The 60,948-nt window shown below is 42.7% G+C and overlaps 5 protein-coding genes across 7 annotated transcripts in view; 3 read left to right on the top strand and 2 right to left on the bottom strand.

The window, feature by feature from the left end:
- Positions 1-1,837: 1,837 nt before the first annotated feature.
- ulk1b (unc-51 like autophagy activating kinase 1) lies at positions 1,838-24,183 on the top strand. 2 transcript variants are annotated; one of them, XM_047344409.1, is made up of 27 exons: positions 1,838-2,489; positions 3,470-3,562; positions 4,002-4,043; positions 6,804-6,836; positions 8,193-8,229; positions 9,457-9,630; positions 11,774-11,847; positions 12,214-12,315; positions 12,989-13,047; positions 13,720-13,802; positions 14,173-14,223; positions 14,783-14,874; positions 15,039-15,201; positions 15,519-15,573; positions 15,724-15,810; positions 16,269-16,400; positions 16,555-16,703; positions 17,559-17,818; positions 17,910-18,097; positions 18,479-18,600; positions 18,789-18,914; positions 19,382-19,566; positions 19,884-20,068; positions 20,511-20,629; positions 20,711-20,868; positions 21,015-21,150; positions 21,361-24,183. In XM_047344409.1, exons 1-27 carry the CDS (start codon positions 2,400-2,402, stop codon positions 21,414-21,416), a joined length of 3,051 nt encoding a protein of 1,016 aa, XP_047200365.1. In that variant the 5' UTR covers positions 1,838-2,399; the 3' UTR covers positions 21,417-24,183. The 2 variants fall into 2 exon arrangements, with proteins under 2 accessions (XP_047200365.1, XP_035040243.2); XM_035184352.2 differs by having other exon boundaries at positions 15,036-15,201.
- A 1,128-nt stretch (positions 24,184-25,311) lies between these two features.
- On the top strand, positions 25,312-29,253 carry si:ch211-222n4.2 (uncharacterized protein LOC101885505 homolog). Of its 2 annotated transcripts, none has more exons than XM_035183917.2 (7): positions 25,312-25,879; positions 26,982-27,029; positions 27,453-27,570; positions 27,728-27,923; positions 28,005-28,105; positions 28,205-28,264; positions 28,475-29,253. In XM_035183917.2, the coding sequence occupies exons 1-7, from the start codon at positions 25,576-25,578 to the stop codon at positions 28,599-28,601; spliced, it is 954 nt and encodes a 317-aa protein (XP_035039808.1). In that variant the 5' UTR covers positions 25,312-25,575; the 3' UTR covers positions 28,602-29,253. The 2 variants fall into 2 exon arrangements, with proteins under 2 accessions (XP_035039808.1, XP_035039807.1); XM_035183916.2 differs by having other exon boundaries at positions 27,725-27,923.
- A 2,251-nt stretch (positions 29,254-31,504) lies between these two features.
- crkl (v-crk avian sarcoma virus CT10 oncogene homolog-like) lies at positions 31,505-41,714 on the top strand. Its single transcript, XM_035184515.2, has 3 exons — positions 31,505-32,796; positions 33,337-33,811; positions 39,463-41,714. The coding sequence occupies exons 1-3, from the start codon at positions 32,489-32,491 to the stop codon at positions 39,595-39,597; spliced, it is 918 nt and encodes a 305-aa protein (XP_035040406.1). The 5' UTR covers positions 31,505-32,488; the 3' UTR covers positions 39,598-41,714.
- A 2,601-nt stretch (positions 41,715-44,315) lies between these two features.
- On the bottom strand, positions 44,316-47,973 carry LOC118125989 (T-box-containing protein TBX6L). The gene is made up of 10 exons (XM_047344540.1): positions 47,915-47,973; positions 47,665-47,705; positions 47,086-47,233; positions 46,783-46,885; positions 45,993-46,157; positions 45,755-45,901; positions 45,568-45,644; positions 45,398-45,468; positions 45,051-45,264; positions 44,316-44,872 (listed from the first exon to the last, which is right to left on the bottom strand). Exons 1-10 carry the CDS (start codon positions 47,971-47,973, stop codon positions 44,665-44,667), a joined length of 1,233 nt encoding a protein of 410 aa, XP_047200496.1. The 3' UTR covers positions 44,316-44,664.
- A 7,646-nt stretch (positions 47,974-55,619) lies between these two features.
- LOC118098114 (matrix metalloproteinase-17) overlaps positions 55,620-60,948 on the bottom strand; it is a 55,500-nt gene continuing 50,171 nt past the window's right edge. The window contains exon 10 of the mRNA XM_035141588.2: positions 55,620-57,611. Within this exon, the coding sequence (XP_034997479.1) occupies positions 57,286-57,611 (326 nt within the window). The 3' untranslated portion in view covers positions 55,620-57,285. The remainder of the gene's footprint in view (positions 57,612-60,948) is intronic.

The following is a 60,948-nucleotide window of genomic DNA, read 5'->3' as shown; positions in this document are numbered from 1 at the left end:
AAGGAAAAGATAAAGCTGCTGGGCCTGGTGGGGAAAAGAAATCCTAAGTAGGCCAACGTGTCTCTGGTCAATATAGAGGAGGACGGAAAAGATAGAAATGAAGTAAAAAGACAAGACTTCATATTTTACTCTCAGAGTAGAAATAGTACACACAACTATATAGTACACAAATAGAAAAGAGAAAGGTTAATCTTTTTCTTTTTAGTGTTTCCTTCATTGCATTTCAATCAGGAGCGACTTACGGAGAAATATATGGAAATTAGTGCGTGAGAAGTAGAATTAAAGGCTGTGATTGGATGGTTGTGAACAGATTATATGTATGTCATCATTTTCCATGTGGACCCTGTACATCTCTTCCTTCCTCCTCCTCCTCCTTTCTTCTTCCATCTCTCCATCACCACTCAGTGTTGTCTGCCCTCATCCTCTGGACACAGAGAAAAATCAAGGTTGCTGCAACAATCCAGATAAATGTCATGCATAATGTAAAAGTGTCGGCCACTATGTTCTAATGAAGGCCCTCAAGGTCTCACTGTCTTCCCTCCATTGTTGTTGCTGTCCATTTTATTGATGTTTTTCCATTTGCAACTGCTCCACATGTTTCTCTCCAGGTTTGACTGACATTCTTTCTCATTATCTCCACCTCTCTTAGTTTCTATCCCATAATCTTACATTTTTATGGATTTTAACTCAACTGTGTCCAAAGATGCAGTGCATTTACTTTACCACCCACTTCCCCCTCATCCTCTTTATTCTACCCAGGGGTGAGGGTCATAAAAATAAAAGCTTATGGTCCAAAATGGCACTTTTATACAAAGCAGATAGATATGTTTTGCTCTGTTCACGTCCCCTCCAGAGCCCATGATGAGGACTGTGGGGATGATAATGAGGATCATGAATACCCATCACTCCATCTAGTGGCGAGTTTATCAAGAATGACTGTGAGGTAACCATTTCAACTTCAGTCAGGGGAGTAAGGTAGTACTTCCTCTCATTTTAACAGAAAAGATTGATATAATTATATTCCACACAGGCCTACATAAAATAAACCCATAGAGATTAAGTATATAGATGAAATATACAATGCCTTTTGAACTATTATATGTTTTACACCTTTTATATCACATTTTGAGGTATTTAGCTTTTGTTCTTATACGTCTGTATGCATGTGTTTGAGATTTCTTTCTTTCTTTCTTGGATCAAACTGTTTTATCTTGCTGAGCTTTTATAAACTACTCTCCAAAGATGTGGAACAAACTGCTGCTAGACATCAGAGAAGCTAGTTCAGTAAACGTCTTTAAAAGAAAACTTCAAACATTTCTCTTTACTTCAGCCTTTAACTGCATCTTACACTCGCCTGGGCTCCTGTGCTTTTATAATTTTTACCACTTTCTTTCTTTTCTGTCTTTATGCATTTAACATAAGACAGAACCCTAACCCTATATTTTTTTTTTATTCCAAATGTTTAACATGTTCATACATTACTTAAAATCTGTTCTTTCATATGAATTCCATTTTACCATGTTTTTATTTGTATCCATATTGTATGTAACGCACGTTGAGCTGCATTTCTTGTATAAAAGCTGCTATACAAACAAATAGGTTTATTATTTTTATTATTATTGATTGGGGTCTTATTTGTTTTTAATCTAGTATCATTGACTGTTTTATTTGCCTCTGTCCTGTTATATTTGATATTGTTTTGACTTTGTAAAGCCCTTTGTAACGTTGTTTTGAAATGTGCTATTATTATTATTACTATTATGATGATTATTATGATTATTTATTTCGTGACTGAGGGCCCTGCACGGCTGACGTCACACCTCCAGCTGTAACCGAGCTGCGCATGCGCTGTGCGTCGGAGGCAGGACACCGTCTGTGTCTTCGGGGGGGGAATCGATCCTGTGACATTTCGCTGAGACCACGGATCGTATTCACAGCCGCGGTTAGTCCCTAAACGCGGTTCACGTCTCGTCCCGACTGGACTTCCTGCGCTGGTGTCGCAGCTCGGACGCGTCGGGCCGCGGGGACGCGCAGCTCCTGGATGTAAACAAACCGCAGCTCTGTTAAGGTGGCGCGCGTCACCGACAGCTGCAGCGGGCGAGCGACTCCATCTTTTTAATAAACACATTTCCCTGCTTTTTTTAAGTTCGTTAACTCCGCGTCGACTTGCTTCTGTCCCCCGATGGAGGCGAGCGCCGGGCCTCGGTAGGCGCCCCAAGCTCCAGCGCGTAATGTGCGGGACCATGAGAGGAGAGGAAGGTTCGATGCCCGTGGCCAGTGAGAGAGGGGCCGACCATCCCTGCTGCTGCAGCCGCCGCTGCCCACTCCTCAGCCCGCAGAGAGCAGCTGACCCGAGGCCTCCTGGTTCCTCCCGCAGCTCTTAGAGAAGAAGACTCGACATGGAGACGGTGGGGAAATTCGAGTTCAGTCGCAAGGACCTGATCGGACATGGCGCATTCGCTGTCGTCTTTAAAGGGAGACACCGAGAGGTCAGTGTTCAGCCTCTATCCTCCATTAATATCTCATATTCATCCCATAACACACACACACACACACATGTAAACCTCCAGCAGATTAAAGGTGGTGGAAGTGATTTGTGTTCATTGTTCGTGGTGCATCGCCTTTCACTTCCCCCGGTCTGTTGTTTGTTTTCATCGTACGGCCTTAAGAGGCCTGGCAGCCCAGACAGGATGCTCAGAAAAACAAGAGCTAAAGGCTCAAAATACTGCAATTCCCTCTTTAAATACATGTTTTCTGCAGGATTGTCACTTTGTAAAGAGTCTTTACTTCTCAAGAGGCGTATAATGCACATGATGCGCGTCCATGAGCGTGGACAAAATGTAAATATAGGCCAGCAGACATGTATTGTTTCCAGAAAGCCTGAGGCTGGGGCCAGCAGAGATCATGTAGAAACATGTATCCACACTTGTAGATAAAGAATATACAGTTCATGGTCATTTGATTACACGCTGATATCATCACGTATCACATCTTCTGAGAGAGAGGAAACACAGGCCTGCAGCTGCTCTGGTGCCTCAATCTGGAAATTTGCATTGAAGATATATTGCATCTAGATGAGAGGATGACAGATATTGCAATACTTACAACTTATAATACAGTTAAATGTGCTTAAAGGACATTGATTGTTGGAAATATTAAAGTAAACATGCTGCAAAGCTGCCTTTTTATACCTAGACCTCCTGTCTGATTTCAGCGAGAACCACATTTCATTAAGAAGAGAAGCGTATAGAGACCAACAATCAATATCAGTCAGCAAATATGTGCTTTAGTTTTATACTTCATATATCCTACTGTGGTAGAATCCATTGTTGTTTTTTATCAATAAACGATTCAGACACGTTGAATAGCTGCGGACGTTTCTACCCGGGTATCAGGTTTTCATTCACTAAAGCAGAGACAAAGTGTTACTGTGCAAAAACGATGATTTTCATGTATCGTGTGCTTCTAGAAACACGACTGGGAGGTGGCAGTAAAATGCATAAACAAGAAGAACCTGGCCAAATCCCAGACCCTGCTGGGGAAAGAGATCAAAATACTCAAGGTAAGTTCCCTGGTTTCAAGTTGTTATAAAACAAATACTAAATAGATACTGAGAATAGTATCCAGGGCAAAATAAAACAATAGTGTGTGTCCTCGAGCAGAGTTAAACCTCAGAGTGACTGATGTTTCAGGTCACTGTGATATCTCCAAGTGTTATAAAGTGTTTATTACTTTATTTAGCTGCTTCAGCGCCATATTTTGTCGTTGCATTTAACGTTTCAGTATCCAGCCCTGGAGAGCCGCCAGATGTTAGAGTGAAATATGAGCAGTGATTATCTCGGCATGTTTATCTCCTCGGAACAAGGAGATTTCATCGTGAGAGTAAATGTCCCAGGAACAACACGGGAGCCTGAATGGCTGCTGAACGTCTCTGTTAAAGTCAAACATGCACATGCAATGATGCAACAATGCAACAATGGCTTTGCTTGTCCTTCCTGCAGGAGCTGAAACATGAAAACATTGTGGCGTTACTGGACTTTCAGGTATGTAAGGACACACTCGACACCCAAAAAAGCGTCTAAGTTATGTCCGTTTGAACAGACAGTCTGTTTACACGTATAATCATGGCGCCTTTTATTGTCCCAGTTTCCTCAGCGAGCTCTCAGAGTGGAGCAGATGGTTTTGCTGGATGTGACCCACTTCTGTCTCACGCAGCTTGAATAGTTTTGTTTTTACTCGTGTAAATGAGGCTTTTCCTGCATTTCTCTCTTTCTTCCTGCTCGAGCACGTTTCCTCTCGGTTGTCTGCGTTTACAGCGAATCCTCGTTAAAGTTTCAGCGAGTACCTCAGACTTTGTGTCAGGTTGAAATCTGTCATCATCATCATCATCTCCCCCCCCGTGTTTACATCCTGTCTGCAGTTGCATGGCCTGTCCCTGCCACTCTCCTTGATGAGGGCTTTTCAGGGAAGTGTAGTGTCTTCCTCTTTCGCTTCCCTCGGGCGTTTCTTCTCAAGTGTTTACTCCTCTTTTCGAGGAACAAGGCAGGTGCTCAGGGTTCAGATCAGGTGATTAGGTGCAAACCCAACAAAATACAAACTGAATCCACAATCCCAGCGATGTTGTTGCTTGTATCCTAGTTACCAGTCGCACTGAGGCACCCCTTCCTGATTGTAAAGATAGCACAGCCCCCACATAAATACCTGTCTTAACTCACCAGGTGCCTCTTTTGTCTTTGTAATCCACGACTCTGCCTTCTCGTCAAAAACCACGTAACAAGCAGGTTGTGCTCATCGAGGTTCAGAGAAACTTGCTCGGAAACAAATGTCTTTGTTTCATGTGTTGCAGCAACATAAACACAATCCAACTGCATCAGTATTTCTTTATCATACTTTAACAGAATTTTTTCTGGTCTCACTCTGTTGGTTTTTAAAATATTTCTGGGCTATTGAATTTTCTTTTATCCTGTATGAAATCTCATATTTGAAATCTGCATCTTAAGTCTGGGGGAGAGCAGATAATGTAGGTTTCCGAGATTTGTTATATTGATTCAAGTTTATGTTTCATCATCTATTCTTATCGTTAGCGTCAGAGGGCTTAGTCACCAGGCACAGAGACGAACAGTAAAGTCGTGACTAATTATACATTGTTGAATTGGTGGAAAATAGGGAATTAACTGCTTTGCCTTAGAGCTCCTCTTCAGTATCTTTGCAATCATGTCTTTGCTCAAGCACAACCCCAACATACTCCTCTCTCTAATCTTCATACCCAGTCACAGTGTCACTTCTCTGGGCATTTGTGGATTGAACTGGTGTCTGATTACAGGTTTGTCGTCTCCCAGCAGTAAAGAGTGTAGACGTCCAGAGGAGGGGGGGGATCCTACCACTCAGCGATCTAACTAGGTCAGGAGGAGACTGAATCCAAAACAAGCAGTGGACACCAGAGAAATGCTAAAACTTTGCTTTTACTTTTCAAATTTCCCCTGATTGTCTCACACAAAGTGACTCAGAAGTACTGAAGAGAGGTTGGGTCATTTGCATTTGCATTCGCCCACCATGGCACCGAACTTAGTATTTTATTGCAAGTCATGGTGCAGGGAGACGGCCCGTGGAGGAACCAGACACCTGGTCGCTGTCCATCTGCATTAAAAACAGACAGGACAACCAACTGGAAGAAGGCCTGACTCAGCTGAAACGCCAGAGACGCTCTGGCCTCCGGCTGGTGGATCCAACAAGAGATGAGGTCAGAGCGTCAGTCATCTGTGGCCATGTGATAAGAGGGAGGCCCCGCTGTTTGTTTTCCAGACCTCGTGCCTCAGTCGGTTAGCGAGGATCGTAAAAGAGAAAGTAAATAACAGATGTTTTACGAGTTGCTTATACCTCAGTGCTGTAAATTCACGCCCTTTCACTTTTTTGCTGTCGTTGTGGTCGTTTTTACGAGTTAACATTACAGTTGAGCACCTCTCTCTCTCTCTCGCTCCCTGATTCACCCATTGTGTTGATAATGCTGTTGACAGCCGAGCCAACTGCTCCGATTCCCTAATTGTTTTTGGCTCAGCCCGAATGTAGAACTCTGTGTTGTTGTTGTTGTCCCATTTCTCAGTAAAGTCAGCAAACGAACACAAGATCCGAAGCAAACAACAGGCCTCACTTTGAGTCTGGGATAGAGCTAATTATTCATTATTAATAACTACTTAACATAATCGCCATCAATAGTAATATAACAAAAGACAAATATACAAATCGATATTTGCACTGTGCCAGTACTGTGAGGAGGTATAACACAAATAATTGATCTGCCTCAGATTTGTAAAGTGTTTGTCATTCTCTGCCGAGTTTAAAACCACAACCGTGACTCAGGAGCAAAAATCAATCCTTCAACTTTAAAAAAAAATGTACCGTGACATTTATTTTGATGCTTATTGGTATTTTTACTTTGGAATGAGTTATTTCTAATTAGAGAAAACAGGAAATTAAAATAAAAAAGATTCGAGGCCACTTCATATGTGTGTATATATATATATATATTTGTGTCTCATAATTGATTTTGATATAATTTTGGCAACGTTTCAATTTTACGAATTTAGAATTCTAATCCGACTAGCAGCTTCACTTGTGTTTCTTCCTTTCCAATCTCTCTCTCTCTCCTTAATCCTCCTTTTCTCTGCGACCCTTTAGACTGTTGCTTATTCCTCCAAACCACCAGCTTAGTTTCCCCGGACGGGATCAGCCTCCCTGTTCCTTTCTTTGTCTGTCGCTGACATGTGTTTGTTTACATCCCCCCCTCTTTTCTTTTCTCTCTTTAGGAAACTGCCAGCTCTGTGTACCTGGTGATGGAGGTAAGCTCGCTGTGATGTTGGTCTTTGTTTGCCGAGCAGCTGTATTGTCAGCCTTTGCAGGCAGCTGTGACAGGGCCTGGGCTATAATTAGCTGTGTCCTCAGGCATCAAGGGGGGGGGGTAAACGACCGTCAGTCAGCCATTCAATTGCTGCAGGTTTATTCTCTTCAGCTTGGCCACATTTCACTGGTGAAGAGCCAGAGTTAAAAAATTATACTTTTAAACAAATCTCCTAACTAAAGTTTGAGGAACTTTATGGTTTATTTCCTGCACATTTTCTTTCTAGCCTGCTCAAATGCAATAATACTTACATATTGATCATTTATGTAAAGATGGACGACATGATGGCTCCTTAAAGTGAAGCCACTTTTACTGGCTGCAGTATAGGTGATAAATCCTGCTTCCTCCATGTTAGTGGAAGGGACATGGACCAAACTAGTCCTTTCAGATAGTTCTTATCACACTGATGTTTGTTCAGGTGTTCGTGTTTTCATTACAGTTTTAATTAGTTATTTGATGCTATAAAATGGGGTGAAACGTGATGATTTACAGCTGAGACTGACTCACGCTGCTCAGACACGACTCTCAGATATATATATACAGTATGTGAGCATGCAGCAATTGACAACATTGTTGTTGGCAAGCAGCCACGGATGTATAAAGCCAGGCGACATTCAGCAATGGCCAAAGGCATCGTCAGATCTCAAGATGCAGTGTTCACATTCTCAATGAATACATGTTCTGCTTGGAAATGTGAAAATGGTTTGGAATGTCTTTGTAGGTGGAAAAGTTCTTTATTTTTTTTATTCTCCATGGATGGCTCCACATTCTAAAGTTATAAAAGCAAAATAAACAGCAAGTGAACGTCACGTGACGCCAGTGAAACTGGCTTTCACTTGGTAAATACTGTGTCTGTTTGAAGAACATTTACATCTGCAAAGACATAATATTGACATGTTGTCACGTGTTCTTTTAATGTCACTCAATATTTTAAATTGGCTGAAAATTATACAAAGAAACAGCAGATGCATTTCTCCAACTCATACGGTTTATTGCCATCTTCACTGTCTGAGTTTATCTCTGCATCTTAGAGAAGGAAATGACTCGTGATGCAGCCTTTCAGAGACAAACCTGTCACAACAATGATGCTGGGAATCAGAGCAAGGTTATAAATCTGTAACACAGTCGTCAAGTTTCTCCTCCGCCTCTCTGCTCCCCTCAGAGACCGGGTGACGTCAAAAACGTATTTCCTGTGTTTACTCATCAGGGGTCGTTATTACTTGTGTTTTCTAACGTGATTCCTTTCTGTCTGCTTCATTTCCCCTCCCTTCTTCTCTCCCTCTCTTTCCAATCCCAGTACTGCAATGGGGGGGACCTTGCAGACTACTTACACTGTAAGTGCAGCAATTCATCCACGTTCAGTAGAAAAAGACATTGAACCGATGGTGAAATATCATGTTTGTTACTTGATGACAAGGCATCTCTCCGCTGTGTGAAAAGCAAGATCATAAATGTTTTCATGCAAACAGGGTGAACAGGTTTGAAATATTACTCTCTGTGAGTGTTTTTATAGGGAGGGAACCATAGAAGCTATAAGATCCATATTGGCATGGCAGTTGTTTATTATGATTTACAGACCAGAGAGGAGTGAGCCTCAGTGATGTGAAGCTTCTTGAGTGAATTTCCGATTCTACCCGTTAACATTGCAGACAAAAGACAGATGTTAGTGGGGTTTTTACCACTGGAGAAGTGGCTTAATATTTAGAGATTAAATATAAAAAAATGCATGAAACAACTAGTCCAAGCTCTCTTCCACTTCCAAAACAATTTAAAAAGTATATAAAGTAAAGTATAGACTGAAAGGCAGCCACATCACTACTCTGTCTTTTCCAGCCCGACCGCAGGAAGCAGCTTTTTTATCTGCAGTCCTGACGACAGAAACAGATTTGAAGTTTCAGAAACAGCTACGGGAACTTTAAGTACCTGAGGCTTAAAATAGACTTTGACATACTGTGCAATAAAACTCACAGAGAAACTTCCCTCCAGTGTTTTCTCCTGTCTTGATTCATCATACACACAGTATGTGAGACAACACCTCTTTCCAATGAGTCAACAAACAGTTTATCCCAGGTTTACCACATCTCATAAATCACTGGACTCTGAATAGTCGTTACACTCGTGTTCTCAGACCTGCTAACGTTGCCCTGTCAGGTACCCGCCCACACTCTAAATAAAGCTCCTATTCCGATAACAGTCATCGCTGCTCTGGCTAAGAAACATTTTTTTACAAGTGGTTTTGGATTCACTTCCCACTGTGGTCAGTAAACTAACGGTTCTCCTGGCTGAACCTGGCTTTTAAAACTCTGTGAGGAGCGAGGTGGAGTCAGAAAGTAATTCAAGAGAAAGGGAGGAGCTCCGTGTGGCACCACTGTGAGATGAGGGAGGTGATTGGAGGGGAAAGGAGACGAGGAGCAGAAGGCCACAGTGGGCCGATGTCATCAAGTACACAAATATTTCAACAGATACGTTTAGAGGTAAAATGAGGTGATCTGCAATGTGAGCTGAAGATTTGGTAGGAAAATAGTGTCCTTTGAGACATTTGATTTATGTTTCCTCTGCAGCCAAAGGCACCCTGAGTGAGGATACCATCCGGGTTTTCCTGCAGCAAATTGCAGGGGCCATGAGGGTCCTGCAGTCCAAGGGAATAATCCACCGGGACCTCAAACCCCAGAACATTCTGCTCTCGTACCCACAGGGACGCAAGTCGCACTCCAACAACACCTGCATCAAGATTGGTAGGTGTGGTGGTGGGAGGAGCTTGAACATGCAAACATCTCTCATCATAATGTATGTTGATGTGCATTGTATCGCATAACATCTGTTTCTGTTGTTGCCTTTTAACACACTGGGGTTGTCACAAAGTGCTACAGGGTGAAAATGATTGGCAACTTTATTTTATTATGACCTTTGTGGAAGAAACTGCATATGGAAGAAAAACCAGTAAAAAGAAAACTACATAGATGGATAAAAGGTCAATGGTCATCGAGAGTGAGTCAATAATCGACATATACACCAAAGAAACAGGTAAATAAGTGCGGCTATTTGACATTATCTTAACTTATCTTCGCCTTAAATCCATAGAATCTGATGATTAAAATGGTTCAAATGTGTAAAGACGGTAAGAAATAAAATATTTCTACACTCCCGATGTGAGAAGACAGTATGTGGGTGTACGTTGGGATTTAATGGGAAAGCACCAGGAGCCTCTACGTGAGCAAACGCTAATTGAATTTCCGAGGGGCTCCGTATGGATATCCCTAAAGCGCAATAAAGCTCGTAACAGCAGTTTTATTGCAAGAGGACCTAATAAGGATTTTTTTATCCCAAGGCAATTGATTCCACTAAGATTAGAAGACTAATCTTGTTAGAGGAAATTTATTAGATGATGCCGAGAATTTTTACATTTCCCTCCGGCGGTGTTGGTAGTCTGGCTCTAACGCAGCACACCAATGGAAAAATACCAATAGGGAGAAAACCCATTCACAGATACATGAGGTATGTGTCGATTTGACCCACAAATATGACGTTTGTTTAACAGCAGGTAATCACCATGATGATAAGTGTCATGTGCAAGTACAGCGTGTGTGTGTGTCGGTGTGTGTCGGATGTTTGGGAACTCGGCTAATCCTTAAGCCTGTTAATTCTTTTTTTTTTCCTCTGGAGAGAGTCGGTGGCCCAGCGGGACTGAAGTCTGAGGCTGGTGTCGGGCTCAGTCACAACAGAGTGTTATAATCCTGCAGGAAAAAAACACACACACACACACACACACACACACACACACACACACACATTGCACTTACACAGATGCAGGTATACACATGCACATCGACAGTGAAGCAGGGGATTACTAATATAGATTTGTTGACTTTTTTAATAGGCAGCATGCTGGTGCTTCAGGACGTTAGGTAACCTTTGTCTCTGAGTGTATATATATTCATATGTCCTGAGTGTGATTACGATTCCTATAAAAACGGAGCTACACATCAGAGAAGCTCTACTAAAGAGCTGTGGATATTTTACTAAGCCATAAGAGTCAAGTGGGTCCAGAGTGATGATGCTTCATTGGCACCAGTAATCACGCAATAAAATAGAAGATATGGAGATAATATTCATCTCAGGCTGCTAGAATAATATGACAAATAGTTTTTATTGGTTTTGAAAACAAACCGACCATTTAGCTGAGATCCTGTAGCAGGAAAAAACTACTTTTTCTGAGCACTATCATGAGCTCAGTTTTTCTTAGGAAAGGTCTTTTCTATTTTTACCTCCACCAGGGAGGGTTTGTTTTCAGCCCTGTTGGTTTGTTGGTTTAGCAGGATTATGTAAAATGGACTGAACAGATTACCATGAAACTTGGTGGAAGTTTTGCACACGGGTCAAGAAAGTGTCCCATTACATTGTGGTGCAGATCTGAACAAAGGGAACAGAAATGGGTTTTTTTTGTTGCTTTCTTTGACATTGTGTTATTTTAATATATATTTTCACCAGTTTCTCAGGGAATAATTCATGGATCTTGATGTTTGATTGAATTTAAGGAGACAGTTCAGCCTTGGCGGAGGTTTATGCTGGACCTGGTGCCATTCTAGTTGAAAACAAATAGACCAATCCGACAAAAATGACTTTTTCAGAGCACTATGAGCTCTTTCTCTTGTTTAGCAGCCATCTGCAGTTTTTCTTTCAAAGGACTTTTCAATTTGTTTCTCTTATTTAATCATTTTGTTTCAGTCCTCGGGATCAGAGCCTTGTCTGGATGAAGATTCAGCTGCATTTGCTTCTTGCACCAAATCTTAACTCATCCATCTTTTGCCTCTGCTTGTTCTTTATCCTCCACTTCCTCCCTCCCTCCCTCCCTCCCTCCCTCCCTCCCTCTCTCTGCAGCGGACTTTGGTTTCGCCAGGTACCTTCAGACTAACATGATGGCGGCTACGCTCTGTGGCTCTCCTATGTACATGGTAAGCACGTGTTGTTTTTTATATATTCAAGTTTCAGTTGGTTGATCAACCCGAGCAAATTCAGATTTCATGGCTTCTGTGTGTTCATTCATAGGAAAGGTTAACAGGGTCCATTCTGGGCTGGGAAGGTTTCTGTATTTTTAGTTCAAAAATAAAGGATGTTTTGTCATTTCTGAGATTTTAATTTTTATCTTAGTATTCTTAGTATTAAACAGCAGAGCTCTAGTTCTTTCAATTTTTCCGTGGTAATTGAAACCCATCTTTAAAAGAGTCCAGCATTACAAAGGAGTAATGCAGCTTTGTCCTCCAGCATTAATTCTGAAAACTCCATCACCTCATTAAATGTTCATGTTTTTACCTCACCAGGCTCCTGAGGTCATTATGTCCCAACACTATGATGCCAAGGCGGACTTGTGGAGTATAGGGACCATAGTGTTTCAGTGCCTGACAGGAAAGGCTCCTTTTCAGGTAAACACGTCAAATTCATCAGTTGTATGCATTCTTCATCTTCCTCCATGTAGCATAGACTGACTCTGATTTTATGAAGTCAGTTATTAGCTGTGTACAAAACCTTCCTGACTGTTCCTTTCACATTGTTCTCATCCTTGTCGAGAGACGTCACCTCAGTCTGTTGGTTTCGAGTAAACACACGAGCTGTCTCCTCTCTTCAGATCATGTGAGAGATGAGCAGCAACCTGAACACCAGGCAGTTTGTCCCCCATGAAAGATGAAACTTTTTGGAAACTTATCTCATCTAAACATATCTTAACCAGCTCAGCAGCATTTCAGAAGCTTCCTTTCCTTGCCTCATTAACAGGCATTTTTAAACACGCTCTGTGGAATCTGTGCGATGGCGACACACTGATTATAAAATGCATGTGACTATAGGATGACACCGTGCTACTGCTATGTCTGTACATGCACACGGTCACATTCTCTCTTGTGATGTCCCCTCATCAAAGGCGAAACATGTCCAAAATATATTTTATAAAGTGGCTTTAATCTCTGTTTGAACTTTATATTGAATTATTTCAGTTGTTTATTATTGTTTTTATGCTTTTGTGAAGTAACCAGAGAATGTGACATAAGTAGAGCTCATCATTATTAGTATTGTTATGTCTCTGTCCTCTGTCATCTGTAGGCCAGCAGTCCTCAGGACCTGCGGCTGTTTTATGAGAAGAACAAGAGTCTCAGCCCAAAGTAAGTTAGAGTTACACTGACATGACAACATGGTTATATTTTTATTCAGTAGACTTCCTGAAAACACTGAACTAAACCGTGTTTTTGCTCATCAGAAATTAGCCCATTTCCTATGATCTGTCTACAGAGTAAAATAAACAATGAAAAGTGAAGTTCTGGCCAAAATCACTATCTTTGAGAATGCGTCACTACAGTACTATGAAAATCTGATTTTTAGAGCTAACACCCGACGTGCAGTTTGCAAATCTCACCTTCTAGAAAGATGCTACCAGCTGGGCTGTTCCAACAGCTGAACAGCAGTTAGTTTACAACGTTGTCGAAGATGATGAGCCTCCAACAAATCACCCCCACCCACTCTTTCTAAAGCACAGGCTCTGCAAAGGTTTAAGATTCTTATTGAAAGCCTGCCTGAGAGTCCTGTGTTGAGGAATGTGGACAGACACACAAATAGGTGGAACAAATCATTATCAAATCATTATTTAATTTAATTGTCTGTTTAAAAACAGTTGGAATACATATTACTAAACGATTAAATTCACTGCAGCTAAATGTGTTTCCTTATCAATAACAACAGGTTTCTGTCGTATTTTGTGACCTTTACAGATTCCCTTGACATTCTCTTTTTTTTTCTGCACAGCAGCAAACAATAATTCCGGTGTTATTTGTTCGCAGCATCCCCAGAGAGACGTCCAGTCATCTGAGGCAGCTGCTGCTCTGTCTGCTGCAGCGCAACCACAAGGACCGCATGGACTTTGGTGAGTGAACATTACAATGAGAGGTGTAGGAGTAAAATGCGTAGAACTGTGTGGTGCAGTGAGTTTTCACTGATAACCTGAATTGTATATTCTGCCATAAATGGGTTCAGGATATGTATTTGTAGATAGTGATCTAGTTACCCAGGCAAGAGACGTGAGAAATATTCCTGTGAATGTGACGTTTCCATTCAATGAAGAAGTGTTAGATTATGAAATATCACCCACAGAGAAGAACTGTGCATGTGTGTGTGTGTGTCTGCGTATTGTCTGCAACAGAAATCATGGTATTTGCATCTTGTGCTCATGGTTACATCAATTCTCCTTTTCCACAAGATTCTGCTCATTACATTTCCTCTTGTGTTGCTTGTAGATGAGTTTTTCAGTCATCCTTTCCTGGAGGCCAGCTCGTCAGTAAAAAAGAGTAAGTGGGAATAAATTATATGATTCCTAACAGAACCTGGTTGGGATAATTCTCACTAAAACACGAGTTCAGGATTGATTATATTTTTGTGAATATAAACAATCCTCAGTAAACAGTCATCAAAACATGTCATCCTTCAAAAGCCATGAATTATTCCCTTAGAAATCAACGGAAAACCTGGAACAACACTCGCTAGTTAGAGAAAATTTAAAATTGGCTCTGATTTGGATCAAAAACATTCCATATTTGTGCAAAAGTGCAAAACTTACCAGCTCTTCCAAAATAGAATGTAACACAAAATAATACATTCTTGAAATTATATCAAGATTACATTTTTCATCCACTTGATACACTAATTGCATTATATTCCATTGTACACCCATATAGTGATGAACCTGATAAAAACCTAGTGTATTTTAGTTAGCAACACATACAGTGTCATGGTAAGTGACCTGGAGACTGGTCCTGTAAACAAACGTTCTGCTTACGTTCAGTTTCTCTCACCTTTGTTTCCTCGAGTTCTCTAACAAATATGTTGTCTGCATTTTTTCTGTCACAGCAACTCCGACTGTGACCATGACCTGTTTCCCAAGCTCTGCGTCAGCCAGCTCCTGTAGCAGCTCCTCCACCTCTCATCTCGCTTCACCACCGGTTTGTGTTTATTGTTGTATCCCCAGCCTCTCTGTAGTTTCTCTGTCTGTACCTGAGTATTTATAGTTCTGTTCTTTATGTGCAGTCAATGCCTGTTTGTCCTCCTCTCACTCTGTGCTTCTTTGTTTATCTGCTTCTTTCCAATCTCTCCGTCCCTGCAGCAGTCTCTTGCTGAGGTCCAGCATTTGCGGGCCAAAGCTCTGGCCTCCCCTACCCAGGAGGCCGCTGGTTTTCTCCTCAAGGACTCGTCTGGGGGGGGCGGCAGCAGCAAGAACTCCTCCTCCTGTGACACGGATGACTTTGTCATGGTGCCGGCTCACTTCCCCAGTAAGAAAACTGTTTTTCATGAAATCTCCACCTAAATGTCAAACACAGCTGTTTACAGTCCCAGCTTTGGCTCCAGCTCCACTGGATGAAGTTTTTGAAGTTTGAGTCTATATATTTTTTTATAGACTGGCTTTACGTGGCATTTACAGCGTTTCATAAGCTCTTTGTTGTGGAGTACTGATGCGCGGTTTGCAGTTATAACCTTATTCTTTTCAGACTTTGTTCAGAATGTTTCTTATTCATTTAACAGATTGTACAATACGAATGAAATAATACTTTTGACTCCTCTTTGATTTGTTTTTCTTCTGGTTTTCCAGCCGCTGAGCTGACATGTGAGAGTAAAGTGCTGCAGGACAGCCTGATGAACAGTGGGTAAGTGGGATTGGCCATCACCTGTATTTTTCATCAATTTTACATTATAACAGAATACTGTGAATATTATTGATATTCATTAATTAAATCGTTGCACCTTAACAAATGTGTCACGGTGTGTCTCCTGTTTCTTTTCCCCTCTGTAATCAGCTCTCTTCTTGCCTCTGCTGGTCTGTGCAGTCAAGTCAAAACACCCCCACACTCGCCCTCCCACAGCGGCTCTCCAAGTCCTGTCAGGTAACAGCACGTAGCTGAAAGTCGACATTTCTGGTCATGCAGGTTTAGAAACTAACACATGTGGTAGAAAGGAATACTTGAAATTCTCTGACACTCATTTTATGCTAATGAGTCGACTAAAGCTGAAAGAAAATATTAAATAGAAATATTGATAATTATCAAAAAGATGTGAAGGTAAATTATTATGCTATGTGTTTTTTAATTATTTTAATTATTTTGATGATAACCACGGTGATCAATGTTAGATCTGCATAAATGTACATTATACAAATACTGAAAGTTGAAAACATTTCTGCTGTACTGTTACACTTACTCCTCCACATTGAAACACACACACACACACACACACACACACACACACACACACACACACACACACACACACACACACACACAGTGTCTCATCTTGTCTGACAGTTTCCCTTGGCACACTCTGTCCCTCTCACTGTTACTGGCAGGCCCAGCGAGTTCTTGGGAAGTAACTATGGAAACCACAGTAAGTCATCGCCTATCCCAGTCCCCACTCAGGTCCAGAACTACCAGCGCATGGAGCAGAATCTGCATTCTACTAAACAGGATGGCTCACCACGGTCTGTATCCACACACACACACACACACACACACACACACACACACACACACACACACACACACACACACACACACACACACACACACACGTTCTTCTCTTGCAAAATGCAGATGAACTGAATGAATGAATGCTCATGAACGTGACGTCCTCAGGTTGTCGACTCCGGTGCGTCGCTGCAGCAGTGGAAGCTCGTTGGGCTTCGCTCGGATCGGACCTTCGCCACCACACGTGCAGGCGACAGTTACCACGACCCGCAGACTCTCGGTGGGAGGCGGTCGAACTTTCCAGCTCTCGCCTCAAGGTAGCTCAGAGGATAGTGTTCACTTTCGCAGATGCAGGTCACAGTTTTCCCCCAAACTTTATCTAGGCCTGTGTATTGAATACAAAGTTCCAGTGAGCATTTTGTTTGTTGGTTCTATTGTAACGGAGCTGTGTTGAATCAATGAGTCCTCCAATTGATTAGTTCAGCATTACCCCTGTGTCTACTTGTGACCACTCGTTATGGGTTGTGGACTTCTACTGTGTAATTCAGCAGGGACACTTTAATTTGAAGTGTTTTTAGAGGCTTGGAAGGGTAAAAGAATTCAGTCTCTCACAAAAAGAGATAAAAACATAAAAGTCAGAAAGAAAAATGGACCCAAGTCTTTTACTTTTTTCTTTCTTTCTTGGTTCTTGAATCAGCTTTTGACCCTGCAGATTTATTTTGGGACATCTTTGGGTCCTGATGAGCAAGTTGGGAACCAGCTGGATTACTTGATGAAAACTTGCATCGATTAATCCTTTAAGCTTCTCATATCTGAGGGTTTGAATCAGATATATTCAGGTTTGGAAGTGTTTATTGGATAAAACGAGGAATTAAAAGATTTTGGTCTGTAGTTTTGAAAGTTATTGGTTGAGAAGACGAACCGCCCACACACACAGACACCCTGTCATCTCCTCTGTGCTTCACACAGTTCCTCAGCTGTCGGACATGCATGCCAGCAGGGCAGTGGGAGAGTCAGGCAGGACTTGTCCGTCTCTGCCATCTCTTTGTAGATTTGTTGTTATCTTGTTGTCTGACATTTAATTTTTTCTGCAACACCACCTTCTATCTAAAGGACAAAGAAAATATATATCTATACATCCTGACCTCCTTCTGCCCCCCCTTCCGTTGCAGCTCCTCAGCACGCGGAGCCCCGGCCGACTTCTCATCAGCACCCGCAGAGGGCAGGACTGGGAACTCGGCTCCACAGTGCCCCCTGTCTTTCTGAGTGTGTCACTGGTGGCGCCAGGCAGAAGATCAGGAAGCAGCACTCGGACCCGGTGGTCGGCCCCTCGTCGGGCCTGATGACCGTCCGCCCCTTGCACTCGTCCCCCAGACTGAGCGAGCTGATGCAGCGCAGCCCCCTTCCCACCATCCTCGGCTCCCCCTCAAGGGTCAGTCGGCTCTGTTGAGATACACAGCACAAGAAGAACACATCAAGCAGCCGAATCCGACCTCTGATGTGTTTCAACTGTCTCTCCTCAGGTCATCCCTCCGTTCGAATTCCCCAGGCCTCCCAGCTCCCCGAACCTCGTGACCTTCCTCACGCAGCAGGGTTTGGTCTTCGGCTCTCCGGGCAGCAGGACTGCCCCGTCGGAGCCCAGAGACCCAGGACAACAAGCCCAGACACAGGTCATCCACAGACTGACCGATGACCCCAAGAGCTTTGGGAGGTTAGTTTGTTGTTTTTGCTTTTGTTCACCTACAGATACAAGACACATTTTATTATGGTTTTCTATTTTAGAGCTGGAAATTTATCATCTTTCTAATCCCATACATTGCTGGGTTTGAATTGTGTTTTAATCTAATTTCCTGTTCTGATTTGTTATATAGCATTTCTAGCATAAATAAGTCACAATTTATCATAGAACCTGCAGATCTGTTTTATTTCAAGGCAGGGATTAGAAATCCTAAAGCATGGGAGGAAATAAATAGCTTAATAAATAGTTATAATACATATTTAACAAGGATGTTGGTCTAATTTTTTTATTTTATTATTTTTTCAGTTTATTTTCTCCTATGTTCTCCATTGCCTCCCCATGTTTTCGGTGCAGGTCTCAGAGTGCCAGTCGTCTGACTGACATGCTGCTGTTGGCTGCGTTTGGACCATGCGGACCTGGGGGTGAACGAGGCAGCGCGGAGAACCTGACCCCTGAAAAAGCCATAGAAATAACAGGTGGGCGACTCTAGTTGATTTACAGGGTTTGTATGCAGTGAGATTTTTCTTTTTGAGTGGCTCAGTCTGATTATTAGAAACAAATAACTTTTACACACTTATAATAATTCTGAAAAACTATAACTCTCAGATGAGGCTCATGATATATTACCTTTACTTTTTATTAATTCCTTTTCTCTCTCCTCTAGTGCCCCCCGGTGGTGGGGTAGGCCTTGCACCTGGATCCATTAGCCCCGCACAGGTGGTTTTCACTGTGGGCTCTCCTCCCAGCAGCAGCACCCCACCTCAAACCTCCAGACAGAGGAAATACTCAGGTAGCACATGCACACAAGTTATTTGTTTTAATGCAAGTGGGAATCAAACCACACATCCGCAGCAACTTTAATATTATGCTCCACATGTCTTACAACACGGAGCACTGGGAAGCTGCTGTTTTCAATTTCCATGATTTGAAAACTTAATTAAAGTGATTGTGAAAAGCATCCAGGGTTGATTTTCAGCTGACCCAAGATTTAAATGAGGCCAAACTGTGGAGAGATTTAGTTCCACTCAGGGAGCAATAACCCAAATTACTGCTTTTCCTAACACACAATTTTCCAATTGGTAATTGTCACTTAAAGTATTTATGGAAATAAAAACTAACTTAGTGGCTTGATCATTAATTTTAATGCAGCTATAGCTGTGGTCCACACGGTGATTTACCTGTTTATTCAAGAGCAATGAAAATTTATGGCACTTGATATGAAATGATTTCACACTTCTCTTTTTCTGACTCCTGCAGGCTCATTCATATCAGTCAGCCCCGCAGGCTCCTTCACGAGCCGGTATCCTCAGACAGGCACCTATCTGGACGGCTTCGAGGCTCCTTCCAGTCCTCGCTACAGTTTCACTGATCCCATCACAGCCAACATGGGAGGCCCCGTAACCTTTGAGGCCCCGGAGCTGCCTGAGGAGACGCTGATGGAGGTGAGGAGCAGGTTTCACTCACAGCTCTGGAAAGTAGAGATAAAGGAGTCATCACTTTTTATTCTAAGCATGTATGAAGTGATGATTTTTTACACCAATCTGGGGGTTTGTTCAGCGTTCCTCAAGTGAGTGTGGAGAGAATAACAGAATGAAAGACAGCATGGTGTAGTTCAGGTGCCTGTAGCTCAAGTTAAAATGCCTGCGTCCTGTTTAAAACTTGCCTTCAGACTGAATGACATAGTCCCCATCTGTTTTCCTCCGTTTCTAATTCTACCATGAAATTGTCTCCCTCTCCTCCTCTCTCTGTCGGAGTGCAGCAGGAGCACACGGACACGGTGCAAAGCCTGCGTTTCACGCTGGACTTCGCCCGCTGCCTGATGGAGGTGGCTGGGGCCCGTGGTATCGCGGCGGAGGGGGAGCAGCTGGAGGTTGCTCATGCCTGCCTCGTTCAGCAGCAGAGCCTGGTAGCCGATCAGATAAGCTCGCTGAGCCGAGAGTGGAGGTGAGGCCACTTCAAGTCAGGCTGGGAGTCTTTGCGTTGATGGCAGTGATACTGTTAATTCCCTCTGAAGGGAAAGATACTTCTGGCTTTGCACAGTAACTAAGCAAATTAGTAAAGATAATTCTACATTGAGGTTTTAAGCGAGTCTACTCGAAACGTTTTTTTTTCTTTCAAGGTGTGTTTGAATGCAGAGTTGCACCACAGCAAACAGAAGCACAGTGACTGAAATGCAATCGGCTGAGACGTTTGTGTTCTGCTGAGTAGTGGACTGAGGAGTTTGAATGTAGAGAAAGAGGAAGATTTAGATCAGTAGTCTCGATTCTTGTTTTTAAAGACAGCTGGTGACAGAGATGTGTTCCGCATCTTACATTTTAAAATGTGTGTGTGTGTGTGTGTGTGTGTGTGTGTGTGTGTGTGTGTGTGTGTGTGTGTGTGTCTGCAGTCATGCAGAACAGCTGGTCCTCTACCTTAAGACTGCAGAGCTCGTGTCCACTGCCTTGCACACAGCCATGGAGCGAGTGAAGCAGGGCAAACTCTACCCATCCGCTACAGTCAAACAAGGTATGACCCATTTCCTCAGATAAGAGAGAGATGTCGCACGTGTCTGAATTCATTTGTTTTTAATTCTCTGTCCTTCCACAGTCGTGAGGAGGCTGAACGAGCTGTACAAGTCTAGCGTGGCGTCCTGTCGCACGCTCAGCACTCGTCTGGAGCGCTTTTTTTCCAGGAAGCACCGTCTAATGGATCAAATCACCTCCATCACAGCAGAGCGGCTGCTGTTCAGCCACACCGTGCAGATGGTAAAGCTCCGAAAAACTTAGCAGGAGTCAGTCAGACGCTGTATCTGTGGGCATCCAGTTAATAATTAGTGCTAGTTACAACTTGAATGTGCTCTCTAATTATTATTCTGATCAAGGCTAAATTCAAGCTCCTGTTGTCGTCCCAGGTTCAGGCTGCTGCGCTGGATGAGATGTTCCACCAGGGGGAAGCATCGGTCCTGCGCTACCACAAAGCTCTGCTGCTAATGGAGGGCTTGTCTCTGCTGCTCACTGAACAGGAGGACATCCTCAGTGTTAGCAAGTGTAAGTATGTCCATCGGCTCGTCTTACACAAAGCAGGGGCCATGTCCACTTCGCTCCGGGTACCTTCCATGAAATATTCATCCCTGCACCATTTTCTCTGATGTTAAAGTGGATACAGCAACACAAAACCCAACTAACCTGCATGTCTTTATGGACGTGATTTATGTTGAACCGCTCACTGACACTTTCCCTGTTTCTTCGTGTCTGCAGGTAAGGAGTGCATAGAACGCCGCCTCACCGCTTTGCAGTCAGGACTCTGTGTCTGAGAGTCGGGCTTCTGCACGGTGCGCATCACCAGCGAACTAAATGTCCACCCACATGACATGGATCTCAGTTGTCCAAATACTTCAGTCTCCACAAAATTTCTGTTTTCACCAAAGCCTCCAGCTCTTCGAATGGCTTTGTCTGTTTGGACAGCGGCAGTGACTTCCCCCCAACAGTAAACCCGGCTCAGTGCTGGACATGAAGCACTTGCGCTGTAAATGAATGTCTGCGCTCTGGTCTATGTGAGAGGACTGTGCTCATGGCACTCAGGATGGTATTTTTTTTTATTCCTCCCACTCGGCGTAAACACATCTAGGAGCAACTATTGCCAAGTATCCACGTACAGCTCTTAACTAAATATAAACACATAGCGCTGTAAGAAGTAAATATAGGCTACGTGCTTCAAATTTGCAATAAGCAAATCTGTAGATGAGATCAGTAGCAGGAGGGAGGGACCAGCTTTCTGCTGTGCACCTACATGTTGGACGTTTGCTGATGAAGTCCAGGAAAGAGTCATGCTCATCACACGTTTCTTTGTCTTATACCCTTTGTTCGCTTTGCTCGGTTTGTTCTGTCTTGTTTTTATCTAATTGTGACTAGTTGAAGGGATGTAAATAAGACGATGTTACAGTCGGTGACCGGAAGCACGTACAGGTACTTTTACAAAACAGTTGCCAAAAAATGACTTTTTAAAATGCAGTTTTGTTTTTGCTTTATGTTTGATTTTAGATTTACTAAGCTGGTTTGGAAGAAAACAAATACTTGTGTTGACAATTTATTGATTCTATACTCGCTCAAGACCAAGTCCCCTGAATAAAACAACAGGATAATAAAGCTACAGGTAGAAAATGGGCCCCGAATAACCTGCACCGTGCACGTTAAAGCTTTTAATTCAAGAGGGACTGAAACTGGTCTGTTAGCGTCCCTGATCACAATCATATTAATGCAACTGGAGGTGTATACATCAGGAGTTTAGGTGTCGGATTCTGTATTTGGTCTTTTTATGTTTTATCTGTCAATAATGTCAGAGTTTCGCAAGTATAATCAACTTTGAATGTAGCGCTGACAGAAAGACACCGTAAATAATATCCCGATGTTGGATAACTAACATTTTCGACTGATCGGGGGGCTAAATGTTTTTGCACTGTTAAAGTACTGTAGCTTGAGTGGAACATGCTAAATAGTTTGTGGACATTGCTGGACAGGGTTTTGCTCATGTAGAGATTTTCTACTTCCATACTTTTAGTGCAATTTTAGTTGAGTGTTACTGTCCGGAGGTGATGTGTGTTAGATGTGTGAGTGTTGACGAACAGATGGTATAAGCTATGAAACCGTAGGAGGATTTCTTCAGGACATAACGAAGGAAAAGGAAAAATTTGCTTTACACTGAAAAAAAAAAAAGATTTGCATCAATAGTGCTGTGTTTTATTTGAGAGTAGCTAGTGGGTGGTGATTGTGTTTGGTTTTCTAAAAAAAGTGATGTGTTGATTTGGAGTGCTAGTTTTATTTGTGCAATGCTGATATGGACCTTCGACCGTACATCCCCTTAACTCCCCTGAATTGTGGGCCAATGGGAAAGGTCAACTTCTACTTGAGTTGCTTTGGAGGAGACGTTGCCGTGTGTGCATGCGTGCATGAGTGAAGTGAAGTGGTGGCGTTTGAGGTATTAAAGTGGGATTTTCCCACTTTTTACATACAAAACAAAATCCACTGACAAATTGAGGGTTCCTTTTGTGTGCCAGGCCCAGGACGACTCTTTTCCCTGAGGTGTATTGTCCTGTCTTCTGTTGTAACTTTATTAAGAGGGTGAATAAGTTCATATTTTATTATTTGTGTGGTGAGGACTGATGAAGAGATGGTGAAGCCAGTGTAGCAGCAGCATCAGAAGAAAACAGAGGAAAGTTTGTTTTTTTTCTTAGTGCAGATTTCTCTAGATATACATGACGTGTATTTGATTTGTGGCCTTTTGTCTTTTGTCTGACGTTTTCTTTGACGCGACTCTACCGAGAACATTGTCCGTGTGTATTCCTCGTTTCTGTGAGTGTACATTCCGTATATCAGCTCATCCACAGACTCCACACGTGATGCTGTGTTCAGGCGGGACACTGTGACAATGTCTCAAGAGATGGTAGCAGAGAGTGGTGACCTCTTTTCTAAAAACCCGATGCATGTGTCACTTTTTATGTTCCCTACAATCATTGCTGTCAGCCATCCTAATGACAACGAGGGGCTGGTAACTGCCATAAGGACCATTTGTGCAGCAGCTGAAATATACAATGATGGAGAACAACAGGTAGTAGGACAAGCACCTTTCCACTCTGCTCAAGTGTCCTTGAGCAAGTAACTGACTCCCTACCAGCTCTTGGGTTGCTGTTCAAAGTGAATTGTTAAATGTAACCATCATAAGGATTAAGCCTTTGCTCTGTGCACTCCCACGATAATCTGTCACACTCTCTGTATGTTTGCGAAGAACATACCTGAATGTTTTCATTTTCATGTTTTGATTTCCCTTTTTCCGTGTTTCCTGTACATATTGTAAATTAAGTTATTGTTGTTATTGTATATATATACAGTATAAATGACGCTGCAGGCATAGAGAGGGCAGAACCATTGCACCTGCACATTTCCAAAGAAAACGCCTCCTTCTTCCACGTTGTCACAAGAGCAGTTTAAAGCTGTCGGACACAAACTCAGCGTCCCCGTGTGATGTAACCTTCACTGTTTGAGAGTTGCAACATGAATAAAGTGAAAGGACAGGTCTTAAGATGATGTGAGTTTCCTCTGCTGATGTGTCACCTCAGTTATGAAGATTTGTATTTGTCCTACAGGAATCCTTATATGACACTTGAATTTACTAAATCCTCAACCTCACCATGGCCGCTTTGGTCTTGGAATAAATCAGATTACTCAATTGTCCCGTTATCTGTGGGATAAAGCCTCTATCCTGCCGCTGACCTATTAAACCGAGTGTAATGGGACTTAACATAAAGACCACTTAAAGGAACATACCAGTGTTTTAACATTGTTCACATGAGCCATTTACCTCCACCAAAGAGGTTTAGTTTCATTTGCATTTGTTTGTGTGTTTGTCTGTTCAATAATCAAATTTTATGTTTTTTTAGCCTATATTTTAGATTGTGAAACAATTAATTGTAATGGCTCCAAAATCATATTTCTGTAAATCTTTTCATTTACATTACAAAGATAAGATAAAACTTTATCGATCCACACAGCATGAAAATTCAGTTATTGGGGATAATTTTTCATTTCAAAATAGCCACAAAACAAGTAAAGATAAATCTACACAATGTGAAAACTCATAATCCAGATTTTGAAAAGGGAAAAGAACGTGAGAAAGAAAAAGGTTCAGTGTGTAGAATTTAGTGACATCTAGTGGTGAAGTTGCATGTTGCAGCTGAACACCCCTCCCCTCCCCCTCCCCTTCCAAACGTGAGAGAGAACCTGTGGTAGACTTCCGTTGTCATAAAAACTCAAAAGATGTTAAGTTTGTCCAGTCGGGGCTACTGTAAAAAAACATGGCGGCCTCCGTAGAGAGGACCAGCCCCTGATGTAAATATAACGTTTTTAAATATAAAGGCTCATTCTACGGTAAAGAAAACAAATTTGTATAGTTTATAGGATTATTACACACTAGTGAAAACATCACTATTGTGTATTTATATTTAATTTCTGCCAATAGATCCCTTTCACCTAAATCTTACACTGAACCTTTAAGTGTGTTTTCTGCTTGACACAGGGTACCGCCCCTCAAATACATCCACCAATCAGATAGTTAGGTTTAAACGCTCCACCACGTTTGATTGGTGGATGGATCAGACAGTCCTGACGGAGGGGGCGGGACTTGCCTTGAACTCGGGCGATCTGATTGGACGCCTGGTTGTCACGGTAACGTTGTGTATGACCGTGACTGAAGCGCGTGTGAACTTCGAGAGTCATTCTGGGTAATTAAGGTGTTTACAAGCAGCAAGCTGCGGCTAACTAGCTAACTAACTAGCTAGTTGACACTGGTAACGTTAGCTTGTCCTCCCTGGAGCATGGTTGTAATGGAAAACACAGTTAGCTTGTGGTGCTAGCTCGGATGCTAACTTGGTTAGTAACGAGGTTAAAGTCATGATCCTTTAGCCGGGGGGAGCCACCGCCATGTCAGGGAACAGCCTCCCACCGGTGAGCCACCTGCCGCACTGGACCCGGGTCGGGCGTCCCGGGAAACCGCGAGGTTTACCGGCGGCGAACCACCACCACCACCACCACCACCTGCAGCCCCTCCCCGGTGTCCCGTCAGCCCAGAGGGGAGCGGGGCGAGCGGCGGAGCTGCCCGGTCACAGCGACCCGGACCCCCGCGTCGCCTCGCTGGAGAAGAACATCCAGTTCCTGCAGCGGCAGCACAAGGAGACGCTGGAGAGGCTGCATGCGGAGATCGAGTATCTCAGACGGGAGAATAAAGGTGAAGGGGCCGGTGGTGGGGAAGGGAACCGGGACAACAGCCTTTATGGTGTAATGGACACTTTATAGGAGGTCACTGGACGATGCAGCCTAATAATTTGGGATAATGAGCATAAATAATTCACATGTTTATAATTTAAGTTAACTGCATAATACAAATACTATAAGGGAGTCAGTTGGTAAACTTTAATTGAATAGGGATTTTAAAAACAGTAGCTACAGGAGGGAGGAAGAATGAGAGAAAAGAAAGAGTTTATATGATATATAAAGTTATGAAATAAAAGAAATTAAGATGGTTCAAGATGTTTTTGTGCTCAGATTTGGCTTGTGAGACTAATAATAATAATATATCTTTATTTATATAGTACTTTCCTAAACATGGTTGAAATGTGTTTCACAGAAAAACAAGTAAAATCATAAAACAAATAAAAACTGAGTAATAAAACAATAACAAATGAATAAAAACACTGAATGTGTGATATAAATTTTAGAATGACCTCCCAATAAGATAATAAAAACTAGAATAAGGTCAAATCTGAAAATGGGGTATGATAAAAGTATGTTTTAAGCTTTGATTCAAAGGAAGCTACTGATTCAATCTGCCGTATTTCCTCAGGCACGGTGTTCCAGAGCCTCAGAGTTTAGAAATAGAAAGACATGTACTTTTATTTTCCCAGAGGAAAGTTGCAGTGACATAGACTACTGACACACGACCCTCAAGGGCATCAGATCATATCAATCCATATGAATCCGGATGAACCCTGTAACCTGTGTTGTCTATGCCTGTTATATAATGAATTCAAGTTAATGGCAAAGACCTGTCCGACTGACAAGGTGCTGACACGAGAGACATTCAATCCAGGTACGGTGGTCACATAGCAACTCCAGGGTTTGGAGGGTTTCTCTCAGTGGGAGGTGAACACAGATCCGGTGTCACGTCACTGAACAGGCCTCATGCTGTTCCATATAACTTCATCTCCACCCACCAGGGGACTTCCTGGTCTTTGCGCCGCCACGGAATGAGCTGTTTGCTGGGACTGTGTTATAAGATTGTTGCTAACGGTGCCTCACACACTGAATTTCTGTTGTTATGGATGTTGCAGAGTTGCAGTATAAGATGATAATGGAGCCTCCCAAGTCGAGTAGAAAAGGTAAGGCACACATCTTCTTAAAGGACTTGGATAGATTAAAGCAGACATGTTTGATTCCTCTCTGGTTGTATATTTGATTTAATATTACAAATTTTGGTTTAATTCAATTGAGAATGAGATTATAGATTAAAAAGTATAACCCAATTTGGAATGTGTGATTTTGGCTAATCCTCTAATCCTCTAAATCCAATATTACAACAAAACACTCATGTTAATTAGTTTGTAAGATGGCCAGGAATTATTAAAGTTCTGAAAGGGATAGCTACCGTGTAAAAAATATGGCAAACATCTATTTCAACACAGTTTATCATCACTTCAAAGCCACTGCAAGAATAGGAAAATCCAGGTTGTTATGTGAAATCCTGCATGGTAAATAACATTAAGACCTCAGCTCTTAACAATACTTGACCATCTTTCTTCCAGGACCGACACATAGTCGACGAGGCGTTCGGCCACTAACTCAGGGAAGAGAAGCTCATACGGGACTCTACCTGGAGGAGCAGCTACAGGACATGCGACCATCGCAGGACCAGGCACTAAGGTGAATTTCCATCCAGCATAATATATTATATTAAACTTAGCACAGTTCAAAACCTCTGAGCCTGGTCAATAACAAATATATAACAACTTGGCAACCAAAACAGTTTGTAGATTACTTAAAGTTTTGATTGATATTATCTGACTCTACTGGGAAGAAGCACAGCAGAGGGCAGTGAAATTCTGGGATCCACCCGGCAGGACCACGGCCCAGAGGTGAGGGGCGGGCTCATCACTTCGTTACAGCCTCTACGGATTCACCGAAGCCCCTCCCATCCGCCGCGTGCTCCCACAATACAGGAGTGTGAGGTTATCATCCGGCAGCTCTACAACGCTAACAGTCTACAGTCTCAGGAAGTAAGTACCCATCAGACAGAATATTCCAGTGTTGTGCAATTAAAAAAATCTGGTGTTTCATGACCACTATGTTTCACTTAGATTATACGTGTGAAGGCTCTGCTGAGAGATATTGTCTTGAGCAAGAAGATCACGCCAGAAAACTACATTCTGACCAAGGCCTACCTTGTTGATGGCACTCGGTAAAGTGACAAAGAGCATTTTCACTTTCATCATCACCAACATAGAGTACAGCTTGAAAAGAAATACCACAGCTGTGACTAATATTTATCTCATTTCAGCAAATTATCTGAAGAAAAGAAATTCCCAAAACTTACTCTTCAGACGTATCCAGAAAAAACGTATGTACACCTGTCTCCTCCTACGATGCTTTGTGATTTTACTGTATATGAAAGGTTTTCTATTCATTTGCCTTAGTACAATATATTGCTCAAACCTCTATAACATCGTTTTTAGTGCCACTTCTAACCATTACATGGGGCTTTTCGAGATGCCGTTCATGTCCACCTCCCTCTAAGATAAATTCATAAATTGCATATTTCCTGTCCCAGGTCTGAACCCTCCCACTCTGGCGTGGTCCTCCCAGCCCTCAAGCAGAGCCTCAGCTCCACCATCGCAGAAAGACAGAGGAGAACTCGTGCCGTGCAGAGAGACCGTTTTAAAAGGACTGTGCATTAACCAGATCAAAACCACAGCATCAGCTACGTCATCCTCAGGACTGGGGTTTTCTCGATCCTTCTAAAAAAACCTTCCTATCCAGTGATGCAATGAGTGTATGTATATGGAAATGTACTCGTATGGTAAAGGTAATATAAAGAAAAACAAAATGACTAAAAAGCTTTTAGTTCTGCAGACAAAAGAGGAGAAAGAATGTCTCAATTCTAGCTTTGTACTCGAGATAATTTATGTATTTATTTATTCATTTTCACCAAACAATGACAACATCCGACTTAGAGATGGCTGCTCATTTAAACTAAGTCAGATGTTAGTTTAGGTTTATTTGGGTTTTCACTGCACATTTGCTCTAATTCTGCCAAATTCGTGGCAGAAATACTGTATTCCTAATACCAGTATGGAACTGATGACTTGTCACTTTTAAAACAGCTGAAAAGTATTAAAAACAGTGCAAACAACCAAAGTATAAAGCCTCCATGTGTAATTAATGAGACATGAAACTCACAGGCTTATTTCTCAGGCGTTTTTGTACTGGTCACCACTGTATGTTTAGTAGTGTCAAGTCCTGACTGGGCAGGTATCACCAGTCATATACCTGCAAATCAACTGAGCAAGATTAACACAGAAAACGCTAATAAATTGTTAGAACACAAAACAGAATTGTGCCTGTGTTTTTCCTCCCAGATTTATATTTAATACGAGAATTTGACTCAAAATAAGTGAGAAAATGAATACGTTAGTGCTGGTTTCTGTGTCTGCAGCTTTATATTCACTCATGGGAAAATAAACCCATTCACCAGCACTTGGCCTACTTTCAAAACATGAGTCGAAGCTTTGCACGTAGTTGTGCAACAGCACGGGGCAGGTTAAGAACTGCATGCAGCCAGGCGGGGCGGCTAGTTCCTGGAATGAACCTGACTTTGCATCTTTCGCTTCTAGAGCCATTAGGAATGACCATCTCTTCATACTTCGATGGAATGATCAGGCTGTAATTAACTGGGACTGTACATAGGATGTGATGCAACTGGCTGCATTCAAATGTTACCACACTCACTTCTTAGGAAGCAGCCCAGCCAATAACCCACAGCAGTGGTTTCAGTAATCCTGTTCCTTAAGGGCACGGATTTTTCTCCTTTGTCTTTTAATGTAGAAGTAGAGTGAACAGGAAACCCTAGTGGATTGTCATGGTACAGTCTTGTATTTGAACTCAGCCAGATGTACACAAGGCCACAGTTGTGCTTGACCTCTTCTATATATTTAAGTTTGTGTGACATTCTTTGCACCAGCCCAGACAATACAAATAAAGGTTTAAGACATCACTGTTATGGATAAACAAGAAACAGATCAAATCGTCAACAGGTCACACACAGGTTTGCCAAAACTTGTCTTAACCATTTCCAAAACCTCACAGGAATTTTGTTTATTTCCTTTCTTGCCTGGAGTGTGTCTATCTGGTGAAGTGACAGAAATAAAAGTCCAAACAATGACCTCTGAAAGAAATCTATGTTAATCTATTGATTTCATCACTTTGAGGAAATTAACTCATAACACATAACCTGGTCAAAACAAAGGATTGAAACCATGGTTAAATAGTCTTTTGTGAAAATGCACAAACAATATGAGTCTGTAAATATCTTTATTTTTCTAATAGGTCTGCAGAGGAGAAAGTCCTGTTAGGCTTTTTCATCCCAATTTGTTGCATCACTGTGTCTTTGTGGAAATGTGGGAATTGGCAGGCGCTAGCCAGTAAAACCCAGTGGGAGCAGATCTATTAAGATTCAGACAGTGTTGCAGTGATGAGAGCAGCTCTGTGCCAGCTGCAGCCTCATCAGGCAGGGTCATCGGAAACTTTGACAACCAGAGAAGCAGAACTGGCTCTTTGTATATTCTACTGTCATCGATGAGCAGGCGTTGTCCCACCTCATTGGACAGCCTGTCAGGGTCGTCAGTGTTTTCCAATGCTTTTGTCTTTTGTTTTTTGGCATTACTCTTTGTAAAGGCGTCTTTGGAGACACTGTCCCCTGCATTTTAATTCACTCTCTCCCTTTCAGCATATTGTGCTGTGAGCTGGATAGGCTGGGGAGCGCCAAAATTGATGTGTCACGCTCCTGTGCCAGATAATACTTTTTATGAGATTGAATGGAGGGGGGAAGTTGGAGAGCAACAGGAAATGGAAATAGGGAAATATGAAAAAACTTTTTACTGGTGTAAATAGTTGTTGACTGAGCAAACACTCATTGTAACTCATTTATCATCATAAGGTAAATATAGTCAAATTTACCTCTGAATGGACCATTAACCCTAACAGCTTAAATGGTAACTGCTTAACTACATTTGAAATGTGAGTATTGTTCCCCAACCCTTAAATATGACACAATGTGTGTGTGTATTGGAAAACGTATTATATTAATATCAACTATTTTTGACTACTATTATTAATGACAATAGTACATCATATTTGTATCAGCCCCCAAAATTCCATATGGTAGTCTATCTCACGTGTTCTATAAAAGAACATAACATAATGCGAGGTCTGCAGCAGGTAAATTAAATAAGTCACATACAAATACATTTTTTACATTGTTCAGGTTGTTGTTGTTGATCAAAGCTCACTGATCACTCCTTTAAATTATATTTTATTTTTAACGCACCTCATCACCACAGACATTGTTTCATTGAGCTTTTGGTGAGAGTTATAAAAATCAAAGACAGAGATAACGGTTCATTTCTTTATGATCCGGTTCTGGTTTCAAATTGAGCTGTTCTGGATTCTGTCTTGACGTCACTGTCGCTGTGTCATGGAAACATGATTGACAGCTCTGTTCCGTGCACGGGGACGGGGAGGGGGGGCTGTCCCCGCCCACTCATCGTCGGTGACGTCATCCAGAAAGCGGGACCCGCCCTCCCGTCGCCATTTTCCGGGTCCCGTACTCTCGCGCTGCTGCTGCTGCTGGTGTCTGAGGGGCACGAGCGGAAAACACGGTCAAAGTATTTATATAAAAAAATAAAGTCTCGTGAAGCCCCGGGGATCCCTCGCGCGGGCTGCTGTCGGTGAGCGCACGCGGGAGCCACGGCGCGACGTACCGGGGGGGGGGCAAGAGGAGGAGGAGGAGGAGGAGGAGAAGGAGAAGGAGGGGGGGAGAGTAAGAGATGCACGCGCGGGACACGAGCCGCCGCCGTCAGATCGTTTTTCTGTGTGAGGACGTGTTGGTCGCGAGCCGCCATTTTTCTCCCCGCGCCGCCTCAGAGGAGTCGAGGAGCGGGTTCGTTTCCGTGACACCGAGGAGCCGCCGAGCCGCGTTGCCCACCGGCGAAATGCGGATATAAAGAAGAAGAAGAAGAAGAAGAGGAAGAAGAAGTGAGGGGGCCATCTTTTTTATTTGTCTCCCCCCCCGCCTTCCCCGCCACCCCTGTTTCCCCCCTCTAACTGACAACCGAGCGAGGCGGAGGATTCACCGGAACCGGAGCTGGTGCGTGTTTCTCGGAACGAAAAAAGAGGAAGAAGCCTCGTTCATCAGTTGTTGCTTCGCCCTGTGTTAAGTTTCCCTCCGGGCTTCACTCGCTGCCGAGCACAGGAGCCACATTATGCTCCAAAGTTGGAACCAGCCGGTCGCCGCCTGCATCTGAGAGAACACCAGGTTGTTGTTGTTGTATTTTTTTTAATTTTATTATTTCTGCTTATTTAAAAAAAACCCGGAAGAAACCTCCGGAGCCGGCGTCGTTTGTGCAGAAATCACTCGGGGGGGAAGAAACCCTCTCAGTCGGCCGGGGCGACACATGCCCTGCCCTGCCATCCTCCAAACCCTCCACCCAGCGGTGATCGACCGACACACGGTTTAACTTATTCTCTAGTTTTTCTCACTTAACTTATTATTTTTTTGAACACAATCATGTCCGCTCGGTTCGATTCCTCCGACCGGTCCGCCTGGTATTTCGGCCCCGTGTCGCGCCAGGAGGCACAGACCCGGTTACAAGGACAGAGGCACGGTGTGTTCCTGGTCCGGGACTCGTCGACCTGCCCCGGCGACTACGTGCTGTCGGTGTCGGAGAACTCCAAAGTGTCCCACTACATCATCAACTCGTTGCCCAGCAAGAGGTTCAAGATCGGCGACCAGGAGTTCGAGCACCTCCCGGCTCTGCTGGAGTTCTACAAGATCCACTACCTGGACACCACCACCCTGATCGAGCCAGCATCCAGGTAGGAAAAGTCACCCAGTGCCCCCTTCACTACATTTTTAGAGGACACAAATACCCAAACTCCAAAATACTGACCCACTTTCCGTCAGACTGCAGTAACCTGCCTGCAGTGCACCCAGTTTGCCAAATCTGACACAAGCTCTGCCAGTTTACTGCTTTCATTAGAGCTCTGTGGTGTGTCCCAAGAAAAACAAAGCCCCTGGTGTGTATGTTACTAATCCGTTGGTAGTGTTGCCTTAACTCAAACCAGATATTGCATGTGTATCTCTAGTGCCAAAAGTGTGTATCCTTCCTGTATGTCAATATCCAATATCTTACACAATTACATAGTTCTGATTATAGCATTTTGCTCACCCACTTGTATTCACTGCATAAGCAAACATCCATGTGCAAGTGTAGTTTGTACTGGTTGTGTTAGAGGAAACCCATCTTTGAGAACAAATACCCTACAGCGTTCCTGAAATCCACTTGACACAGGCCTCCTTTTTCTGATAACCTCATCATGTCTCCTTCCTCTGCCCCTCGGTTGTGATCTCCCAAGGTACCCAAGCACAGTGAGTGTTCCCATCCAGCCAATGGGCGGCCCGGACGAGAACCTGGAGTATGTGCGGACTCTGTACGACTTCACTGGCAGCGATGCGGAGGACCTCCCCTTCAAGAAGGGGGAGATCCTTATCATCCTGGAGAAGCCAGAGGAGCAGTGGTGGAGCGCCAAGAGCAAAGAGGGGCGTATCGGGATGATCCCCGTGCCCTACGTGGAGAAAGTGGTACGACCCTCATCCCACCCCGGCCAGCCTTCCCACGGATCTCGCAACTCCAACAGCTACGGGATCCCCGAGCCATCCCACGCCCTCGTCCACGCTTACGCTCAGCCCCAGACGCCGTCGCCGTTGCCCCCTGGCACACCCGGAGCAATCATCAATCCTCTACCGTCCATGCAGAACGGCCCTGTCATGGCAAAGGCCACTCAGAGACGAGTGCCATGTGCCTACGATAAAACGGCTCTTGCTCTAGAGGTATTTCAACGCTCATTTTCAATTCTTGCCTTCTAGTTGATCTAAAATGTGCCTTTTGTCTGTTGTCTTTCTGTCCTCTCTACCTCCATACTCCATGACCACATGGAAATCACCAGTCATTCAATATAACACCTTAATAATATGCTGTTTTTGTAAATGATGGGGTATTTTAGCTAACACCAAATTGTTTGGTCTTCATAAAGGCAGCTAAAATCGGTAAAGTCTGCAGACAAGATTAGTGTTGAGCTTTGAATGCATTAACTTTTGGTAAAAAATTTGGTGACATCGAGAGCAAAAAATCCGTAATATTTTCAGATCACAGGTCATGTTCTAAATCCAGCTTATTGTTTGTCACGTAACCAGTAGTACTTTTCTTTTGTACTGCAACAACTTGGATTAAATCTGAATGCCACGGAAGAGCCTTAGCTGCAACTGTACTTGGTTTAAAGCTACAGGGCCTGGTTTTTTATCTTTTGATAATACTCAAGACAAACATGAGTCCAGTTGCAGTGTTTATATAAAAAGACACTTGGGGACCAACTCAGCCATAACCATGCAAACAATAATGTACCATTCAATACCTCAGTTTTAGTTTCTAAGTTACAGCACAGAATATGTTTGTAAGTGCAGAAGTATTTCACTTTATGAAGAGAATCTGCTTCAAATGACCACATGATAGCTCCGTGGTTGGTAGACGCCTTAAGCAATTTTGTTTTATTGGTATGGTAATGAGAAAAGATCATTCTTTTACAATTCTTTATGTTCACCCTGTTGTTGTTTTTAGAAATGTCTCAGATTTGGACAGCCCTCGAAGAACGCATCAAAAAAGTGAAATGAGGAATCGTCCGTTTCACACGTTTAGCAGATTATATCTAACACTGCACGGTTTCTTGAAATGTTGAACTATATTCTCCATTTAAATTGCAGTAGTCAGTATCTTGTAAGGAGCATCGGGGTAAACACCGGTGCCAGCCACAGACCTACCACAGCCACATCAGTGTTTCTATCTATGAAACTGTCGTACCGTGACTTGTGGTGCTTCTTGAAAACTACGCTCATACTACTGCTCGCTGGCTGTAACAAATGTACCTCCTCTGTTTATGTTTATTATGACATTTTGGGGGTTTAAGTGAAACCACACCCTGTCTGCAGGTGATTCATGTTCATTGGCTGCAAGTTGTCATCCTACGACGTGCTGATGTTGTGGTGATGTTGCTACTAGCATTCATGGACACTTTTAGACCCTGATTCCCTGGCTTCTGATTTGACTAGAAGTCACGGTTGGGTGGTGTAGTGTGGTTTGTCTACATATTGTCACTTGATTTCCTCTGAAAAGCCATTAGAATCCCAGTTGGACTGTTTGTCTGTAGCGCACGGTGGCTTTGTCTTCTTGCTAGCCGGCTAGCTGCTAAACAGGCAACAGCACTGTGGCATTTCTCAGCAGTGCACTCTGGCTAATACAAATCTGGCCTGACTGAACTAACATGTTGAAGCATGTGATCTAATGCTCGGTGTGCACTCCACATCTATAGTGGGGCTCCCAAAAGCTCAGATAGGAGAGCGAGCTGCAGCTATGCCCTCAGGGGAGGGTTGAAAATTAAATGTATCTTAGCTAGAGATGGCTATCATTAAGATTTGAACAGTACTGGCAAATACTGCTTATTGGTCAGGTACTTTCACAGTATTCTCATGGGTTGTTTTTGTTTTTCGACAGAAACAAGGAAACAGATGTCTTTTTACTGTCAAGTTGTCTGCGCTGAGTGATCTGAAACTATGAATTTCTGACATTTTGAAAGATGCTCTGACCATTTCAGATTGAATCTTTGAACTCCTTTAAGAGTGTACATTATAAGATCATGTTTACTTCACATTACCTTAATTTAGTAAGCTGCATGTGTGGACCTCTAGCATACATACCATACCTGAGGCAATAATAGATCAACTGCATTTCACCTGCATGTCACTGACAGGTTTCTACAAATCGCTGGTGTTTCTACCCTTTGCCACACTTCTCGATCCTAACATGTTAGACACCCTGTGTAACTGACACATTGAATGTCACACTCTTAACTTTGTATGAGGTTCTTGTTCCTAATACCTAATTTATCGATGATAGTTCATTTTTGAGACGGCCACCCTCGACAGTGACGTGAAGCAAAAGGCTAAGATGTCTCATGCTACTGGATTTTTTTTTGTGTAGCATGAAGTAAGTGTTTCTGCAGTTCCACAGAGGTGTTACAGAGTGGCAGTTATTTTTACCTGCAATAGCGACGCTCAGCACGAGCAAAGATGACAAACTGCAGCTAAATGTTTTTTCTGCACTGCATTGCTAATAATAATGCTTGTTGAGATGCTAGACTTGTTTTTCCCTTCCCCCAACGTCCATGGTGATGTTTTTCATGGTCCACATTTTCACACGTCAATGTGTTATATACAGTGTTTTCAGTATGCTTCCATAATCTTACCCTAGCTCTGCTGCTGTTCGTGTGAGTGGTTGTAGGAAGTGGTGCACTGTGGTATACTTGTCCCTGTGACTCTTGCACAGGAATGAGAGTGTAAATTTGGACCATGATTAAACCTGGTGAATGGTATTCTTGCTAAAGGTTAGCCTGCTCCCTCTAACAAAATTACTCCTGTCTTCTCTGCTCTCCTCCTCGTTTACCCCTTTTTTTAAATCAATAACTGATGACGACAATTAACACAGGAGATGCGTTATACCTGATTCTGCTGGACACGGAGTTAAACGGGTCAATAAGAAATGTCTGCACCGCTCCGCTGCCTGTCACCACCCACCTTCTGTCACCGGCTGCACTGAGCAGAGATGGAACTTTCCATTTAATAAGAATAACGAATTGTTCATTTAACCAGCTCCACACGGAGAGACAGAGAGAGGGCAAATAGAAACATACCTTCCTTGGCACTTGTGCTAGGATATTCTGTGTGATCGTACAGTTCAGCTGTGGAGTGTTTGGAAACTGGTCTCATCCAGGACGATTTATTAGATCCACGTCTCCCTGTAACAATAGTTATATGACTCTTCGAAAGCAGCTTCCCAATCCTCTACAACTTTCATTCCCAAATGAATATCCAAAATACTATATTACATGGATTATTATCTGTTTGGTGTTATAAGCTGGTCTCAAATGTGTGTTTTGAACTGATTCAATATTTTGTTTTCAATCAGTAATGCCTTTATGCCACGTTGTTCTCTGTCACCACGCAGAGTGGAAATGAAGATGTCCACCCAGATGGTGAGCATATAGCTGCTGTGAGATTATGAGTCACGTTGCCTCTTATTCAACAGTATTTTCTAGACCTACATCATTGCACCTCAGACGTGCTGCTGCTGTTGTGAAAAGTGCATCTGAACTTAACTAGTTTTGTTAATCCAGTGGACAAAGAGAGGCTGTTCAAATCCATGAGGCAGCAACTGCTTCAGACTGGTGCCATTCTGTCTCAGACCCAAAACAAGTGAGGAAGAATCTAAAGGAAAATTGTGACGCAAACAGCAAACCTTACTTGCACATTGTTGTCACGATAGACAGGAAGGCAAACCCCTCCTCCGGCAATGGGAAAGGAGACAATCGCCTTTTAAACAGTCAGGTTTACCTGTGTTATAGTAATCAGAGTTTACCAGCTAATTTATGTTTTAAAAGAGATACACGATTGTTTAGAAGGAGCTTTCTTTTGGTTTGGTTTCTCTCGCCTCATGGAAATTAACCCATCAAACTGTCAGCGCTGATTGTGTCCACAATGATGTACGCAACAAACTTTACACTCACCGTCTGTTGCCCTGGTTGAATTAAGTTTATTTGATAACGTCAGCGAACATATTTTTGGGATTTACCATTGGTAGGCTTGAAGTTATAACTGCTAGTGTCCCCCCTCCCCCCCTCGATGTTTCAGTGGGGATTTCTGAAGAAAAGTTCTTACTTAATCACATTTCTTCTTTTCTGCTCATTCGACATGTTAATGTGGTTGTTACATGGTTTTTGAACATTATGACTAATCTTACCATATCTTAAATATTTTGCGTAACTAAATGGATAGGGCCCAACTCGATTGATTTTGAAATCTAGAATTTTTAGTTACTGAGCAATGAGTATTGTCATTACTTGAACTGAGGGGAGAAAGACACCAGGAAACCATAGAAGTCCACCATTTGGGGGAAAACGTAGTATATCCTGGGATATTTTTGATTTACAGTTCTAGTTTTCACCGAGAACACGCACTTCAACATGTCTCATCTTATCTCTTCTCTCCGTGTCTGCCTCAGAGAAAGTCGTGCCTTGCAGCACAAACCCTTTCGTTTTTTACTGTGGCTATTTTGGGGCCCGTGGGGTTTAAGAAGCAGAAGCCCTGAGTCATTATTTATCTACTTCAGAGACAGACAGTCCACAATAAATGAAATCAGGTTATGTCCTTCTTGTTTGCATTCATTTGTTTTGCAATGTTCTATTCTGCTTTTTTACTGCTTTCATAATTCACGATTCTATAAGATGATTATGCCACAACTCTTTTACCCTGAGCTTTTGCGTTGTCATAATACATTTGATCTGTTTGAATCTGTTTTTTAAAGTACTGGGTTTACAGGGATTTCTTCAACTCTCTTGAGTATTTTAGTCTGCGTTCATAACAGTAATCCAGCACTTCACATTTGAAACTTTGGAAGTTTAAAGGCAATATTTTCCGCCTTCACATGTTTTATTACATTTTTGTGATCTTAATCTAAGTTTTCATCATCATCATTTTTTTCAAACTGGCAGATTCAATGGAAGTAATTCTTTGAAATGCAGATTTCACAGCAGCTTGTATGACTTAGCAGCATTCTTATCATTCCAGAGTGGCGTAAAGGATTATTGTTACAGATGATGTCTAGGACTGGATGTCCTTGAAGCCCCATTTTGAAGTTAAAGCTACAAATGGTGCCTTAAACATACACGTTTCAATCACGATGGCGACTTTCCCCCTTTTAATCCTGATGAAGAATGTGGCTTTGACAGATTGGGGTCACATGCAGTGTCACTAACCCATCTGAGCGACCGCTCTGTGGTCCCTCGTCATCTGTTAAAACCACAGTGTAATGCGCATGTGGAGAAAATCTTATTTTGAAAAAGGGAATTTGGTAAATCAGTTGTACCCATTGATGGGGAAGCTCAGACTGTTTGTCTATATTGGCGAATATATATTTAACAAAAATCTCTTATTCCCAGGATGTCATTATTAAATCCTTATGACAAAGAGAAGGCTTGGTATTATACAGTGTGACCATAAATGCTTTTATAAATAACTATAAATATAAAGAAAAGACAAATGCAACCAAATATTTAGAATTTGAATTATAATAAATATAATAGTTTTCACATTTTAACATGCAATGTAAATGCACTAAATGCCGTTGAAAAACTCATATCATCCGATTGTTATCAGCTAACCGATAAATTGGTTGAGATCTAGTGGCAGTTACATGGAATTGACTTGTTTCGATATATTTTTTTTCTCATCTATGAAATGTTCAAGTTTTAAGTGTTAATGTGAAACTGACACTTGACCGAACTTAAACTGTGATACATGCAATAAGTACATTGTTACCTCTGTGACTCATATACTGCACCTCCTGTAACTCCGCCTCTTGTCCTTTTCCCCCTCAGGTTGGTGACATGGTCAAGGTTACGCGGATGAACATAAACGGTCAGTGGGAGGGCGAGGTGAACGGACGACGAGGCCTCTTCCCATTCACCCACGTCAAAATCATAGACCCCCAGAATCCGGACGACTGTGACTGACCTCCCACTGGAGCCTCTTGCCAGTATCGACGTGTACCCAAATCTGCTGGCCGACGCCCCCTTTTCCCGCCATTGTCACCGCGGTTACGTGCTTGCCTGCTTGGGGCTGTACCATGATTGCGGCCCCGCTCGTTGCCAACCGTCGCAGGGCTTACTGACTGTTTACAGCTTTGGACAGCGGATCCAAACTAAAAAAACCTGACCCCACGTCTCCCCTGTCCCCGTCCCCTTTCCCGTGTCTTGGTTCCAGGCTGGGCAGTGTTTTTTCGCATTAGTGTCCTTTTCATTTCCAGATCACTGGGCATCAGTGTGAGTGTGTGTGTGTATGTGTGTGTGTATGTATATGTGCATGTGTGTAGGAGTGTGTTCACAATAGATATTTACCACATGACATCACATGTCTGTTTTGTTTTTTTATTTGATTTGTGAGTATTTGTTATGTTTGAAGTCTTGGGGACTTTAGAAAGCGTTGGTGTGCGATTGTTTAGTTGATGCTGAGACGTTTGTACGAAGACTTGGACTTGGGAGAGCACTGAGGCTATGAGGAGTTAACCAGCCAGTCAAAACCTTATTTCCCCAAACAATCAACAATCAAGTCACTTTTGTAACTTAACCATCACACACTTACTGGCCATGAGGATTTTCAGGTTGACGGTTCATTGTTGTGTATGTGGTGTGCGACTGGAGTCAGTAGGTAGCAGATGTGGAAGATCGCAGTTGTAATTTGACATTATAGATCCGATAATCCCATCCCACCTGGCACAAGTCTGGCTGACAAGATTATTTATCCTTCTGTTGATGAGATGACGCGGCCATTATGTGATCTCATCTGTCCCTTATTTGTGCCACATGATCAACAATATTTCTTTGTTCATTGTTATTTTTAATGGAGACATCGAGAAGATGTGTTGTGGAGGGTCTTTTTTTTGCATGCCCACTTGGTACCGCTTGACTGCCATTCTCATTCTTTTTAAATTTATAGACGAGCAGGTTTGTTTAGTGCCAACAGCAACAAGCTCTGGAAGATATATTCCAACTTTTCTCCAGTGAAGTGCCGAGCTTTGAACAGCTAGCTTAAAGCGCAGCATGAGCACTCGGGACTAAAGGCTTTTACTGAAGCGAGAAGCTCTGCTATGTCAGTGGCGTAGGTCAGGAAACGTGGAAATGTCTCAGCGAGCCGATGAGATGCCTTTTTTTCCAGATAGTAAATGCATCTTTTAGTGCATGCGACGCCCTCTCTAACCTTATGTTTTAAATGTGATGTTACAACCTGCTCTATTCCTTCAACATTCAGTCTGTGCACAATTTTTTACTCATTTTATGCAAACGGACTCCATCGGACTAGTTCAAACTGTGCTGCAACCAATTCAGTTTGTTTAGTGGGAGCTGAGGATCGAACGGTTACGAAAACATTGCCGACCCCCCCCCACCTACATTTCTGCTGTAAAAAAAAAACGTTTTGCTCACGTGTATCCCCCCCCCTCCCAGTGCTCTCTGTTCAAATCATTACTCAGCCGTTCACTCTGAGTAACTGTGCAGCTTTTAGTTGTATCCAAATTTTTGTTTGTAGTCGGCTATTAAATCAAGCATTTTTAGTTTTGTTAAAATGAGTGATGTTATTAAACAAAAAGTACCTAAGGTGACATTTACAAAAAGGGAAAAATGCCTGCTGGTTGCCTCTGTGCATGACCTCTTGGCCGGGGGAGATGTTTCTGCTCGGCCGAATGCTGCTTAATGTCATTCGTCTCCTTATTGAATAAAGGTTTCTCTTATTTGAATCCCCTCTGGTCTGTGCAAACAAACCAGTGTGGGGGTTTTCCTCATCAGACATAATGAAATCTACTAATTAAGCAATATGCCCTGATTAGTTCCTTTTCTTGAGGTGAACTCGCTTTTCTCATGCTTCTGAGTTGTTTATTTGTAATGGCATTAACAGTATTACTGTGCTCTCTTCTCATATTCTAGGAAAGCCTGTCTTGTACTTAAGAATTGAAAATTGTGCCTTTTATTTTCTTATACCATTTACATGTGTTAATATTTCCCATGGTTAACACCTGTGCTGGTATTGACCCTTTATGTACAGAACAAGTAAATAAAATTTACGTCTACTTCTTTAAGTCGCTGTGGTGTCGTCCATCTGCTTGTTGTTTTTATAGGCGATTGTGTGTGTGGGGGGGTGTTTTGGCATCACAGGTTGTGTATCTGGAGCACAGGACACTAGCTTGTGCTCTAATTTTTGACAGTTCCAGTTTTGATATCTGGCTGCGCCCAGGAGAAAGGAAGCAATTAATGAATTTTAATGAAGTGCTATTAAAAGACAGTCAGCTGACCTAGAGGAGGGGAGTGGAAAACTTTTCAAGGGCGACGTTTCAGACGGGCATCGACAGCGGCTGTTTGTTCAGCACTTAACAAAACCAGGTACAGACAACATGAGTATGAGGAAATGCGTTAATACAATGTTGTGTCTTTCGTATACTGAAGACTCCGGCTGCATCGGCTAAGAGAAATATGACACAAATGCAGGTGCTGGCAAAACAGAGCTTTAGATAACTATACAATTTTACCACGAGCAGGGACCCTCCTCTTTATTTAATTGAATCTGCAAGATGATGTAACAGTTTATTGGATGCACCATGGTGCAGATAGAAATGGTCTATAAAGCATAATGCTCGTCTTTGTATGTAAATAAGTCCCGGTGCCGGTGCCAGGTAAACAAATTAATTCATCAGTAAAACCAGCACAGCCATCTGTAGAATAGTGTGTCATCCACACACCTCATTCCAGTTACAGATATCCCCCCCCTCCAGCAGACGAGCAAACAAATTGAATACGTGTATTTATCAGTATGGTTCAATCCTGTAAAATATTCCTCTCTCTTGGACATGATCTTTTCATGGTATCGTTGAGGGTTAGTATAGATCTCATGGAATTGGCTTCGCTCTGGTTGAAGTCCTGACCAAATGCTCACATGCCCTTTGGTGCTGCCGTTGTAGCTCGAGCACACTAATTGACCCCATCTGTGCTCGATGATTCATTTCACAGCGTGGTGAGAGGAATCCAGGATGAGCTGCTGTATGTGGGTGACCCAGATGACCCAGGCTGCCACAGGAAGACATGGAGGGTGGAACGGCCACCGTGTGCTCACAGAGTCACAGTTTGAAAGCTTCCCTATAGGCAGCATGTCTGAGTGACTAAAACCGTACCTGCTCAATGTTTGGTAACATTTGTGTCTTGACCTCTTGGATGAAATGTGCTTGTTTCTACATTTCTTTTAATATTGATCTATAAAAAACTTTATTATGTGCTCTAGAAAAAGGCTTTCGCAGTGTCTGCTCCCCCTCGTGTCCCAGATATGTCCTCCCTCTCCCTCTCTCGTAAAACATTTACAGCACAGACGCTCCGGCCTTCTGCTGGGGAAACTATGCCAGACAATGATGGTAACTCCACACTCGCTGACTGTCATCGCTGTGTCAGGTCAGACTCGCCGCATCGAGGACAGTCTCGCTCTGCTCCATCGTTCTCACCCTTTCTCAACTCATCCCAGAGTTGTTGTGTAATGCTCCAGCCCAGAAGATTCCAGAACAGTTGATGGGTTACAGAACAACACTTTAATGGTTACACATGTGTTATTACCTCCACTAGGAGGTTATATTCCCCTCTGTCTGTTTGTTTGTTTGATTCTCAACAGGATTACCCTGAAAACTACTTAACAGTGCAAGGATGAAGGAGGAACCCATAAAATCTTTGCAACAGATCTGGACAAAGGGGCAGAACTAGGATATGTTTTCACTTTCTTTAATATTGTCAACAGGCATAACTACGAGACTGATATTTAATGGTGTGCATGCAATCTGATGTGGATTGTGGGCCTTGGCAGAGAGTGACATTCTATTTGTTTGTATTTGAATTACCAGAGAAGATCCAGTTCCTTATTTACATGATCTTGGTGGTAACTGGAGCTCGGCAGGTTAATACTGGTTCTATGGATGGCGATGACGGTCGATTGGTTGGGCCACCACTTTGGTTCAGACTGAAATACCCCATCAAATATCACTTATCTTACCAAATATTGGATGGATTCCCATGAAATTTGACAGATATTGTCATGTGATCCTTCAGCTTTTCATAATTAACATGTCAGATCTTCCAATAATTTGTTTCATGATTAAACATTTGCAGAAATAAAGCACAATAACCTGTACTTATATATAGTGGTAATTGGCACGCTAAGTAAACTAAGATGACACAAGACCTGCTCACTGAGAGCTAGTTAGCATTTAGCCTAAAGCAATGCTGCTGCTGTGCCTAAATAAAGCTTCGCAGAGCTGCTGACGTTCGTTGTAAACCCTTTATTGGTTTAAGGGTTTCTGACTCACGTTCGGATGTTGACATTTTTATTTTAATGTATTCAGTGGATCGCATGAATCAGATGAGCTGTGTCCTTCAATCTGATCCTAACACTTGGAAACAGAAGCAGACAGGACGTCGTTCTCCATTTATTGGGCTGTTTATTTCCTTAGCATCTAAACCTGAATATGAAACCATGTCACTTTTTGATGTTAATATGACTGATACATGATGACCTGTCTGAATAAAAATGTTCACACAGTTATGATGTTGAATAAAAATTCAGTTTTTTTATGCATTGTCATTTTTTGTTTGAAGAAAATACAACTCTTGATGTTTGACTCTTCACCTCAACAGTCTTTTTAGCTCCAGATTTTATTTCTCACTTATTTACCTTCTGAAAACAGCTCAATATACAGTATATACGTCTAAAAACAAACAGTAATCTATATACTGCTCATCTATTTACAACAGACACCTGTGAAAGCTCAAGCACGTTTGCAGGAACATAAATCTAAATTTTAGAAAACCCTGATTTCTGCCCAGGTTACACATGAGGTCCTGGACATATGTGAAACTTTGTACACATGTTTAACACAAACCATAGGAGTGGACTATCCGTTTCTGGTCCGCTCATAACAAAAGCATTTCTTCATTCTTTTCAAGGCCTTAGTGACATTATCCTCCATTGACGCTGTCCCCATTGCAAAGGGTCAAAGTTCACCAACAGGAGTACGAGAAGAGAGGGTACTGGCTCCAGTCCGCTGTGTTGCCGTGGTGATGGTGGTGCTGATGGTGGTGGTGGTAGGTGTGTGGTGGTTGGGCTCCGTGCTCCGCTGTGGAGAGTGTGTGAGGAGGGGGGTGGACGAGGGGGAGCGCTGGATCCACATCATTGGACGGGAAGGGGAATCTGGCGAACTCCACAGATCTGGAGAAAAGAAAGTGATGTCTGGGTTAATTTCAATGCATCGTCGTGAGTTTCATAAACTGGTCTGACTATAGGGTTAATACATTTTCGTGTTACTGCTTTATTTCTGTTTATATTTGATCTCCCTGCACTAAGCCTCATTGGATTTTCATCTCATCCTAGGTGTCTGAACACAGACCTGTAGGGCTGGTGTGCCACGGATGCAGGCACCATCTGTTCTTCGCAGCTGTAGTCGTACTCGTGCAGCTCCAGGGGCTCAGCGTGGAGCCTCTCCGACGGGTCCTGCTCCACCGCCCAGGCCGAGAGCTGACCCCCTTTCGGTGACGGCTGCACGGAGGCCTCATCCTTCTCCGCCTGCACCGACTGAGAGGTGGAGGGCATCCTCTGCAGGTCTGAGAGGGAAATACAACGTTTAATGTAGGATCTCACAGGTATGTCAGAGGGATTGGAACGCTGCTCACAGAAAATACTTGATAATACCCCCAGGGTTTGTATCTGCTGGTGTAGGTTGATTAAAAAACGTACCTGGAGATGTGCTACAAAGAGCCTTCCTGTCCAGCGTGGCTCTCTTTGCAGGAGGGCTTCCATTCCGACACCTATGGAGAGATAAAAACATTTAAATCCCAGCGTTACACTCACAGAAACGTGTAAAGTAGCACAGAGTTGCTTTTGACTGCATGCAAATGAATTCATACCTTTTGCCGTGGGAGTGGGTGCCTCCCTCTCTGAACCCCTTTGCGAAAGGGTTGTGGTCAATCTTCAATTTGGTGATCTGAAAAGAGACAAAGATACCTCACTGTTAATCTTTGGTTTCTTTTTCTGTGACCTGCCAGTTGCAGATTTGATCAAACTTTTGTGTGTTTTTCGAAGGTCAGTCTGCACCTTTGGGTTTTGGTAGGCCGTCACTGAAGTGAAGGACGTCTCAGGGAAGGAGAAGGTCTGGAAGGGTCCCCAGCGGACGGTGTAGGGACTGTCTGCTTGTATCACATGGAACCTGGGGAAGTAGCGGTGCATCGAGTGCAGGATGATCTGATGAGGGAAAAGAAGAGTGGAGTGAGCCAAATGCAGATGGATAATTAGCATCGTATGATTATTTAAAAATAGCGAGGTGGTGTCTTACGTGGCCGTGCTGGTCCAAGGTGTTGTTGGTGAGCTTCACCTTTAGGAAAGAGAGCGACTGCTTCATCCAGTGACTTCCTGTGGCAGGGGAGTCCGGGTGCATGAATGTCCGACACGGGGGCTGGGGCTCTGCCTTCCCTGCGACCTCCCACTGATCCTTTTTCCACTACAGAGAAATTGGGGGAGGGATGCAAGGGTGAGTGTTGAGACCTTAGGACAAGACTTGATCAATCAATTTCATGAAACATGATTTTTTTTTCTCGTGGTGGAGGAAATCTTTATTTTTGTTATTAATCACAAGGATGTTCTTTGTGGTGTTCGGTCACAGGGGGTTCAGGGAGGCTCTTGTTTTCTGCTCCTTGATTTTGATGAGATTTCTTTTTAGCGTAAATCGTAAAAATCCCTGTTTCTCCCCAGTCGCCTCCATTGTAAACTCATTCACAGCTCTCCTACAGTACTTTAAAACCTTTATAGTGTACTTCATTGTTTTCAAGTGTGTGCTAAGAGCAGTATTTGTGACCAAATGGGCCACATCAGTTGATGCAGGAGGCTGTTGACTGTGGATGGTCGACTGCCCCTCACTCACTGATCGTGAATAAGGAGGGATGCTAATTGATTGGGCCTCCAGCCGTGAGTGCACAAACAGGAAGCAATGAAAGGCTTTGATATGCAGCGGAGTGGCCCACAGTGGGGAGGGCTGAGTCTGGCTGCAGAGCAAACTGCTGCTTCCAACAAACACACACTTTTGAGTCCCTGAATTTAAAGATGTGCAATGATACACGTGTGTTTACCTTGTATTTGAAGCTGTCTACGGGAACCATGTCCATCATGACGATGTAATTGGCAAAAGGCTGGAGCCCGGTCAGACTGACGCTGCAGTGGGGGAACACTCTCCTGAAACAAATACACAAAATCATCAGCCAGTGAAGGTTTCAAATGTTTTCTTTGCAAGTGGAATCAAATTGTTGTGATCCTTGAACACGGAACTGTAGAATATGTGCAAATTCTTTGCTTTGCAACACTATTCACATATATCTATTTTCAAGAAGCCAGATTTACCCTCAATTCCCAGCTCAGTAATCGACTGATCTTACCTCCCATGCTTTGTTATGATCATCTCTGTTCCGATGTGGTCAAAGGACTTCCAGAGGTCTGCGTTCTCCAGGATCATCCTGATGCTGCCCTGCTGGTATGAGTCTGCTGCTGGAGGGGATCGAGGCACGCTCATGTTCGATTTAGAGTCTGAGGACACAACGGAAATAAACATCTTAACAGTTCTGCAGCTGGAGGTAGAGAGTTTTAAAACAATTCTTACAAAGCAGCCAGATTATATCTCCCTGCGATCAGAGTTTATTATGTGCTGTGGGGATCAGAACAGAAAAGCTTGATCTCTGTATTTATTCCTCTCAAAACAGTAAAATTCCTCATTTTTCAATGCATAATAAGAATGTGCATTTTACGGAAGAAAGTAATCTGGGGGGAAAAGCTACACAACTATTTTAATGCTTCATAACCAAATGCATCTTGCAAGACTGGAATTATTTGACCTACAGCCCAAAAACAAAGCATTACATTAAATATCTCTCTCTATGTGCATCACTAGATCAATCACAGTATAAAGATGCACATGTTCATTCTCCACAGAAAAGACCAATACTGAGACGTAAACTCACCAGAGAAGTGTTGCATGTTACTGAGTCCTGTTCTCAGAGTTCTCCCAGTGGATCCTTGAGGTTCAGAGACTAAAGTGCTGCCTTGTTGTCAGAAGTTCTAACTCTGAAGTCAGATCCATCAGGGGTCTCTATCCTTGAGATGTTCGAGCCTTGACCTTGATTGGTTATTACAGAGAGGGCGGAGTCTAAACAGCCGAGGGGGGTGTAGTCAGGATGGACCGAGTGGGGGGGGGCAGGTAAAGAGTGTTACCTGATGTTTTGAGGCCTTTTGTTGTGAAGTTCACACGCTCTGTCTCCAAACTGTGGCATTGTGGGTAAATGTTGGTGTCACCTTGTTTTATACTTTGGCTGCTGGTACGTTGGGGGTGAAATCACAGAGAAAACGTAAAAATGACCAGAAGAGATGTCAGATTAGATGAAAACGTAAATCTCGAATAATTTAAATCCATCTTTCATTTTCTCTACTTCCTCTTTTTGCTTGGTCTCCAACATACGATCACAACAGCTGCTGTGATTCTGCACATGAAGACGCACCGGCCTGCGGACCAGGCCTGAAAAGCTCCCTGGTCTCCTGTTTAGGTCCAAGTTGAAGGACGGCTGAGCAGAATTTCTAAGTGCCTGTGGGGGGGGAGCAGACAAACAGGTCCCTTCCTGGCAGCTTCAGGTTGTGTATTGAGGACAAGCCGGGATATTACAGGGCTGATTGTGGTTGGGGTCTAGCCTTGACAATGGCGAGCAGTGCCACTAATCCTATGAAGCCATTTGGCCCCATGCCTCCCCCTTCATGCTACCTTAAGTGCCCCGGGAGGGGGACGAGCGCTCAGATGGAGCCAGCAGTTAGCAGCCCGTTCACATGAAAGGCCGATGGGAGGAAGGAGGGGGGCACAACTGTGGGTCGTGGAGGAGAAAATTCAAAGTTTACAGCCCAGTCACTTGAATCCTACATGAAAGAAAAATATATCAAAGCTAAAGTTCTAATTTAAATCAGTATTGCCTTTGTTTTGTTTGGTTTCAAATCCTAATGAATATTTCAGAGTTCTCAAAGACACGACCTATGCAGGGTACATGTATATAAATGATGCACGAGGGTGGAATGCTGCAGACACAACAAAACACAGTGGTCATAAGGGGTTTGAATACTTCATCGGTATAAACATCATTTAGATTTAATGAAGAGCTGGAACAAGCTGAATAATGATGCAGTAAAACAGTTGAATTTTACAGCATTAAAGCAACTTTAAAGAACTACAGCGACACGTACCAGAGTGTAAACCACGGCCAAGGTCCAATAATCATAGATATCAGTCCCCTAAATATTCCTGACTCGTTTAAACGTGATCCATAAATGATTCTCTGGGAAATGTATGAACAAAAGTTAAATGTAATGTTCTTTTTTGGCCCGTGCACTATCCTTCCTTTCATGGAAATCTGTGCAGGACTTTGAAATTATAAAAAAAACAAAAAACAGACTAGGGTGAAAACCTCGTGGGAGGTAATACAGGAACCAAAAACTGATGAATTAGCATTAAAACGTAATGAATGTCCAAAAATAAACCTTCTTGACATAAAATCACACAGGAAGGATACAATTCACACCTTCCTTTTTTTGTTTTTCAAACTTAGATTCAAGATTCAAAACTTTATTGTCCAATAATGCTCACAATAATGTAATATTATCTTATCTCTATGTATAGCACACAAAATAAAACAATACTTCATAAGACCACACAATGCATTACCCATAATAAAATTCAAGAAAAACACATTGAGGTCAGTAAGACCTTTTGTTCTCACTTTCGACCAGTGTGGTTTCAAAGTTTCTTCTCAGTCATGTGGGTGATGCACGGCACCAGCGGCATGACTCTCTCAGGGCTGCTGGCCCTGAGGTTACATCACAGTGATACTTGAGTCGACCTGAGTAACACTTTAGACGAGAAGAATATCCTAAATGTCCCCACGGTCACATAAAGGAAACAAGAAGTTTGTGTGTTTTACATGGTTACAAAGTTTTCAGCTGCATCATCCTGAAGCTAAATATTCACCGGGAGCATTCGTTCAAAATGTGTTTAACGCCCGAGAGATCCACACGACGTTGTTGGCTCCTTATTGCTCTGTCAAACCAAACACTTGATTTAAATCCTCTCAGCCATCAGGAAAACTGAGAGTGATGAATTACTTGGAATCTTGTTCTTCTGTTTTTTCGCTGTTTCTCTGACCTTTGTCGTGCTTACTTTAAATTTCAGATTCGAGGATGTGAGACTTTCCGTCTTTAAGTTGAAACCATGACAAGATATTGGACCTAAAGCTCAGTAGCACGAACTCAGTGTAGCAGTGAATAATTGTGTAATTTGGAAAGTTGTGTCTGGGACGTACAAACTGGACCGAATCATTTCCCTGAGCAGACTGATGCACCTCTATCTGGATGTTACTGCACAGTGAGAGAGCAGAAGAGTGTGTGTGTGAGGCATTTCCGACTGCAGGCATGTTGAAACATTTCTCCTCTGCTTAAATCAACTTCGGGCTTGAACGTGGAATTCGGTTTGTTCACACCTGCGGCATGTGTCACCTCTGCAGCTCCTCCACAGAGTCGAGCTCATGTAGAAAAGACATTACTCACATCTGCTGCTGCGAATGGTATTTTAGCAGGCGGGGGAGGGGTGTGTGGTGGGGGGGTGGGGGTGTTGCTGCAGTGGGAAATGCAGAAATGCACTGTCAACATTTTTACATTAGGTTTAAGGTGATTTATTCGCCATTTTATTTGCAGTGAATCCAACAGTGTAGTTCAGTGCAGATCACAGATAACACTGCAAAACACTCTGCAGCGTTTCTCCTGCATTGCATCTGTGCCATGTTGTTTCTCTAAGGTGTCAGTTCTGCTGACGTGAAAAAAAGATCTCAATGCACAGGAAATGCTGTGGTTTCAACAGTTTCTATGAGATGGTCTCAGCTGCAGCTGCACGAGCCTGCCGCTGGTGATTCAGGGATGTGTCTCTGTACGTGACCTTTCCACCACTTGAAGTAGGATCTTGAGCGACTAGAAACAGAAAGTAAAGTGTGAATTATTTATATTCTTCCTCCTTTGTACATAACCTCCTCCAGGATTCTGGAAAAACAATCTATAACTTCTCTGATAGAGACGTCATGTATGACGTCATCGTTTAGATTTACATTTCCTCAACAAACATCCACGGTATAGTGCTGCTCACCAATGTTTGACTATTGCAGAGAAAATTATATATATATATATGTTTATAATTTAGTTTCATTAAAGCTTTGATTTGCCAGTGTTTAAAGTACAAAAGTAGACTTCTTCAAAATTCATATATAGAATAAACAAAATGTACAAATATAAATACCTTATATTCATTGAACAAACCTTTATGTTAATATGTACGTCTGTATACCTCCAACAATCTGTCTACATACTTTTTCTTTCCAGAGTAATATGAGGTCTCTGTGACCTTGACCTTTGACCAACATAATCTAATACGTAGTACGCAGCAATTATCAACCTGAAATGAATTATAATAATACTAACATGAAGAAATACACAACTTGACACATTTTCCAGTACAAACAGAAACAGATTCAGAAGAAAATAAAGATATATATATAGTTAAAGCATTTAGAAGACGCAGCACTTTCTATGCGTCATAACCTCCTGGTCTGCTGAGCATGCTGACACACAGAGTTGGGAAAATGAGCCTTTCTGCCCCTAATGTAAAATCCTGTTTCACCGGTGTTAGGAGGATAATGTAATTTCCAAAGAAGGATAGAAATGTATTTACATCTTTTTTCAGCCTTTTCTCTGAACTGCTTTTATTATATATATTGTCAGATGCTTCATGAGTGAAATTTATTCCAGCACAAAAACTAATCGTGTGTAGAAATGGATGAAGGTGAATGACATGATTTATTCTTACTTGTGTAAATGTAATGTTTGTGTTTACTGAAAATGAATGTAGTCATGTTGTAGGTTCCCTCTCATTATATCAATACTGAATATGTTCATGTTATAACACAGCTCATTCACTGATATATATGTTTAAAGGCTTTGTATCAGTATACGTTATAAAGATGGACGACATGACGGCTCCCCGAAAGTGAAGCCTGAATATCTTGATCACCCCCTGGTGGCCGGCTGCAGCACTGTTCAGAAATCCTGCCTCCTCTCTTTAGACCCGACCTCCGGAGGATATCCAGAGAAGTTTCACACATAAACAACGCAGCAGGAGATTCTCAGGTTTGTCAGGTTCAGTCATCATTCAGATTAGGGGCGGTGCAGCAGGAAGAGGCAGGAGGTGACGTATGAATTCTGTTATGATCACATGTTCTTGTTTGCAGCACATCGACCTTATCACCGAAAGATTGTGACATCTTCATCAGTGTCTTCTACGTGTACGGCGTTCATCTTTCATCATTTACTAGAGGACTGGCTGGAGGGAATCTGCAGAAAGTCCGGAGGCTCTCAGTCGGACATTTGCGAAATTCGGAGTTCAGTTGAATCTCTGAAAGCAGCTTATGACTTAAAAAGAAAAAGTACGAGGCTGCAATATCACTGTTGCATCAGCAGACAAGAGAGATGTGTGAGGAGAAAGAAAATTAAGATTCAGAAGGAAAACATTTCAAGCACGAGGGAAACAAATTGCCTGTTGGTGCTGAAAGTGCAGCCAGATCAAGGACATCTCAACGCTCAGACATTTTTCATGTAAAGCAAATAATGACTTTTGGACTTTTAGCGCGAATAGCATGACAAATGAAAAGAAACGTGAAAAGGAATTGATGGAGAGAGAGAGACACTAATGAAATGATTAAAAAGAAAAATTAGATGAAAGGTAAGCAGACGAGACGAAGAGAAGGACAAAAATACGGGAAGAGGACGGGATGAAAGATGAGGAGGAGGAGGCACTGAGGGATTGACTGAGGGAGAAAAACTTCCTGAGTCTGGATGTGGTGGCTGAAGATTAGAAGGTAGAAGGAAACTGAAAGGACGTTTATTCATCTGAGGAAAGGGGGATAATAAAAAGAGGAGGTAGAGAACAGATGGAGCTTCATGCAGAGATTAGTTTATTTCAGAAGTTCTGAAGTAAAATGTGTTTGTTCAAGATTCATTCAGGAGGAATTCAAGAGCTGCTGAAAGTTCTTCAACCGTCGTCCAGACAAAATTAATTTAGTTTCTTTATTGATTGTGGAATCGTTTCATGTGGAATATGAATCTGTGGACAACACAGTCCTGCACATACATGGCTCCAAGCAGATTAGAGGCTTATCTCTTGTTTTCAGTTACTGTTTTTACTTTTCATTACTTTAATATTAAATAAGATTGATGAAAACAATGCAGAACACACTGTATTTTATTCTTTTACATGAATTTGCAAATGATAAGTGATAACAACTAATGTCAAAATCGTTTATCCTAGCACCAGCAGAGGGCAGCAGAGCACCAATGAATAGCTGTGAATGGAACAGTAGGTTTCACTATTCTACACATTTACATTTAAATTATTAAAGAAGGTGAAATGGGTTCGGTTGATTGATTAGTTGATTTAGCAAAATCCACATTTTTCTTAGACTTTTTTTTATTTAAAAAAGTTTTTATTTAGTTGTTGAAAATGCTAAAACATGTATAGAAAGCTTCACTTTAATATTAGTTATTTAATATCCAACCACATTCTCTCATTATCCATCTGAAACACTCACACATATTATTTTAACCTCAGTTTTGGTAATATTTTGACTGGTTGAGGAACTACAGTAAATTCTGTAATTATTATTATTCGCTGTACTTTCTTTTAAGAGTCATTTTCCAGACCCCAGAGTGTGTTCATGCATGTGCTGATTTCATTTGTATTTCCTACAGTCTGACAGTTGCTCTTTCACATTATAAAAAACGTCGGTGTTTTCATTGTTAAAAAACAACCACTCCAGCATCTTGTCTCCTCGCAGCATCTCCTGTGGATCGAGTGTCGCACCCTGTCAGATATGCAGAGGTCCACGTTGTGTATTCTGCACCTGTGCCAGCTTGGGGGGGGGGTGGGGGTGTGGGGGTGTGTGGGGGGTCCTGCTCCGGGGCTCCAGGCCTTCAGGGCTGAGGTGTGTTCGTGATGACAGGCGAAATGCAAAATGGACAGACACAACAGCTGCTCCTCTCCCCCATGACCCGGGCTCTGTCTGAAAACCCAACACCAGACACTCTGAGGTGGAGGTGTCTGTGTGGGGTACAAATAGAGGGAGGTTCAGAGTTATTGTTGCAGAGCACTAACCTCCTTGTCTGAGGCAAACTCATGTGTTACTGATTTCACTGTGTCCTTGTCACAGGTCTGACAACGAGAAGTTTGATACTAAACTCTGGCTTTTATTCAGGGATCGTTTCAAGACAATGGGGCAGTGGCCGTTCTGAACCTGCCTGTTTGGAATGGGTTGTTTGTTTGTCCTGTGAAGACAGCGACTCCAATGATTCCATTTCAAAGTCATCAAATTAGGTCTTATGCTGTTGTTTTGATTTAGTGACCCCTAGGGGCCAAAGTTACATAATGTACGTTTAAGTTTGGTTTTAATTAGCTATGTGATGCTGTAGAAAATAGTGTGAAATGTCATGATTGACAACCAAGACTGACTTTCACAGACTTCGTGATATTTTGGCTTTATTCTTGTGGAGCAAATGGAGATTCGTCTTCCATCTGAACGGACAGTAAGTCCTATAGAACACAAGTAATAAACACAAGTGGCCAATTTCCATATGAAAACCGTTTCCTGTCACCTCTGTGGATTATGATCGTACGGCTGACTTGCTTTCTTATCTCTGCCGCTGTCTAGAGATGACATTAAATTATGTTTTTACCTCCTCCTCACGTCTGTTTGTCGTCTTGCTGTTTTGGTTCTTGTTGCTGCCGACTCTTCTATTTTCAGTTTGCCTCTCTCTCCGTTTCTAACCCTGTCTATTGCGATCACTCACTGTCAGTCCGCGTGTTTTCTCCTCTTACCGAAACGCTTTCTTCCAGAAAACCCTCCCACTGCAGCTCCTCGGCTCTCCTCCAGTCTTCAGTGCTTCAGCTGCAGAGTGATTGATTGGTTCTGCCTGGCCCATCTGGAGGCTCAAGCTGTGACAGTGTCAACTGTCGAGGAAGCTCCGTGGATGATGCCTCTATTTGAGCATCTCCAGTGTTTAAAATCCCAGTTTCCTGTTTCTAAACATCCAATATGACCAAATCAAACACATCTAATCGATCTGTTTATCACATCTAACAGGACGTGCGGCTAGAAAGTGACTCCCCCCCCTCGCTGCACTCGCCTGTGGGTGTAGGTGCCCTCCTGCTGGCTGCTGAGCTGCACCAGTTAATTAACACCACTCGACTGTGTCAAGTGAGGGAAGGAAAACTGCTGCTTCGGCAGAAGTAGTGACTGGGTGACTTTTTAAACTTTTAAACTAGATTCTACCTCAAAGCAGAATGAGGGATCTGGGTCTGCATCCATTTGTGGGGGGTAGCAGCCGCACTTTGGGTGGAACAAACATGCACAAATTTGTGTCTGTGCATAGTTGAGACATTACTTAAATGTGTGTGTGTGTGTGTGTGTGTGTGTGAAGACTCGACAGGCCTGTCATGCTTTTATCTTTCTATCTCTGTAATAGTCACATCGGAGCAGTATTTTGGGATTTGGTGACGTTACTTTCCTTAAGAAACATGTCAACACATTTGTGTGTGTGTGTGTGTGTGTTAGTGCAGTGGGATTGACACAACGTGGTTTACCACTAGCTCAAACCCAGGTTCCTTTTCATCGACACTGAATAATCGACACAGATGTAAGATTGATTACTCTCACTCGGACATTTTGCAGACATTTTACAAAGGGTTTACGGAAAACGTTCGGAGAAACCGACCCTAACATTTGCATTTGCACGTCTGAAAGCAGCTTAAATAACCCTGATACAAATTCATGTGACCCAACTAAGCCGATAAAGTCAGATCCTTTTATTTTTCTACAAAAATATTTTACATTAGAAAACACAGCTTAAAATATACACAGCCCACTTGGTTATGCAGCCGCTGCAGCACCTCTCAACTCAAATATATCCGTCTATAGGTAAATATATCTTTACAGCAAGAATAAATCTGGGCGCCATGTTGGAGAAGGACTAGAAGAGGTGAGAGGGAAACTGTCCAACAGTCACAAAAAGCCTCTATAAACTCTATAACCTGATCCAAGCAATGTAAAAAGTCAACAGGGAAATCTGACACAAAAATACTAGAGAACCAAGAGCAGGGACAACCTCCGACCCAGAGGTGAAAATAATGAAACCATGGAAATGTAGTCATGAGCAGCAGCACATCACTCCGGAGCAACGCTGTGGGATTTAGCAGAAGAAGAAAAAAAAAGAAGTGGCGAGCATCTGTCTCGCTCTCACAGTAAAGAAGTTTTCAAACTGTCGGCGAGAGTCAGAGCCGTCACAAGCACTTAAGTCTGGTTCCGACCTCACTTTGAACAGTGATGGATATGTGTGGATTATGGGGTTTATTAAAGGGTCAGTTCCCTCAAATACTGAAGATTATTCAAAAAAGCTCACTTCTCTGTGGTGGTTTCCTGCAAATGCACATAGTTCTGTTCTAGTTAGAGTTCTGTGGACGATCAAGAGTAAATGCTCATCTGTGCTGCCTTCACTGTCCACATGCCTCCAAGCATCCTTTACGTTAGCATGGTTGTCATAATGCGTCCTCTAGAGGGCAGCACAGAGTCGAGTGTCCTATGATCGTCTCACTTGATCTATTGGCAACACTGCCCCCCCCATGATTTCCGGTGGTACTGCTCCGTTTTGGCTGTTTTATCCGTATATGTAAACTTTAAGATGTTCACAAATAGGGACAAAATCAACACAGACAGACAGACGGATCTGTCCATTGAGCTAATACTGATATTGTTTTTCGCAAAGATGCACAACTTGTTGAAGAGCATAAATGAAATTCCATCCACTTCCATCGATTTGGGGTGGAGGCAGAAACATGAACCATCTGTTTACTCAGATACCACCAGAGGGAAGTGTGATAATATGTTTATGGCACTTTTAAACCAATTTTGGTGAAACAACCTGCTGTCAGTTAATAATATAGGCAACAGTGTGTGTCGGCATGTCGTTCACCTACAACCCAGGAAGCTTGTATCCGTCTGTGTGTGGAGACATCGATCAGTGCTCATGACGAGAAATAATCAATAACCATTTCCCTTGTGTGGGTCATCCACGAACCAGAAGGTGGTTCGATCCCTGGCTCCTGCAGTCTGTATTCCAAAGTGACCTTGGGCAAGATATCAAGGCAACAAATTGCCCCTGGTGGCTGTGACGACTGGTGTGGGGGATAGAAAAAGTGCTGCACATAGAATGTTGCTGTTTAAATGTGAATGTGACTTAGTGAGAAAGAGCTTTATAAGTTCAGTCCTTTTATCTCTTCCTTCAATAAACATTTATAGAGCGCTGTGGGTAGGTTGATGTCTTTACGGACCAAACGCCAAATAAATAATCACAAAAACGAGAGCAAAAATGATAAAATGAGAACTAAATATTCCAGTTGTAGGGTTGTGTCCACTGGCCCTCCACCAGTCAGCTCAGGAACTTGGTCCCGTGCTTTGGTATCATAGCAGTTCGGAGCTGAGGGCCAGCGAGAGCGTCCAGAGTGGTGGCAGCAGCCAGAGGGGGGAGGTGGAGGGGCGGGCGCCCAAAGGCGAGGCGGAGTCCGAGGTGCAGGAGCACACCTCGTACCCGTTCTCCGCGTGGTCCGGTTGATGGTGCACGTTGACCCTCGTCTCCGTGCTTTTGGGCTCCGTGTCGGGAGAGTCCGACTGCATCTCCGTGCACAGCAGCCAGTCCTTGGCGATGAGGCGGGGGTAACCTGCCTCCACCTCCATGTCACTGCCTGGAACTTTCCAGTACTCCTTCCCCTTGAAGAAATAGGACGAGCCTTCATGAGGAGAGAGAAGAGGGGGTTAGTGTCTGTGTGTTCTTTATTGTCAACAGAATTATCTTTGCTCTCATCTCAAGCACACAACAAGCTCAGAACACGTAGAAACATCAAGGGCCTTAATTTCGTGAACCAGTGATCCAGAGTAGAAAGTGTTTATGTTAAGCACTTTCACAGTGTTATTACCCCCCCCACACACACACACACTTGAGATGCAAGGAGAATAATTTGATTGCGATTGCAGAAGATGCATATCAGCGGGATGTGTATGGAAAAACAAATTCATCATGGAAAATCTAATGCAAAATTAAAGCAAATATAAGTTAACAATAATGATGTTGAAAAATTTTGCTAAAAGTTGTATGTGTCCACAGACCCGTGCAGTTTCAGTCCCTCCAGGGACACACTGCATTTACAATAAGAGGTCAACGTGACCTTCAACCTTTGACCATTGAAATCTAATCATCTTTGAGTTCAACTGACTTTTGGTACCAAATTTGAAGAAACTCCCTCAAGGTGTTATTAAGATATTGTGTTAACAAAAATGGGTCAGACGGACAACTGAAGACATTATTGTTTCTATTCCTTCAGTGGCATGAAAACACAATGATCATTCTGACTCTGCTTGTATTTTTTGATAAAAATGTAGCTTTGAGTCTCCTAATAAAACGATTCTTCAAACTAAAACCTCCCGATCAACCTAAACAGTCGACTCTTTTCTCTCCATATGAAAACAGCAGCTACTTTAATTGATTCAAATCTAGTTTTATTTGCACCGACACAAATGTCAATTTTTTTAAGAATACATAAGTAAAACACACGAGGATCACATAAAAGGGTTTAAAATACATCTGAGTGCGTGGTAACTTCGCCGGCTCTCTGTTGGACAGCCGAGATCACAGAAACGCCTGGTGGGCGTTCTTGACACCGTAATTGCACCGTGCCACTTGATCGTTACCGACACTCCCCCTACTGCGCCTGTCCTTTCACTGTGGTATATTTAAGTTAATTAGTGTCACCAAAATACAAAAAAAGGCTCCGACAGAATCTCGAGAAAAAGACTGCACGCTGTGGAAATACCACGTTTTAGGAACAAAGCCTTCAAAGCCAATGTGAAGAAATAGCTTCAGTGTGATAGCTGCGGTCATAACATTATTTTTGTTGGGGCTAGTGTTAGTTCAGTAAAATCTATAGACCTTAAATCAATTTTCCGAGGTGTCATGTTGAAGGTGTTGAAAGAAGAGAAGATGATGAAATCAGGGCAAATTGATATCTTCCGTTGGTCGAGGACCTGAACACAGAGTGGTATGTTTACATTTATTCCTTCTTTCTAACCTTATCTTTCACTGTTTTTCTCTTGCAAACATTTTAATTCCATCTTATTAATTCTTATCCACACTTGTAATTATTCCCTTTGCACTTTGGCTCAACTGTTGTTGTGAATGTGCTGCATAAATAAATCTCACTCGACTTGACAATCTCTTCCAAATAAGATCTTCAGTTAACGTTTTTTCTACTTCTTCCAATTCCCTCTTCTGGTGTTTTCCTTATCCATCTGTCATCGTTACCGGAGGACGGAGCCCAGAGGCCTGAAAGCCACAGTCTTCTCCTGCTTCTCTCTTTTCCTCGGAGACCAAAAGTCAGAGAGGCGTCAAAGTCGGTGAACAAATCCCCGAATCAGTTTGAGAAGAGTTTTTCTTTTGATACTAAAGATAAAATCGCAGCAATGTTGAGCAAGTGAAGTCGACAAAAGCTGCTTTCACGGACATTTTCTAGAGCTCATGTGCGAAAAACAGGTAAACAAAGGGCTCTTTTGTTTTTTGGGGATAATAATCCAATTGTATTGGATTTGGTTGCAACGCCGTTTAGCCCTGAAACTCCCAAAGTGTTTTGTGGACTCAAACACTTCACCCACCCCCCCATCTGCATAGTGGTGAATAGATAATGAGTGAATTTCAATTTTCTGGTGAACTATCCCTTTAAGCTCTTTACAGTTTCTGTGCAGGTATCATGGTTATATTTGTGTGTGTGTGTATTCGTGTAGTAATTTCAGGAACTAAACATCTCATCCAAAAACTGTTTAATCTCCAGCCTGCTGCTGCAAAATTAAATAAAAAGAAACAGGGCTAAATACTGCATTTATTGCACTAGTTAGTTTGGGATTAATATGCCAGTTAGTATTCTGCTGTACTGTGACTATGGGACCAACTCCTAATTTACTGCATTTCCCAGGTTTGAGGTAATGACGGCGCATGTGACTGAGACTGTGGCTCACTGATGTGTTTGTATTCGTTTCTGGACAACGGAATTGGAATGAGCTATTTCAGGCTGTGGCTACACACACACACACACATGCACACACACACACACACACACACACACACACACACACACACACACACACACACACACACACACACACACACACACACACACACACACACACACACACACAGTTATTAGTGGGATAAATTCATTGTTGCTCATGGTATTTTCAGTGGATTTGCCGACAATAAGACAACAACAGATTGAAGGGAAATCTGTAGCTGTAGAGAGATTTCTGTCGCAGCCAGTTTTGCTCACTGGTCTCTTGCTTTTTCTTTTTTTTCTCCAAACATTGCCACCGTGAAAACAACCGGGTGACTGTTTCGGTTCAGAGGAAGTTCAGTCGGATTTTTGGACTGAGGCCCTGTCTAAAATTTGAAACCCTCCTATTTTAAAACCCCTCGTATGAAAAATGCAGGATCCACTTCCAAACTTTGTGGCAACAGATGTCGTAACTTTGTTTTGACAAATGCGACGCTGTATTCTCTCATTTTCCGGAGATTGTAGCAGCTATTATGATTCCTCTATTCGTCCTCTGAGTCAAGCCATCCATCCTTCTAACATCTCCTCTCTTCCCTTTCCTTGTCCTTTCCATCTTTTTCCTCAGGTATCCCTCACATCTCTCTGCTCATCTTTCATCGAGAGGTGTCGCAGTCTCTCCTCCGTGCTGTCGCATCACTCTTTCTCCCCCCCCCTCTGTCTCCTTCCTCTTCACATTCATCCTGAGCTGCTGAGACAAACAGAGGGCTGGCTTTGATGTGGCTCCAGATCCCGGGCCCCATGGTCCTCCTATGTGCGCCTGTGCATGTAGGTTTCCAAGTTTACCCTTGCAGGCTCTGTGCTGATAATAGCCGGAGGTGCAGCAGGGTTGGGACTGTGCGATTGGCCTCTTCTCTCTCTCTCACACACACACACACATGCACGCTCATGCACGTGCGTACCAACATCAAAGAGCTGGGAGCGAGACCTCTGAGTCTACAAGCTGAGGAGACAGAACACAGGCCACTAAACA

This window comes from Hippoglossus stenolepis, chromosome 18 (assembly GCF_022539355.2).
Source record: "Hippoglossus stenolepis isolate QCI-W04-F060 chromosome 18, HSTE1.2, whole genome shotgun sequence".
NCBI classification, from domain to species: domain Eukaryota; kingdom Metazoa; phylum Chordata; class Actinopteri; order Pleuronectiformes; family Pleuronectidae; genus Hippoglossus; species Hippoglossus stenolepis.
Note: the sequence above shows the minus strand (reverse complement) of the source record. Positions and strands in the feature narration are given on the sequence as shown.

Coding starts and splice junctions, on each gene's coding strand:
- ulk1b (XM_035184352.2), top strand. CDS start 2,400: ATGGAGACGGTGGGGAAATTCGAGTTCAGTCGCAAGGACCTGATCGGA. Junction 14,224..14,782: donor CAGCTCGTCAGTAAAAAAGA/GTAAGTGGGAAT, acceptor TTTCTGTCACAG/CAACTCCGACTGTGACCATG. Junction 20,069..20,510: donor TCGCTGAGCCGAGAGTGGAG/GTGAGGCCACTT, acceptor GTGTGTCTGCAG/TCATGCAGAACAGCTGGTCC.
- si:ch211-222n4.2 (XM_035183916.2), top strand. CDS start 25,576: ATGTCAGGGAACAGCCTCCCACCGGTGAGCCACCTGCCGCACTGGACC. Junction 27,571..27,724: donor TCGCAGGACCAGGCACTAAG/GTGAATTTCCAT, acceptor TCTACTGGGAAG/AAGCACAGCAGAGGGCAGTG. Junction 28,265..28,474: donor CAGACGTATCCAGAAAAAAC/GTATGTACACCT, acceptor TTCCTGTCCCAG/GTCTGAACCCTCCCACTCTG.
- crkl (XM_035184515.2), top strand. CDS start 32,489: ATGTCCGCTCGGTTCGATTCCTCCGACCGGTCCGCCTGGTATTTCGGC. Junction 32,797..33,336: donor CTGATCGAGCCAGCATCCAG/GTAGGAAAAGTC, acceptor TGATCTCCCAAG/GTACCCAAGCACAGTGAGTG. Junction 33,812..39,462: donor AAACGGCTCTTGCTCTAGAG/GTATTTCAACGC, acceptor TTTCCCCCTCAG/GTTGGTGACATGGTCAAGGT.
- LOC118125989 (XM_047344540.1), bottom strand. CDS start 47,973: ATGCCACAGTTTGGAGACAGAGCGTGTGAACTTCACAACAAAAGGCCT. Junction 45,902..45,992: donor CCTTGGACCAGCACGGCCAC/GTAAGACACCAC, acceptor TTCCCTCATCAG/ATCATCCTGCACTCGATGCA. Junction 44,873..45,050: donor GTGGCACACCAGCCCTACAG/GTCTGTGTTCAG, acceptor TCTTTTCTCCAG/ATCTGTGGAGTTCGCCAGAT.